The sequence below is a fragment of the Rhipicephalus microplus genome, chromosome 3, assembly GCF_043290135.1.
Source record: "Rhipicephalus microplus isolate Deutch F79 chromosome 3, USDA_Rmic, whole genome shotgun sequence".
Classification (NCBI taxonomy): Eukaryota; Metazoa; Arthropoda; class Arachnida; order Ixodida; family Ixodidae; genus Rhipicephalus; species Rhipicephalus microplus.
This window is the reverse complement of record NC_134702.1, coordinates 115,162,399-115,234,487: the sequence shown is the minus strand read 5'-3', so window position 1 is coordinate 115,234,487 and position 72,089 is coordinate 115,162,399. Positions and strand designations below refer to the sequence as shown.

The window sequence follows — 72,089 nt, the reverse complement described above, 5'->3', positions numbered from 1 at the left end:
TGCCCGATAAAGGGAACGGTCCTAGTAAGTCAACACCTACCCTATAAAATGGTTCGGATGGGATCTGAATGGACTGAAGGCGTCCTGCTGGAAGAGTTGCTGGTTTTTTGCGGTGTTGACAAGATTTGCATGAGGTGACATAACGGCAGATGAATCGGTAAATACCGGGCCAAAAGAAGTGACGTTGAACGCGGTCATAAGTTCAGTTCTTGAAACTTCCAGGTGACCAGCTGTCGGAATATCATGCAACTGTGCAAGGACAGTCTGACGCATATGCTGTGGTATGACCAACAGCAGCTCAGGTCCGTCAGGATGCATGCTGTAGCGACATAAGACGCCATCTTGGAGCAGGAACATACGGTAAGACGGAGGAGTTGTGGGACCACTAAGCCAAAGGATTATATCTCTGAGGTGAGGATCACGGCGTTGCTGATATCCGATGTTGCTAAACGCAGAATGTGCACCCTCCTGCTCCGATCACTCTTGTCCGAGTAGCTGATGGTGCAGCACCAGCGGTCACAGCGGTCTCTTCTGATCCACCTGTGGCTGACGGCGATTATGTCATTTCACCTAATCCTACAGTACTCTGTTCGCTCAATGTTGCGTTCCCCCACACCATCATCACAATGAAGAACAACAAGGCATGTCCCCCTATTGTGAACTTTGGAGCTTGCTCTGAAGTGCTGCCACGAGGAATGTGCCTGGGTCACGCGGTTGAGTCAGGACGACAGTGCGGTTAGTAGCAGCTGGATGCGGTGCTGTTGGTTGCTGCGTAGTTGGACGAAGTACGGTTGGGGTAGTCTCCGAAGAATCCTCGTGTTCGTCTTGATCAGGCATCGCACAGGCAGCCAAGGAACGTCCGCTGCGTAGAATTGTCGTGGTGTTGACTGTAGGAAGACCCGCACTCTCCACCAAAATGTTACGGGGAGAAGGCGTCTGGAAAATGCCTTTACTTTTGGTAAACAGGCAGGCATACAATATGGAGCCCGGTCTGCACGAGCTCGCGCTAAACATCGTTCTCCTTTCTAGAATGTTCATTTGTGGCACCCTGTAGCAATATATTTGCGGTGCGATTTCAAACAGGCTTTGTCGTTGTGAGCTTCCTTTTGTGCACTTTTTGAAGCATTCGGAACAGGACCCTCTACGAAGCCAGCAGGTACAAATTTAGGCAATGAGTGAGGTAAGAACGTATACAGGTTAGCAAACTCATTCGAGAGTTGACGAGTTTGAGATCGAACCTTGGGTGTTAGTCGGTGTGAATGGTGTTCTTGCGAGTTGGAGTCTGAGTCAGTCCAGTTAAAGAAAATTTTCGCGAGTGTGAGCTGAAAGTGCTAAACATATTTCTTGAGTGGTTCTATTGCTTTTTTTACCGACTCCTATCTACTGACTATCAGCATTTCTACCAGCCTTGTCTGGGTTAACATTTAAACTTACCGCTACTCAAATCTACTAAACAGTAGCGTTCACTTAAGCTCGTAATCGAGAGTACAGTATCAAAATGCCTCAAGAAGAGCCCCAATGACATGAGATATTCATGTTAAAGGGCACTGACACCTTGCTGGACTCATAAGAGCCATGAGTCGATGGATTCTCGCAGATTCAGATCGAGTTGTGAGTGTGCGTCTGAATGAATACGGGTGAGTATTATTTTGGGAAGTTTCAGTCTTAGTGAGTCTGGTCGAAGAAAATCTTCGTGAGTGTGAGCCGAGCTCGGGAAAATTTTGTGGAGTCTGAGTCTGAATGAGCGCTAAGCGCAAGGTATATTTCATGAGTGAGTGTGAGCGAGCTTCACAATTTTCGTTAACCTATGGTGAGGTGGATGACATATCAGAAGACGACGCCAACGCCGCGCAATCTGGCTGCAGTTCGATCAGCCGAGTATAACACGCGTGCACAATCAACCAATTGCCAGCTAAAGAAGCCTCATTAACTTATAACATTGTCCTGCGAATATTTTAGTGCGTACAGTTGATTCGGTCCTTCGCAAGCAACTTTTGTCTCACTTATTTATGCTGCCTTACATGTCGTTTTTTACTGGTACAAAAACGCCTTGAAAATGAAGTTGAAATTAAAACTTATGCAATTTCGATGTTGACTCACTATAATCATCATGATCATCATACCACACTAGCATAGAGCATCTTATTTTCGTGTGTTTTCGCTCTGCATTCTCGGTCAAAGGTGTCAAGTTAGGGTGGCCTAGTCAAGCGTGAGGAGTCGTTCAAGTGTGACTGATAAGACAGCCTCTAGTGAAAAAAGCAGAGTATCTTCATGCAACAGCTAAGCATCCTCAGTGATCTGACTTGATGCGGATCTTCCTACACAAAATAACGTCCACCGCAGAGACATCTGAGTGCGTAAGTGCATGACCGGCGATTTGTGGGCGAACAGAATGCTGTTCGCACAGTGATTTCAGCTTTACGTCACTGTTGCAATTCAAGAAACTGCATCTATTGAACGGACGGTGATCCCCCAACTTTCCGTAGCCAACGGACCTGTTACCCTTATTTACAACAGTTTATATTTCGGTCTTCCAACTGAGGCGACTGCACAACCTGAAATGAACACTTCATGCACACTCTACGCTGACGTGCAACAAAGGGTATACCCGCTACACTCTTCGTTGCTTAAAACGGCAAGCTAAATAACGTCTTGGCTCTTCCCCCACTGCCTCAATCCTAGAAGTGAATGAATATAACAATGAGCTGGAGCGCGACAAGATTATCAGACAACAGACCTCCCTACGTAACTATGAATCACCATTTGTGCAAACTAGCGACAATAGTCCACAATTGTTATGTACGGAGCTCTCCAAGTTCACCAAGCAGTGACAGCTCGCGAACGACTTCCAGCTAAAATCAGCCTCAGTCTAATTTATAGTTGACAGTGTGATAAATGCAGCTAAGCCTTGGTTGTGTTGTGACCAACAAGAAAAACACTGCAGTTGACCAAATGTATTACTCGTCCAGACAGCTGCATAAACGTGGTGCTACTCATGCATGTACACCACGCTGGAACAGAAAGGAAAGCTCGCCTAATTGCTGACAAGTTACCATACCTACTCTGTCGACAACAAACATGCTGCTTAAAAAAACTACCTTGCACAAGCAGACTTAGTAGAAAACAATAAAATTGATAAGGAACTACTACAAAGAGAAAGCAACGAAGCTTTCTTTACTGAAGAAAGAAGACTGCACTAAGACTGCAATCATTCACGCCTCGAATTCTATAGGAAAAATGTGTTGTTGTGGGACCAGTAATGACCGAAAATTAGAGTATTGAAGTGCATGGCAGCATGTTAAGGAGAAAGGAGCACACCTGTGACATTTGCCTCAGCCGTTTGTGTCGTGACCAACTAGAAAAACACTGCAGTTGACTAAATGTATGAGTCGTCCAGACAGCTGCATAAACATGGTGCTACTTCTACATCTACTACATAGAAAGCTGCGTGAAGTCATGTGAAGAAAGAATGGCATCTCATTAGTAACTCAGCCTCAATCGTGTGTTTTCTCGCTCGACCTACTCGAGCAAGGTAATCACAATTGGTAGGTGCCTTTGTTCAAGCTGCTATAAGCCTTACAGTCAAAGCGAAGCTAAAGCCAGGCCTTGGACAAATGGCAAAAAGACTGCAGTAGTCTGGTGTTATTTGTGTGCTGTATAGTGTGTTTTTCAGGCTTGTCATCTCCTTGTTGGTATCTCCCAGATTGGTTGTAGGTGATATTGTTTGCAGATCACTTTGCCTTTTCACGATACTGCCATTTGTGGTTTGGTTTACTTACCAACTACACGGTGTTTTCAGCAGGCGTGCTTTCTCTAAGTAGGTCTTTACTGTGTGTGTTGTGATCGATCGTCCTTGTGTGTTAGTGTGGTTTTTGAACGTGGTGCAGTTTGATTTTTATATTTGCTTGCAGACAGTGTGTTCTGCAAGCCTGGAGTTTGCTGTGTGTGCCGTATAGCTTTGGCAGTAACAGATAAACACACTTTTTTACGATTGTTTGATTTTTGGCTGATATTTACCTACACACAGTTTCATAGAAGATATAAAATGCTTTCTTGAAGATGCGAGTGCCCAACAAATCTGTAAGAGCAGAGCACGTGAAATAGTTGCTCTATTGCATTTTCATCAGTCACAGACACTACCAGATACTTGAGTATTGCAAACAGTTGTCAAGGCAGTTTTGAGCCAAAATGGGCAACCTTTTTTTCGGAAAGCTCAGCATGTCGATATATTGTGAGTAGGATGGTCCTCCTGAATTCTCTGCGATTGACTCGCCTCATCGAACGTTCGTATAAATCTAGCGTGTGTGTGTTTTCACTTCCTCCCGCTCTCTTTTTCTCTCTCATTTCACTTTCGTTACTTTTCTGCCTCCCATCCCCCTTTCGTAGTGCAGGTTAGCGTACCGGACACTTGCTTACCGGTGAACTTCCCTGCCTTTCTTTATACATACTGTATCTCTCTCTCTCTCTCTCTCTCGATCATGATTTTACTTTAATACTGTGTCGAGTCACAGATTTTTCTGTTTGTATCTTTTACTCAAATCAATACATTGCCTTTTATATTCCCCATGAGTAAGGGCTCTGTGAAACCGCAGTTTTTCTAGCTCCAAGGTTCGTATTGGTTCTCCTTCTATAGTTCTTGCGGATCGTAGGATTGGTTGTGGTTGTTGCCTTGCTTCATGCAAACATGTAGGTCCCGTTTTAGTAGATCTGTTTTTTGTGTCTTTAATCTGAAAGCACTCTATAAAACATGATTGCGGTGATGCATCATATCGGAGGCACAGTTTGATTTAACTACTGCTTGCTCACTTCATAATGTAATGGTTCCCATGCTACTTTTACAACCACACAGTAATAATTAAAATAGACAGGTAATTTATTCTTCGAGCCTGCATGCAGACATGGTAAGATGAAGCCTGCCTACAGCAGGCTTTTTGTAGCCTGGAAACTTGAGGTCTTAAAAAGATTGATCTTGCACCTAACTTTCTCACATATGAATTCACTGTGTTCAGTGCATCTAGCTACAGATGTAACAAGGCAACGCAATCGTCTCTATCAAGTGATTGTGTTCTTGTGTTTCTTTTTTTGCCCATGCAGTCACTCTGTGTGAAGAACGTATGGTGCGGAGCTATAGAGGCCTAGTCAGGTGACTCATGATGTTGTTTTTTGTCTCCTACACTATGGCAATCGTGTATTGTCAAACAAACAAATAAATAAAAACACAGAGTGTAGCTCTGTAAGTAAGTCAGATTCATGGAAGGATTTGTGTGTGAATAACATAGGCTGAACTGTTGTAGGTATTGTTCGTGCTTCTTCTATTGCTTACTCAACCACACTAACTAGCCACTCTCAGTAATTAATCAAATGAGTACACAAAGTTGAAAAAGCTCCTGTATGTGTTATTGGATGTTTCAGCGATTATGTCCTTCATGTTGTCTCTACGTTTGCTGTTAAACATGGGCTTGATGCCTATATACAACGTTGGTGCAATGTGATTATTTGATTGTTGTTGCCACCATCACGTTGGGGCAAGGTGATAATTTGAATGCTGTTGCCTCGTTAAAAACAACACGTTGGGACAACGTGATTATATGAATGTTGCTAAAACACTATAACACTGTGGCAACGTAACACTATAAACGTCGGTGCGATATTATAATTTACCATCTAACGTTGCCTCCCATTTGTTGCATTCAAACCGCGTTGACTCAACGTTCTGCATTACCCGGGACACGGTTATCGTTTTGTTTCTTTGATGTAGTGAAACACGGTGCAGCATAAATTCATGTGGCTATAACCCGACGAAGCCCCGCCAAGTGATATAAAATTCGTAACATTTACTACTATTCCTAATTTTTGCAACAGGGCTTCTAGAAGTTTTTTCTCTGATAAGAATAGCAACGGCATAACAAAGAAATGCTCAATTGTATCTACTTTGTTGGGAAAAGTGCACAATGGGGATGTATTGAGTTTAGCTTTGTTTAAGTAATGGTTTAGTTGTAAACTGCACAGCACAATATGGTATAAGTAATTCTTAACTGGTGAGATATAAACCACTGTTTATTCCAGCAATGCCTAAAATGCTTGAAATCTTTGAATCCATCTAATGATGATTTACCTATATCGCATTTCTGAACCTTACTGCCGTCACGTAGGCCGTATCAGGTAAAACTGTGATGATTTGCCCCCTCGGGTGTACTGATGCAAAAGAGTTCATCATTTCGTTCAAATATATTTCATGGTGGCCTGGTACCCAATGCAAATATAGTTTTTCAGCGTTTTTTCCTAATTATGAGGAAACATATTCATCAGTCCTACATTTGCTGCCGCAGAAAGTGTAGTACGTATTCATAGTGAATCTGCAATAATTACTGCTGCTGATTGCAGTAACTAAGAGTGGGCGGAGAATCTTGTTCTTGCTCACCTTCTTCCTTGCTTTCACCTACTGTGGGGATTTGACCGAGACTTAATTGGTTTTGTAAAATGTTATGCATTTTTACAATAATGAAGAGTATAGAGCAGAAGTACTATAAAATGTATAATGAACCCTATTAAAAATCCTGAGTTGGTAGATATTGGAATCGCTGGTGGATATGCTGGAAATAACAGTTGATATGGTGAAAACTGTACTGGTCTTAATGGCTGATGATGACGAGAGTGGGAAAAAAATGATAACAGATGGTGGTGGTGGTGGCGAGCCAGTGGTGGAGACTGAAAAATTCTGACTGATGGCGGCGAGAGTAGAACAAATTGGTGGCAGATGGTTGTGGTTGTTGGCGGTGTTTGTGGTGGTGAGCCAATCGTGGTGACAGTGGGAAATGCCGGCTGATAGCGGAGTTGCAAAACGTGTTTCGAGGAAGGCTTGGCGAGCAAGCTGGATTGTGGTGGCATGATGAGAAAGCCCATGACAATATGTTAAATCTCTTACTGGAGGTGTTTCAATCTTGAATGCGCAGAGATATGTGTTTACAGTCAAAAGAAACAAACGCTGTTAATTACGCTTTCTAGCACGTTTTTTTATTCCTGCAATGTCAACAACGCTTCAATTTTTGTGGAGCGTAGAATGCGGCCGTAAATGTGTTTACATTTCGTGCCTGTACTTGCGTAAGTTTAAAATCCGCGATGTGTTTCTTTGTTGTGATGTTCAGAAGACTAGAGGCGTCCCTAGGAACAGTGACAGTAAATGTTTACATCGCTGCATAGTTGTGAAGAAATAAAGTAGCTCCTGTTGACAATTGCCCTTTCAATGCTAGAGCAGAATGCAGTGGTCAGTTGATGTCACACTCTAGAAACAAAAGGCTGGCAATTCTTCCACACTCTATTGCTTGAGCCGCACATTTATGTTAACAAAGTGCGTGCGACACATATATGTATAAAATTTTACTTTCGACATGTGTCGAAAGGAGCCCCAGCGAGTTTGAGTTTCACCCTTTTGTTCTACCACTGTGACTTCCACCAAATGTTGGGCCTGCCGATCGAGCCCGTACAAGTCTGATCGGTGCTTATGGGTTTCAGAATACACAAGTTTGACGAGTAAGAATGACAATACACCACAGCCGTCGCATCATTTACCCTAAAGGAATACTTTTATATTGTGTACAATGTCCGCGCAAGAAGCAAACATCAATGCGACGCGCTTTCTATACGTTAACCAAATGTACGCCTCCCCACACCGACGGCCGTTTCGCTCTCACCGGCACTTCTTTGGATCATATGCGCGAACACGGACTCGTCAATTTGTACGCTTACTGAACCAATACGATTGCATGAAGTTTCAGGCACACTGCTTCTTTTTGAGACAAGCTGTTATGTAGTTGTTCCTAATAATAGAGCAACAGCAGTGCTCTGGCACGACTTCGCTCTGCGTTGCGCAAAAACATCACAATTAATTGTTTAGACGTATCTATCAAATGAGCCTAGAAGCGTCATAAAGCCTGAGCAGATGTTGCTCTCTGAAAGGAGTGAGAAACGGATAATAAAATTCACAGTAACCACCGATAAACCTTACCTGCTCCTCAGTCCGCTGAGTTGTTTTTTTTTCTCGTGGTTGTAAATTGTAGCAATAACATAGCGCTATTGCCATTATCGCAGTGGTATTTGTTACAGGCAGCAGTTGTTTGTGTTTATTGAGCATGCAAATTTTAGTAGTAGGTGCAGATTCCGTCCATCTCGAGTACGGGACAAACAAAACTGAAGTATAACAGTCAGTTTTTAAGTTGAATAGTAAGTTTATAACCAGTATTCAAGTGTCGGCATAGCGCAGTGAGACGCGATCTAGCGTTGTGTGAGTGCGGATGCGGCATGGCGTGTGCCGTAGACAGCATTTCAGCGGCCGCGTCTGGTCTGGCTGCGCTGTTGAATGTTCTGGCCCACCTGCGGGCTACAAGTTTGTTCTGCCAACTTTATCAAAAAATAAAACAATGAAGCCATGTGTTTTTCGGCATCACTACGTCGGAGGAAGACTCTACAGGATTGTGGATTTCCGAGCACCACTGGAGTATCTGGGTGTCATCAAAGCGGTGTGTGGCATTGGGCCGTACAAAATGAGTCACGTTGGGATGATCAAGCTACGCACTTCAGAAGCAAAAAACATGCTTGTGAGCACTGGAGAGATTCGTGTGAAATGCCGGTACTGTGTGGTGATTGACCCCATGGAGCAGTCGCTTACAGTGAAGGTGCACTGGGCAGCTTTCGACGTGCCTAACTAGGCTATCCGAAAAGTTTTGAGCGAGTATGGAGATGTGAAAGAAGTCAAGCTACAGGATAGAGGAGTGGAGCATACCAGGATTTGAACAGGCTGAATCGAGCACCTGCGTTGCTCGTATGACCTTTCGTGAGGGCATCATGGCACACGAGTTCCAAGGTGGAGCAGTTTTGGTAGTGGTGCCCGGCAGAGCACCTACCTATATACTCTGTCGAATAAAAGGGCATACCCGACGTGACTACAGAACCACGTGTGTACCACATGCCGTGCGTTCGGTCATCAACGGCAAGATTGTGTACGCACTTATGGTACAGTGTTAGGCGCCACACCAAACCGACACAATTTTCATGGCTTAATAGATGATGTAGAAGCGGAAGAGGCAGCTTCACCATCGATCGAAGAAATATTTGAAGCAAGCCAGGGTAGTAGTTGAGTAGCAGGAACGTTAGCGGTGCCGCAGGATACCGAAAACCGATGCCCCAAAAAATTGGCAGATCCCAAGTACAGCGGGAATCAATGATATGTGAAGCACGAATGAGAAATGTTGATATATCCCGTAAAAATCAGCACAACAGAACAAGGTGGAGGTAAATGATGCCGTACATGGCCTCCATGTCACAATTACCATGTTTGGTGTATCGCTTACCTTCGTCACATATTCACGCCACGTGATACCAAATTTAGTATATTTGGAGCAAGCGAAACAGCCGCGAGCACGCTATGAGCGTGATATCCTGTCAAGTTCTTACATGACATGCGTGTCAGGATTATCATGTTTGCACCAGTCATATATTCAACCATTGATGTCACATAACACCAAACTTGGTATATATTGAGCTAGTAAAACGGCCGCGAGTGCATCATGAAGGGCCGAATATACTCCAATATAACGCTCAATCGAACGCACGATGGGGACAGCGACGCTACCGTGAATAAAACGCGAGCACACTATATTCTGACGCCAGGCGCGACCAGCGTCCGTCAGCACGGCCAGACGACAACCGGCACGAAATGCAACATGCTGCGTTTCGCGCCGATGTGTTACCCAGACAACACTACGTCTCCCTCTTTTCGTGACGGAGGGACGCCGGACGCGCTGGAACGCGCATGCGGGAAAGCACCGTAGCGCGACGTGCGCCTGTGAGTACATGGCAGGACCGGCGCCTGGCATGGCAACGCCACCATGACGCGAAGAAATGAATGCCGGCAAGCACGCGCACAGCGTCTCGTCGAAACGTGTAGGGGGCTTGACTGTGGCATGTCGTCATGTTCTCGCATGACACGCATCTCATGACTATCATGCTGGCACCAGTCACATACCTTCGTCATCCATTGGCGTCACGTAATACCAAATTTGGCATATGTGGAGCTAGTGAAACGGCCGCAAGCGTATCATCGAGTGGCATGTAGTCATGTTAGATGACACGCATGTTGTGATTATCATGTTTGAATGTTTCTTTTACCTATTTCGTCCATTTGCGTCACATAATACCGAGATTAGTACATGTTAAGCTAGCGAAACGGCCGTGATTGCATCGTAGCTTGTATTCATGTTTTTACATTACACGCATCTCATTATTTATGATGTTTGCAACAGTATTATACCTTCCTCGTTCATTCTTGTTCTGTAATACCAAATTTGGTATAAGTGAAGCTAGCGACATGGCTGCCAGCTCATCATGAGTGTGGCGTGCAGTCATGTTACAAGAACGCATCTCATGATTATCATGTTTGCACCAGTCACATACCTTCGTTATCCATTCACGTACTGTAATACCTAATTCGGTATATGTGACGCTAGTGAAACAGCCGCGAACGCATCATGAGCGTGGCATGTAGTGATATTGTTACATAACACGATTGCCATAATTTTCATGTTGGGGTCTGTCCCTTGTATTGGCCACGCGATCATGTCATACATACCAGTTTTGCAACATGCTATGTGAACGAAACCACCGCAAGAGCTGCAGGACCATGAAATTTATATTATTACATTTATGACATGCAGGTTATGATTTTCATGTTATGACTGGTCCAATAGGCTCTTCATACAGCCACGTTATGCCATACTAAGTTCGGTATTGACACCATTATCGGAACGGCCAGGAGAGCTAAAAGTCGTAGGCGGCTAGATAGATATTTATACGCTCAACAAATGCTTCGCATTCAAAAAAATGGCAGCATACCCACGGAGTCAATGATGGAGAGTGGGGCGAAGCGTACGTCTGCCCATACGCTCAAAGTCGCCGAAGTTCGCTAATAAATGCTTCGCCTTTAAAAAGGAGCGCACTGAACCTGCGGCCGACCTGCCTTCGGGTGGATTCCCGGAGACGCATTCGTCTCTGTGTCAGCGGGCAGCGCATCGAGACGCATCAATCAAGGACAGCGATGACGCAAAGTGAGAGGCACTACTTCAACAGATGCACTGAACAGAGAAAAGACATGGATCAGAGCAAAGAGGGCATCTTTGGAGGAGATCAAGGCGCTTCGGCGAAAATAGGTGTGGACCCAGCACTTGTGAAGAGACGCCGTGAAAATGATGCCGTGGATACGTAACGCGAGCAGCGACCGCTTTACTGCGAATGGAAGAAGACAACTGGCATGAAGGGGAGGTCCGTTCTTCGCCCCCTATGAGCGTCGCTAACTCGTGGAAGCTGCTCGTGGGGGTTCGGCTCGGACTGTCACGGTGGGTGGACGTGTTTTTTTTTTAGCGCTCCTGATCGACTGCGCAGATAAGTGGCTTTGCATGTTTTGAGCTTGTCTTTATAATTATAAGGCAGCAGTTAAAATCCCTGTGGCACTAATTTTATTGTACGGCTTTTTCGGGGGTCAGTCACCAGGTATTTATTAGTTTGTGCGTGTTTGTATGTTTGTTTTTTCGTTTTTTTTCTTTTGCCACCACATCTGGGAGGTGCACGTACATTGAACACGCAAATTTGTGTAGTAGAGCTTAGACTTTCTTTTTTTCGTTGGGCAGGGCTCGAGTTTTATAATTATCAAGTGATACAAGTCATAGGGACAATTGGTGTCGGAAAGACATGGTTAAAAAGACTGTAAAGTGTTCAGGATGTGGGTGGGTTTGAAAGTGGACTCAAGTGTAGAAGCAGATGGAGAAGAGACTGACGCGAAGTGTAGGCAATGTGAGCTCGATGAAAAATGGAGAAAATGATGGCTGCCTAGAGTGACCTGCTGACGAGAATCACCGAGCTCGAGACTGCGTTGGCGGCACAGCAAGAGAAAACGAGGGCTATGGGAGAAAGGCTGAAGTCCGCCGAGAAAGCACTAGCCAAGGTGAACAGAGGAGCGGCCTATGGAGAGAACAGTAGGGAACCGGCAAGCAGAATGGCGGAGAAGAAAGAGCAAGCAAGTTTGGAAAAAACAGGTTCAGCCGGTTCAATTGTCGCAAGGCCCAGCTTCAGCGAAGTAGTGGTGGGGCTAGGAGGGGACAAAGCAGCCGGCGTCACAAGTGCAAGTTTCAGCTGGTGCGGGACGCTCCAGCTGAAAAGTCACAGCATGTGATAATCGCCGGGGACTCGAATTTAAATCAATCGACTGAAGCCATCAAAGGGATGGTAAGAGGTGACAAGAGGGTTGCAGTAGGGGCGTTCTCAGGACACAAACTGGAAGCAGTCATGAGGCAAGCGAGCGCAAAACTCAAAAGTACAGCTGATAGACGAAACCTTGTGATAATTTCAAGCGGTTTAAGCGATGTGTTAAATGAAGATACAGCAGGACTAGCAACCACAATGGCGAAAAGCGTCGATGACATGCGTGCCACTTCTCCTGAGGTAATGGTAGTGATATGCACGATACTGGAGGTACCGGTGCTTTATAACAACCTGCAAAGAGCGGTTGTCATCGCAAACCAAGAGATATGACAGATGAGTCAAGAGAAAGGCTTTGAGGTGGTGGAAATAAACAGAGCGGTACATAGGTGGGGTGGTTTTCAACGAGACAGAATCCACTTCGATGGGCGGCTAGGTCATGAGGTGGGTTGGCGACTTGCAGGACGCGCAGTAGCTTTTTTGGGGGGCAAGCGGGCCCTTCGGGGTGCAGGACAGCTAGTAACGAGAAAAACAACCAGGGAGAGTCTTTGAAAGGTGGTATGGACAGATACGATTCCAAAGTGGCACCAGTATCTAAGATAGGTAGAGTCCGGGGCAGAGATAGACGTAGCCACGAGCACCAAGCCAATTCAGACATAGGGTATATTAACATGCAGGGTGGTAGGAACGGGCTGAAGTGGGAAGAGATAGAAGAACAGCTAAAGGAGGAGAGGCCCATGGTATACGGTTCTGTAAAAACACATCTCAGGGACATGGAACAAGCTTTTAATAATGCAGACTACGCTTGGGAATATTGTAATTGAACATAAGGCAACAGAAAGGATGATAGTATTGGGGCATTCATTCATAAAAGTACAGACTGGCAAAGGGTCAAGCAGAAGTGCAAGGAACATTTATGGCTAAAAGGGAAAGTGGCAGGGCATATGACACTCCTTGTTTTTGTGTACTTGTGGACGGCAGCAAAGGCCGGAGAAGAAAACCAGGCAATGGTGAAGTGTATAATAAATGACGTTCAGGAGTTAGGAGGAAAGTGCGAGATAATTATACTAGGAGACATGAATGCGCACATAGAAGATATAGATGGGTATACCGACCCGACTGGCGAAATGATCATGGATATGTGTGAAAGGCTTTATTTGATCATTTGCAACAGTACCGAGAAGTGTGAAGGGCAAATAACATGAGAGGTAGGAAGGCTTCAGTCGACGATAGATTATGCACTGATGTCACATAGGATGTATGATAAGCTCAGGGGAATGCAAAAAATGAAGGTGGCTCCAGAAGTCTGGGTAGCGATCACAAACGTATCAAGCTATGTTTTGGAAGAGCAGGGAAAGTGGGAAGGAGACAAGATGAGCAACAACAGGAAAATTTTTATTCAGAAAGGCAAATTAAAATAGCTACTAAACAAATTGAGAAAATAATCACTGAGGATAATAAAACAGTGTGGACATACACGAATATAATTGGACTTTTTGAGCTAGAGCTTGCTAAGGCACGTGACATGTCATCCCAGAAAAGAAGACACAAACCCAAAAGTTGGTGAGATGAGGAAGTTAAGAGAGCCATAGCAAAACGTCAAGAAGCCTCTAGGGGATACAGACATGCTAAGCAGCGGGGTGAACCGACTGATGATTTTGAAAGAAAATGGGAAATCTTTCTAAGCTGTAGGAGAGATGCATTCCTTCTGATCAATGAAAAGATTACAAGAAAGGGAGCTCAGCGGCTGGCAGAAGTACATAAAAAGATAGAAAAGCAGCTGCAAAATTTTGGAACCACCTAAACTCCCTAAGAAATGATACGAGCCTAGAGCAGAGGTTTATAACTACAGCTCAAGGTACTAGGCTAGAAAGGGACGAAGCTATTAAATATATAAGAACAAGGGTGACAGAAAAATTTAAATAAAGAAGTGCTTTATGCACCACAATAGACAAGGATGAATCAAGTGCGCAATGGCTCCATTTTCACAACGAGAGTGGGAAACGGCTGAGAAAAGGGTTCCTAGTAGTACATCAAGAGGTCAAGACAGCATTCCAAATATGTTGTTAAAGACACGAGGTCCGAAGTCTAAGCATGCTTTGAGAGAGGCAGTGAGCAAAATAATAATCGATGGAGAAGTTCCCGATGGATGATAACTTAGCAGGATGAGCATGATCTATAAAGGAAAGGGGGACAAAGCTGACATAAACAACTACCGTCCTATACCAGTGACATCAGTGGTCTACAGGCTGGCGATGCAGATTATAAAGGAAAGACTGCAGGCATGAATAGAGGATAAGGGGGTGCTGGGGGAACTGCAGAATGGGTTTCAAAAACACAGGAGGTTGGAAGACAATCTGTTCTCACTGACGCAGTGCATCGAAATAGCAGAAAAGAAACACAGCCCCTTGTGGCTGGCATTTTTGGATATCAAGGGAGCGTACGATAGCGTGGTGCAAGAGGATTTGTGGGGAATACTGGACACACTAGGCGTTAGGCGTGGAAGATGTAGTCACTAATCTTTTAAAAGACATCTATAAAGGTAACGAAGTAGTTATAAAGTGGGAAAACAGGTATTCAAGCCTACGGAAGTAAAACGGGGGCTTAGGCAGGGGTATTGTCACCCTTGTTATTCATGATGTACCTACAAGGATTAGAGGCCGAGTTAGAGGTAAGTGGACTGGGCTTCAACTTCTTTTTCAGCAAACAAGGACAACTCATTAAACAGGCATTACCAGCATTGTTGTACGCAGATGATAAAGTGCTAACGGCCGACAACAAGGAAGATCTGCAAACATTGATGGACATCTGCAGTAATGAGGGAGATAGGTTAGATTTCAGATTCAGTAAGGAAAAATCGGCCGTCGTGATTTTTATTCATAATGAAGGTATTGAGCTTAGGAGACAGGAGAGAACGCTAGAGATAACAGATAAATACAAGTATCTGGGTGTATGGACAAGCAATGAGGCCAAGTACCTAAGGGAATACGATATATGCGTGACGACTAAAGGTAACAGGAATGCAGCGGTAATGAAAAACACTGCACTGTGGAATTACAATAAGTATGATGTTGTGAGAGGAATATGGAAAGGTTTCATGGTTCCTGGTCTGGCGTTTGGCAATGCGGTCTTGTGCATGAGATCAGGAGTTCAAGCAAGATTAGAAATTAAACAACGTGGAATAGGTAGGCTTGCCTTAGGAGCTCACGGGAATACGTTAAATCAGGGAGGACAAGGTGATATGGGATTGACATCATTTGAGGGCAGTGAAGTTAGCAGCAGGATAAACTTTGAGAAGCGATTGCGAGAAATGGAGGTGGAGCGTTGGGCTAGGAAGGTATTCAGCTACTTGTACACAAAGAATGTCGATACAAAATGGAGGACGCGAACCAGAAAATTCACTGGTAAATACTTAGAAAACAGCAGGAAGCAAAACCAAAAAGAATTATTGGTTAAGAAGAAGGTGAAGGAAGCTGGGATCGACATGTGGAGAATTGGCATGATTAAGAAGTCCGCACAAGAGATCTATCGAACTTTTAAGCATGAAATCACCAAAGAAAGGATCTATGATAATACTCGGGGTAGTTCTCTACTCTTTGAGGCCAGGACGGGAGTATTGCGATCCAAGGCATATCGGGCCAAATACGCGGTAAGCAGTGCGTGTGGAGATGAAGTGAAACTGCCGAACACTTGATAATGTTCTGTAAAGGAGTTCACCCTATAGTTATAAGGATGATGAAGCAGAGTTTTTCAAAGCACTGGGGTTTAGGGACTGGGAGGGCAGAATAGACTCTAAGCAGGTGGAGTTAACTAGAAGGAGGTTATCGGATTGGTGGCTAAATTCGAGGCACGAGAGAAAATTAAACCCTTCACTGCAAAGTACCAATCCTCAACCTCACTATTCAGAGAAAAAAAATAAATCTAGTTTTTGATTCATTAGGTATTACGACTTCGTGGTGCTGGCCACCACCCGATCTAAAGGGCACAGCCATATCCATCCATCCACCCATGCTCTGACGAGTGAATAATACTGCCTGTCGGCGTCCTCGGTATGCACTAGGCTCCCGACGTTATTTTAAAACGCAAATGGGGGCGCCTAATAAACCCATTCCTGTGGCCATTCTGAATGTCCGAGGATTAGGCGCTAGACGCAGGGAGTATCAGCTAAAATATCTGGCGCTTGATCTGGGCTTAGATGAGCTCGCGGTTCAGGAAAAAAGATCGAGAATGAGAGGGATACGGACAGAATGCTTGCACCTTTCCGTGTCAACTACTACTTGTGCACAAGTCAGGCTTTTGGCTTCTCTGCAGGATGTTGTCTCCTACTGAGGAGCTCGATCAGCATTACGGTAAAAAGCGTGGTGTCTTGTGGCCACGGTAAATTTGTGATGTGTGATTTCAAGTTTGCTGGGTGTGCCTTTCGTGTGGTGTGTGTTTATGTACCTACGTTGCCAAATGAGCGTTCGGTGTTGTGTCATGGTATATCTTAGACTGTGATAGAGCAGGAATACTGCTTGGAGACTTCAATTGTGTGTTTGAATCCAATGACCGTTCTACTGTAACACGCGTAAGTGATGCCGGAACACTGTACTTAAGGAATGTAATTGGCAATCTTGCTATGGTCGATGTGGCTTATACAGCTGTTGGCGGAAAACGCCGGCACTTCACTCATTTCCAAGGTAGCACTCATGTTAGGCTTTACCGATCTTACGTGACCTCAGACCTAGCATCGAGCTGCAGAAACTATATGGTGAAACAAATACCGTATACTGATCAGAGTTCGGTCATGTTCGAGATAGGGACCAAGACTAAAAAGAAAATTGAATGGAAACTTTAGAAGTTTATTGAAAAGCTGGTAATTGTTAACTGATTCATTGAACTCTTGAAAAATAAGATCAAATATTTGGTTGCTCAAAGAGAGCAGGACAAGTTCGAAGAATGGGAAAGCTTCAAATAGTGCATTAAAATCAAAGCAATGGAAAGAGAATGCCAAATAAAGTTTCAGACACGTAGAGAAAAAAGATGCTTGCTATCCTATTTACACAGCTGTCTATGGCATCTATGGCATCAAAGAATTTATTCTGGGGTGGGCGGGATGTGTCAATATTTGCGAGATCATCGGGATGTAAGGTGTTTTTTGGCAGCTAAAATATGGTACGTTTTCAGGTTATTACAAACATGCATATAGGGAGGAGTTTTCCGGAATTGAAGAAACAAGTAGTCCTGGGATGTTCATAGAAGAAATAAGGAAAACCAAGACATAATCGGAAGCTATAGAACACAAAAAATACAAAGGAGGAATGGTTTGGGCTCGATCTGAGAAAATTTGTGTAGGAGAGCTGCCAAACAAGCGTGCTCTCTCAGACGAGAAGACCTATAGCCGTAGTAATGAAATAGGTGAAATAGAGTAGGTGGGCGCTGTAGCGAGGGAGTCAATGCAATCGAACTAGCGTTCGTTGACTACTATAGAAGGCTTTTCGTTTTGCGCACACCGTGCAGTCCGAACTTTTGGCAGGATTTTTCACCTCAAGTACCACAACTGGAAAGCAAACAATCGGATTTATTAGAAACAGAAATTACTGTGAAAGAACTGGAGAAAGCTGTAGACGACCCTAAACCCGGGAAGTCTCCCAGTCCAGATGGCTTAAGAGTTGTCTTTTATAAGGCATTTAGGCCACACTATGCATTTATTCTGCAACAAGTATTTGTTGAGGCTTTTCAAAGAGGGCGCTTAACATCTTCTTTTTCACGAGCACACACGGTGCTGATTCTGAAGTCTACTGATGAAACGCAGCGTAAAACAGTGAAAGGATATAGGCGTATAACGTTAACAAATGTAGATTACAAAATATTTATGAAAGCCTTGGCAAGTAGGATGCAAAGTGTAATTAGGGATTTACTAGGATCATATCTGACCCGCGGACTCAAAGGTAGAATTATGTTCACAAACATACATATAGCGAGGAGTTTTCCGGAATACTGTGGTGCATATTTAAGAAGAGCAGTGATTATACAAGTAGATTTTTCAAAATCTTTCGATGTGTTGTGTCATTTCATATTTTTTGATATACTAGAACATGCTGGCTTCGATACTATTTGATGTAAAGGGGCTCGAATGGCATAATAAAAGTGCACCACCAGTTTGGTTGTAAAGGGGGAACTCACAGAGCGCGTTGATGTTAAATCATCTGTGTGGCAGGGATGCCCTATGTCACCATTGTTGTTTGCTTTGTTTTTAGAGCCCCTGTGTAGGAAAAATATTAACAGTGATCAGTTTAGAAGTTTCCACCTGCAATCCTGTGATGTACGAGTGCTCACTTATGCTGATGATGTTGCAGTTACATGTACTGACAAGAAAAGTGTGAGAACAGCACCGCTGATCATGCAGAGGTATTGTGTCCAAATTGGCAGTTTATTGAATAGAGACAAAAGCTCTGGGTTATGGCATGGTTTGTGGTCACAGGCTTCTGCTGTCTTTGAGAATCTGCTGTGGAGCACTGTACCCAACAGATACCTAGGAGTACCACTGAACAGATATAGGGAAAGTACGCAGTTTTAAAGAGACAGGGAGGATGAAATGGCATCGAAGATTTTATTCTGGGTTGGGCAGGATGTGTCAATATTCGCGAGATCCTCGGGCTGTGAGGTTTTGTTTGGGGGGCAGCTAAAATATGGTACGTTTCCAGGTTCATTAATGCACAAGAAGTAACATTCAGCGGTTTCATGAGATTTTTGCCACATTTGTCTGAATGCCGACGTATTAGTGCACATCTATGAACAATCTTTTCCGCAAGGTCACAGAAGGTGAGCTGGGGTTAAGTCACCTGTTCTTGAAAGAGGTGATCAGTAGATTCTTGTTCTTAAGAGACCAGTAAGATCCTTTCAATCGTACAATATTTCGGGTTATGTTACCGGGAGCCATACGAGAATTTGTTGTCTTCACTATGAACAACATTCCGTATAAAGTATCCCGCGTCTTGGGCCAGGTATTCTCTTCCTATTAGCTTCTAATGAGTAGATTTTCTCTGCAATACCTAGGCAACGTGCCCAGGAAACGCCTACGGGAGGACATAATAGACAGAGTTTTCCAAGCCCACTCTACAGAACAATTTATGGGGATGGATTGGGAAGCGATGTCCTGCAACGAGTCAAAACTATGTTAGTTTCACCTGTGCTTAATACGTTTTTCTTTAAACTTCACACGGGCTGTGTGCTTTACCTGTGTACTTCGCACCTCTGAAAACATGACTTGAACAACGAGAGATGTTGGTGCTGTGAGAAGGGAACTGTATTTTATGTAACGAAGCAGTAACTGCAGAACAAGTTTTTATTGACTGTTGGAACGCAATATTTTTTGTGATGTACTGCAGAGAACTTTGAAGAAGGAGCTACTAATCGACGCCTACAGTTTTCGTTTTCGGCCTGTTCAAGAAAATTGTGTTGCGTGTGAGCTCTTCATTCTTCCAGGTCTTCATAGCATTTGGTGGTTACATATGGATGTTACGTATGGAGGCTACATATGGACGACAATTTTGTTGAACAGGTAACGAAGCTAAGAGAAGTGCTGGAACACCAAGGGGCAAGCGGTGAAATGCTTAGCCTATTAGACTAGTTGAAAGCTTTAAAGGTGCATAAGTGAATACAGCCAGCCTTACGCACGCTGATGGGTGATGTGTGGCATATGTCTATACGTACAAAATATATTCAAAGTGCAATAAAGAAAAAAAGTTGGCATGCCGCTTTGGTTTTTGTGCTCAGTTGAGAATTCGTAAGTTGCACGTTCGATACCACGCTGTTGCATTTTTAATAGGTGTTTTCTACATCTCTTTTTATACAATTATTTTCATTAGTTTCCTTAGGGGCAGCTCGTCACAGTAGTTTTTAGGCTGCTTTGCACTCCAGCATTGCTAGCATTCCACCATCCACCATATGGCACCCTACACCATGTGCCACCAATAATTCCAGAACCATAATCCACCAAAATGATGGATTATGAAAGTCACCTTTCTTATAGTGGACGTTTCTTTGATAGGGAAATTCTGTGCTCACTCATCTACTACCTGCTTTAAACAGCATGTTAATAATTTTGACGATAATAGCCCTAAAGAAATCACAGCACATCCACGGAGTACACGATGATGAGTGGGCGAAGCTTCAGAGGTACACCTGTAAGTCATGAATCCCACTCACAGTCATTCGAGAGTTTTGAGGAACCTGTCCCAGTGCACTTTCACGTCCGAAAGCGTGAGGAACGTGTGCGGTTTGCCCAACTGGTAAATGGTGGCAAAGAGTTTTTTCGGTGTTCTTGCTTGTATTGCATCGTGTTAAGTACGCCCTGCATGTAGGCCAGGTCTCGGTTGATCACTTGTTCTACGAACTTGTGCCCGACGCTCTCGAGTCACTGCCGCGTGGACGAGCTGGTGGTGAGAGCGAGCGCCGCTGCGCTATCTTGTAAGCACTCCGAGTACTAGCGGAACTCGCGCCCACCACTCTCGAGTTGTCGCGTGAACGAGCTGGCGCGGCAGGGAGTGCCACAGCACCATTTGGTGAGTACTCCAAATACTAAAGGAGGCTACGACAAACAACGGCGGACAAGCCCACAGCCTAAGGAGCTTCGCCTCATAAAAATACATACCACTAACAGATGATTGTGCACCAAGAGTATGGGCTTTTAATCTTATATTCACGATTCCCTTGCTGTGAACGACGAATGCATATTGGTACGCATGATGATCAATCAAAAGTATATTTTTAGGAAAATGCCCTAAAAAAAACACGCGACAAGCAACTGCTAAATTATACCAGCGACAGCGACCCGGCGAGAAAAAAAGCCTAAATAAGTGTATCTCCTAACTCTTACAGCAACTAAGCTGAAGCTGAATAAACAAAGTTCGCTTGAGTGAGTGAATAAATAATGTTTTTTTTTGCGCCACAAGTACAGTATCATTGATGGCGTTTTGTTAAGGTTTCAGAAATTTCATACCCAGGGATTTTTATATGCTCCTATAACGATGTAAATGGGCTTCTAACATTTTCGCTTTCATTAAACACTTAGCGCAGCAGTACAGCAGCGGCATCATAAAGAGATTTGTTGGCAAATACTTATTACTTGGACGGGGCATATAAGGGTATAGGCGTGAAGTGTAAATTGAAGGGCTCGTTTTTCTTTGTGCGACAATATAATAAAGATAACTACCAGACAATGGTGCCAAAGAAAGTATAGCGATTGTTATTATCAGTAACTGTTTACTGTTGGGAAACCCCGTACATTTACAAGAAACAGGAAGTTGAATTGCCTCCAGTGACAATCTTGCAGAAAACCCAACTTTTCGAGACCGGCTAGGTCCCTTCCTCTGGGGCCTACGAGACCGAAGCTGCACAAACGCCGTAGGTGGCGCGCCCCGTGGCGCACTTGAACTGTTCGCAACCCATCTCGCAAGAGAATTCGACGCAGGAGGGCGAGGTCTGGGGGCAAAATGAGCACCAACGTTGACTGCGATTTGTTTTTCGTCAATGCGGCTATATGTCACAGAACGAGCGCTAAACAAGAGCGCGCCGCCAAATCCTTGCGACAACGGGCGGCAGAAACGCCGCGAGGTAAAAAGAAAAAAAAAAAAAAGAAAGCAAACATCCAGGGCTCCCGGGCGCGCGCTCTCCCCGCAGAAGCACGGCTTCGCAGACGATCCTCCTCACCCCACATCTGCGGCCCAGCAAGACCGCGATTTCTCTCGAACGAACGGGGCGGGGTCAGACCGAGCTGAGTCATCCGACGCGGAGGGCAGACAAACCGTCTCGCCTCTCCCCAGCCTTCGCTGCGTATCGCGCCGACGAAATGACGAGAAAGATCTGGAAAGTCGCGCGCAAGGTATTTAACCGAGCAGCCGAGACGAGAAATCAGGAGGTGACGGAAGTTAACGCCAGAGCGCGTAGGAATTCCGCCGTGTAGTCGGCGAAGGTTCTGCCCGTAGTCACAGAACAGGAGGAGACGGAAGTGAGCGCCAGAGTGCGTAGAGAGTCCGCCGTGTAGTCGGCGAAGTTTTTGGTCCGTAGGGACGGCTCGAGCTACAGGCAAGAGCGTGGGTTTACCGCTATCGAGCGAAGACGCGGGCAACAGCTGCGTGTGTGAAGCCGACGGATTTCTGGCGAAGAAGTTTGAAGCTTGGAGAGTGGCCATTTGAGGATGCGAGGTTTCCTGGAAGAGAAACTTCGAGAACTACGGAACGACAACAACGCTGGACTTTGAGTGAGTGATTCTCGGAAGAGTATCATTCAGACTTTTGTTCCAAGGACTTTGGACTGAATAGGTTTTCTATCTCTTTAGTCCTTAAGTGTCTTGGTTGTTCAATGCATGCGACTGCATTGTAGTGCGTATTGTTGTCTGTGTCAGTTGTTTTGAGTGTGGCTGATTGTACTGTGTAGTACGTTGTCTGATTGGTGACGTATTGTATGTAACTATTGTGGAGTGTGCATTTTTGTGTATTATTTTCGATCTGCCATTATTGAGAATATAATTTGTTTGTTTATCAACTCTCGGCTCTGTCTTGTTCTTTGGGCCACAGCCGGCGTCCGCTGGCGCACCAATAAGGACCACTTCTAAATTGTCCACGCTTTCGTGGTGCGGTTCGGGGGGCCGATACTTCGGCTCTTGGAATTAGCCCGGCGATCGCCTCCCTAATAAACGGGACAGGTGTGACAATTAATCTGGCGTCCGCGACAGGACCTTTTGGTGCACAGTGTGTCCAAAGTAGTGAGAAAGAGCCTCGAGTTGTTGATAGTGCTATCGGAACGATTTTGTGTGTTGTTCAGTGTTCTCGTTAACGAGTGCAGGGGAGTGTTCCGATAGACTGATTTAGGCAGATACTTTTTGCACGCGGCAAGGTTGTATTTGCGAGTTGCGAGACACAATGGATCTCGAAAAGTTAGTTGCGCTTGGTGAGAAGATGGGTCTTTCCGGTGCCGAACTACGGAAATGGGTAAGCCAGAAGGAGAAAGAGGCGGTGGAGAGAGAGAGGTTGGCGGCAGAGAGGGCCAAGGAAGAAAAGGCAGCTGAGTTGGAGAGAGAAAGGCTGGCCGCTGAAAGGGCGAGAGAAGAAAGAGAAGCAAAGGAGCGACAGCTGAAGGAAGAAAGAGAGCAGCAATTGAAGTTGGAGCTGGAGAGAGAGAAGTTGGCAGCCGAAAGGGCGAGAGAAGAAAGAGAAGCGAGGGAGCGCCAGCTGAAAGAAGAAAGAGAAGCGGAGATGGCTGAAAGGGAACGGCAGCGGCAGCACGAAATTGAACTCGAGCGGCTCCGTTTGCAACAGCGAAACGAAACTCCCGTCCAAGCTAGAGTTGAAAGCAGCGAACGGGAAGATCACGGCTTCCGCTTGAACCCAAGCAAGCTGCTCGTAGCGTTTGATGAAAGGAAGGACGACCTAGACGCGTACCTCCACAGATTTGAGACGATTGCGAGGAGCCAGAATTGGCCGGAACAGCAATGGGCAACTGCTTTGAGTACCTGCTTGAGTGGTGAAGCGCTCAGTGTGTACGGTAGGCTGACGCCGACCGATGCGGCCAACTATGCAAAGGTGAAAGCTGCTTTGTTGAACCGATTTAGATTCACTGTGGAAGGATTCCGGGACAGATTTCGGACAGGAAAGCCAGCTGATGGTGAAACGGCTACGCAGTATGCCGCCCGACTTTGCCATTATTTCGACAGATGGATTGAACTTTCAGGGACAGCACAGGAGTACGAGGAGCTTAGAGAGCTTCTAATTAGAGAACAATTTCTTACTAGTTGCCACCCAAGCCTGTCGCTGTACTTGAAAGAGAGGAGAGCTAAGTCACTTGAAGACATGCTTGAATTAGCTGATCAATTCTTGGAAGCGCAAGGTGGCACTAATTTGGCCAAAGTCAAGAAGGAGGGTCCCGAGGATTCGAAGAAATCGGCTCCTGAGGAAAAGAAGCATGCACCGGAGAAAATTCCGCGATGTTTTCTGTGTAACCGAGTGGGTCACCGTGCTAGCCACTGCCGAACTAACTTCACGAGCCCCACGGTTGTAAAATGTTTCAAATGCGGTCAGACTGGGCACAAAGCAGACGCTTGTCGGAACGGAGTGAGTCAAACTCACCAGGTATCCTGTGTGCAAGCAGCACCGAAATCTGATAATAATGCCGTCACCGATGGATTCGTAGAGTTGAAGAATGGGGAGAAAATTCCTATTGTGGGTGCTGTAATGTCAAAACAGCCAAACGGTGTTACGAAAGGAATGCCAACGCTGCCTGGAAAAGTTGCGGGCAAAAAGATTACGGTGTTGAGAGATACCGGCAGTTCCACTGTTATCGTGCGGAGAAATTTGGTACGGGAAAGTGAGTTAACAGGCAAAATGAAACCGGTTTGCCTAATTGACCGTACAGCTCGGATGCTTCCCGAAGCAGAGATTGAGGTGGAAACCCCGTACTTCAGCGGGAAGGTTACTGCTTTATGCATGACGACCCCCCTGTATGACCTTGTCATCGGAAACATCGACGGGGCGCGAGGGCCAAGTGATCCAGAATGTTTGGGAGAAGACCCGAAGATAGAGCCCTCGCCAACACAGCGGCCGCGAGATACAGTGGAGGAGCATCCCGTGACGGGTCTCACTAGAGCCCAAGGTGAAGCTGCGGCGCAAGAGACAGCGAAGGAGAAGACGATCGTGTCGAATAAGTTCACAGGCCGAGCAACTGGACGTACGTCGGCACGACCTCAACCGACCGACAGTGTAAAGGAGACGGAGTTGGCCCGCCGGGCAAAACGTAGAGGCATTATCAAGCGGGTAAATAAACAGACAGGACCCGTCGAATGTAATGACGCGTTAACGGTGTCGGAAGAGACAACGATGGCTGAGACGACGCCTCAGATATCGTCGTTGGAAAAGGCTCGCCGAAAAAGAACGTGGAAGCACAAGAAGAGATCGAGCGAGCACCGCAAAAAGGGGCGCAAGCGCTGTTCGAAGTATTCAGGATAAGTGCTGAGGTCAAATCAGAATGTGTTGGGCAGGGCTGAGTGACATATGTTGTGTTAATGTTGTGTTATCCTGTGTCACAAGTGTCGAAGTGTTGTGCTGTGATGGGATGTATAGTGTTGTATATTTGTTGGATAGACAGAACTTTGTACGGTTGTATTGTTTAGAATGTGTGATGAAGTGTTGTAGGCATGTACCTGTGGCTATATTTCATGTGTTGTGGAATTGAACTACAATGTACGATTGTATTGAGTGATATATTGTGAATGTGAAGTGTCATGAGCGACGGATTGTGTTACAGTCTGTGAGAATGTGTGGTGACTGTTCGCACTCGTTTGTGTGGTTTTGAATATTATGAAATAATATTCTTAAAGTGGGGGGCAGTGTCACAGAACGAGCGCTAAACAAGAGCGCGCCGCCAAATCCTTGCGACAACGGGCGGCAGAAACGCCGCGAGGTAAAAAGAAAAAAAAAAGAAAGCAAACATCCAGGGCTCCCGGGCGCGCGCTCTCCCCGCAGAAGCACGGCTTCGCAGACGATCCTCCTCACCCCACATCTGCGGCCCAGCAAGACCGCGATTTCTCTCGAACGAACGGGGCGGGGTCAGACCGAGCTGAGTCATCCGACGCGGAGGGCAGACAAACCGTCTCGCCTCTCCCCAGCCTTCGCTGCGTATCGCGGCGACGAAATGACGAGAAAGATCTGGAAAGTCGCGCGCAAGGTATTTAACCGAGCAGCCGAGACGAGAAATCAGGAGGTGACGGAAGTTAACGCCAGAGCGCGTAGGAATTCCGCCGTGTAGTCGGCGAAGGTTCTGCCCGTAGTGACAGAACAGGAGGAGACGGAAGTGAGCGCCAGAGTGCGTAGAGAGTCCGCCGTGTAGTCGGCGAAGTTTTTGGTCCGTAGGGACGGCTCGAGCTACAGGCAAGAGCGTGGGTTTACCGCTATCGAGCGAAGACGCGGGCAACAGCTGCGTGTGTGAAGCCGACGGATTTCTGGCGAAGAAGTTTGAAGCTTGGAGAGTGGCCATTTGAGGACGCGAGGTTTCCTGGAAGAGAAACTTCGAGAACTACGGAACGACAACAACGCTGGACTTTGAGTGAGTGATTCTCGGAAGAGTATCATTCAGACTTTTGTTCCAAGGACTTTGGACTGAATAGGTTTTCTATCTCTTTAGTCCTTAAGTGTCTTGGTTGTTCAATGCATGCGACTGCATTGTAGTGCGTATTGTTGTCTGTGTCAGTTGTTTTGAGTGTGGCTGATTGTACTGTGTAGTACGTTGTCTGATTGGTGACGTATTGTATGTAACTATTGTGGAGTGTGCATTTTTGTGTATTATTTTCGATCTGCCATTATTGAGAATATAATTTGTTTGTTTATCAACTCTCGGCTCTGTCTTGTTCTTTGGGCCACAGCCGGCGTCCGCTGGCGCACCAATAAGGACCACTTCTAAATTGTCCACGCTTTCGTGGTGCGGTTCGGGGGGCCGATACTTCGGCTCTTGGAATTAGCCCGGCGATCGCCTCCCTAATAAACGGGACAGGTGTGACACTATATTCTAATATTTGAATATGCCCGGGCCACAGCAATTTTGCTGTTCAGCATTCAAACTCCGAACGCATTGCTGCTTTATTCAACGTTGAGCTATGGCATGGGTAATGTCTGTAACTATGGTTTAAATCATGTCCTAAGCCCCGCCACGGTGGTCTATACTCCGTTTCATACATCATGTGCAACGCTGTGAAAGCTAGCGCTCTTGTTTGCGCTGTGTACTGCCGCGACCAAAAAGTAGTGCGTCGCTTGGGGTGTACGAGAATCAATAAATGCTTCTCGGAAAACTTCTAAGCATACATATTTGTCATCAGGTTAAAAAACAAACGCCTGTGTTGTCGGATAAACAATCCAAATATGCAACTTGGTAATTTATGTTTGTCGCTTTCGTATCAGGTTGTCGCTCTCCGCGCGACCCGCGCCGCCGTTTTTTTTTATTTGTTGTGGCAGATTCGAAAAAATGGCGTCCAGCTCTGCGTCCTCGACCACCTCTCCTGCGCGAATTTTTTCGAAGCTTCGCACATCAAAGCTGTCAAAGCGCGTCAAGCAAGTAATTGCGAATTTCGAATTGAACTCGCAAAAATTATAAAAAAATGGCACCACGTGGATTCGAACCCATGCACATCAAAACTACGGTGAACTCTCCGGAGCGACGCGTCAGACCACTCGGCTACGAAACTTTTTTTTTCTTTATTTCTGGTAAACTTCACAAACGGGTTACTAAGATATATTACAATTCACTACATACAATACAAAAAAAAACTAAAACATAACTATAACACATCGCATCCTAGAATTCCTTCATGGTCAGTAGGGCTTCTACCCTTTCTACCCACAAAGGTACACATTCGTCTGTTCTTACTACCTCAAGTAATCTTGAGATGCTTGAGAATCTTAAAATACTCTCTTGCTGGTCTTCTGTCTGGGTCACAATGAAATCCAGCCATTCTAGAGCGCCATATACTGTGCAAGGCAGTCATCATGATAAAATCGAAAGGTAATCCATCCTCGTTCTCTATTGCCAAATACCTGATACCATGAGGGTCTAACGAAAACTCTTTTTTGAATGTCCTTTGTAATACGTCCCAAAAATAAACTCCTTCCCAACAGTGCAGGAAAACATGGTCGATAGTTTCCGGTTTCTTACAGATTAGACAGTGAGATCCCCAAGGCATATAAAACCCACGCTCCTCTAGGAAGGTTCTTACAGGTAGTGTTCCAGTGTGTAATTTGAAAAAGAACGTTTTCGCACTTGGAGCTGGTGGCATTTTTTTTACTCGTTTAAGTACGTTCTGACCCTTGCGTGCTGTATATAGCGCTCTGTACAGTGGGACGGGGAGCATCGTGTCACATAAATCTTTGTACAGTTTTTTCTTTCCAATAGACCACAGGTAGTCAGTTGAAAAGCGAACACACAAAAACCGCACGCTGGCCACTACTTCTTTCATGTATCCTTGCACAGCCCCTGGGGTAACATGAGTGCTCACAACAAACTCGGGCAACAGTCTACTTAGTCTTGTTTGACACACTGTTAGTAGGAAAGGATCTCTTGTCTCACGAAAAAAGAAAAACCTATTTACTAACTGCTTGATAAACAGATGTCCTAGCCCAAGGCCTCCACACTTCACCCGTCTAAACAAATTCGTGCGACTGCACCTTTCCCAGTTAGACCCCCACACAAATATTGCAAACACCCGATGTAATTTCTGCACATTGACCCGGGTACAGTAAAGCACTTGCATCACATACCACAGCTTAGACACAAAAAACCAGTTGCATGCAGTAGCCCTAGCAAACATGGACAGATCAGTTGCATTCCACCTATTCGCTTTTTCTTTAATTTCTTTCGTTTGCTGTGTCCAATATTCGTCAGTACTTTTGTATGACTCGAGCGGTACTCCAAGATATTTAACTGTCGTTCTTGTCCATTTAATGGCTGCGAAAAATTCTGGTGTTGAAGGCCAATATCCATGCCAGAAGCCGAGGCATTTACCCCAGTTTATGTGGCTTCCTGTAACTTCGGCGAAATATTTAGAAACTCTGATTGATTCTTCAATACCGACATAGGTAGTGCTACAAATCGCAACATCATCAGCTTATGCGAGTAGTTTGACCTCTGAAGATTGTACTCTAAACCCATTAATGATGTCGTTCTGCAATATCGACTGACATAAAGTTTCAATATAGATGCAAAACAAAAGTGGACTAACAGGGCAACCTTGACGCACTGAGCGCTCGATTCTTATGGGGGGGCCCAATGTCTTGTTGATAATTAATCTCGTACTACCGTTCCGATATGCCATGGCTACTCCGTCAATAATTATCTTACCAACATTAATGTGCTTCAATACTGCAAACAAAAGAGCGTGGGAAACGCAATCAAACGCTTTCTCCAGATCCAGCTGGAGTATGGCCACACGAGCATGACAGGTGTCAACACATTCGAGCACGGATCGCATTTTATGAACGTTTGTAACTATGGACCGACCTTTTATTCCACACGTTTGGTGTGGACCGACAATATCTTTTATTACTGACTGAAGTCTGGCCGCCAAAATTTTCATTAATATTTTGTAGTCTACGTTTGTCAGTGCAATTGGCCAGTACGCTGTGACGTGCCTGAGCTTTTCAACCTCGTCTGTTTTCGGAATCAGAACGGTACGCGATTCACCAAAGGATGGTGGTAATTTCTTTTCCTCATATGCCTCATTAAAAACGCCCGCAAGTATTGAAGACAATTCGCTTTTAAAACATTTGTACCACTTAGCACAAAGACCATCTGGTCCTGGAGATTTCCCAGGATTTAACTTATCAATCGCCCGTTCAACTTCAGATGCAGATATAGATAATTCCAAAGCGTTTTTCACTTCCTCACTCACTTGCGGCATGAGTCCTAAATATTCGTTTTTAAATCTTTCTAGGTTTGCCTGTCTACACGCAAAAAGGTTTTCAAAATGACTTGAAAATACGGATAAAATGCTGTCCGTATCGGTTACTTCGTGACCATCCTTCTCTCTTTTCTCGATATGATTCCGTCGAGCGTTCGTTTTCTCCACCCCTAACGCTCTTTTGTTTGGCGTCTCTCCAGCCGCTAAAGCCTCGGCCCTAGCACGGACGAGTGCACCGCGGTAGCGTTCCTCGTCATGCAGTGCAAGTGTCTGCTTAATATTGCGTATGTCAATTTTATACTCTCCCGGTTGTCTGCACTCCAAGTCTACTAGTCTTTCCAAAGTCTTTCGGAGTTCTTTTTCTTTCTTTTTCCTTTCATAACTCAATGCGCAAGAACGATCAATAGCTTTTATTTTTATTTGCTGCTTGAACTCTTCCCATTGTTCTGCAAGTTTAGCTCCATCATCCATTTTTATTTCATTGCTGCAGTTCATAACCTGATCTAAGAAATATTCGTCAGTGATGAAAGTGGAATTGATCTTCCACAGCTCCCATGAGAAAGTTCCACCTTGTGGTTTCTCTCCCATATCACATTTAACTAAAAAATGATCGCTAAAGTGTATTGGGTAAACAGCATATGTCTTGCAGTGGGCTATTAATTCAAGCGACACGTAAATGCGATCAAGGCGCGCATGGCTATTCCCCTGAAAATGTGTGAAACGCACCTCCCGCGTTCCCTCCATACAGCTGCCCACGTCTTCTAACTCGAATTGAGTAACTACGTCCGCTAGCGTCCTACTACTTTTATTGTAATTGGCGCGTCCATTTGCTCGATCTCGCCCATTGAGGACGCAGTTAAAATCACCAAGTAATACAGATTTCCTTTCCAAAGTGAAGTGCTGCTTTAGGCTTGAAAAAAAAAGCGATCGCTCCTCACGTGCATAAATACACACTATACGCCACTGACATTCATTGAATACAAAATCACAGGAAACCAATCTACCAGATGGGCAAGCGAAGGTATCTTGCACTACCAGACCCGGTAACTTCTTAATGAACAAAACGCAGCCTGCAGACGTGCCTATTGCTTGACTTACAACTGCGTGGTAACGCGCCGTAAACCTCAGCACCATGCCCCGGGTCTCCTCCTCACCGTCTACTTTTGTTTCTTGTACAGCTAGTACATCCACATCATGATCCACAAGTAGCCTGTAGACTTGGCTCTGTTTCCGCTTGGCGGCGAGACCTCGAACATTTAACGTTGCCACTCTAAGTTGCGGTGCAACAGCCATGTCTACACAGTGAAGAAGTTAGCCCGGGGCATGGTGCTTACCTTCGGCGTCTAGCATAAAGCTAGACATCTTCGGAGCCTCCAGGTGGACCCGTGCCACTGGAGGACAAAGGTGGCCAGTGATTGTCCGATATCGGGTTGGGACGCAGCCTTGTGCTGCTGCGTTTGAACGAAGTCGCCTTCGCAGGTGGCCCCTCTTCTTGCTTTTCGCTGGACGCCTCACGCCGTCCTGCAGACTGCTCGCGGGGTCTTTTGCTTGGCGCCCCACCACTGACACTCTCGCACGACACTGGAAGTTCGGTTAATTCCACCGGCTCAGGCTCCTTCGATGAGGTGCTTGTGAAGCCTTCTTCGGTTTGGCCGGCTGGCTCTTGAGTAACCACCTCCCCAGATGCTATGTCTGCTTTGGCTGTTGGTTCATCACCACCAGTCGGTGTAACTGTACCTGTTGAAGGTTCAGGGTTCACCGCGTCGCCTGCGCCTTTCGCCGCGTCTTCAGCCTCGGTCACGTCCATCACCAACTCTGCTGTGTCGTCACCTTCGGCTGATCCGATAGCCGATGCGTACGTGCGCATGCACGCATCTTCGCTGTGGCCGAACCGCCGATAACGCGAGCATCGGGGTACCTTACACTCTCTTTTAACATGGCCGGTACCTTGGCAGCGCAGACACTGCATTGGCTGACCAGGTGCAACCACAAGTGCCAGTTCACCAGCCACACTGATTTGATGGGGGAGATCTTCAACCTTCACGCCACTCTTGAGCTTAAGAAGCACAGTCCGTGTGGTTGAACCCTTGTCGCTGACACCCTGAACACGCCAATGCTCCCTTGTGACTTGTACGACCTTCCCATAAGCCGCCAACGCCGTTCGCACGTCTTCATCGTTGACGCCGTACAGCAGCCAATGAAGACGCAGCCGCACCTGCTGATCCTGGGGGTCTACGATGATGCAGCGTCGGCCCTTGACTTTCAACTCCTTCACATCCAGCAAGCGTTTCGTAGCGTCCGCGTTGTTCATGGTGACTGCCCAGACACGATTTATCTAGTAGGCCCCCAGTGCCAACACCTCCGGCAGCAGTCCTGTAGGTCCGAGCGCGTCTCGGAAATCTTCGACTCGATACGGTCTGCCGCGCACATCACCGTGTAAAAACACGGTGTTTTGCGCGACGCGTCCCTTGGGCAGTGGTGGCAAAATAATCTCATATCCTGCGTCTTGGTGTTCGGTCATCCTGTTACCGCGGCTAGTATGTGCCGCAAACGCTGCTCCTACGGAGCACATGATTCTTGCGTCCGACGCGCGTGAGTGCTGACGAAAGAATGACTCGGCTACGAAACCGCGCGGAGGAACACCTCGTGTTTTCTTTATGGACTACTTGCCTAGCCTTCACAGCGTTGCACCTGATGTATGAAACGGAGTATAGTGGCTACGGTACTGGGCTGCTGACCCGCAGGTCGCGGGATCAAATCCCGGCTGTGGCGGCTGCATTTCCGATGGAGGCGGAAATGTAGGCCGTGTACTCAGATTTGGGTGCACGTTAAAGAACCCCAGGTGGTCAAAATTTCTGGAGCCCTCCACTACGGCGTCTCTCATAATCAAATAGTGGTTATGGGACGTTAAGCCCCAAAAATCAATCAATCAATCAATCAAATCACGTCCTAAGATGTAAAGGGAACTTCAAATGTTAGGAAAAGTTAACCAGTTATTTTACCGTAAGATTACGGCGATATCTTCACAGTGATAACGTAAACGGAGAGAAATAAAAGTTCGGTGAAAAGATAACTAGCCGCAAATAGGTGCCAAACCTGCGACCTTTGAATAACTCATCCGATGTCCTATCAACTCAGCTACAGGAGTGGTCATTCCCCTATTTATTTTATGGGCTCTATATGGCCATTTAATCATCTCAGCTTTCCCCGCCGCCGTGGCCTAGAGGCTAAGGTACTCGGCTGCTGAGCCGCAGGTTGCGGAATTGAATCCCGGCTATAGTGGTTGCATTTTTGACGGAGGCGAAAAGGCTGTTTACCCGTATGCTCAGATTTAGGTGCAGGGTAAAAAAACGCAGGTGGTCAAAATTTGCGGAGCCCTCCCCTACGGCGTCTTCCATATTCATGTGGCAGTTTCGGGACGTTAAATTTCACATAACAACCAATAAATCAACCCTCAAAACTTGAGTCGGTGCCGCTAGTAGTCGTAACACATTTATGCCGAATGAAGTGCATGTGGTGCTGACTGCCACTGTAGCAGAATTGTTGAACTATCACACACGTTATTCGTAAGTTGACGATTTGGTCCCTGTGAGCGACGAGTTACATTTGCGTCCACTTTTTTTTCACACTTACGCTAGAATTGCTACTGATAACATCCAGTACTTTACTTGCCTTCACTCTCTGTAACTTGCGAATATTATATTGTCTAACAAAGCAAAATGAGTCTTTTAATTTCCACCACTTCCCACGATTCATAGTGAGGATCTCATTCAAGTGGACATCGTGCCTTCAGGTCTTCAGGGGTTCAGGTCTCCAGGTTCTTCAGGGTTTATTGGTGAGCTCCCAGCTTGTAGTCTGACCACCTGCTAGGCGCAACGTTACATGAGTTTTCAAAGAAATGATCCAGACATAATAAATAGGATACTGTAAAACCCTATTTACAACGCTATTTCTGTCTTTGTATGGTTCTGTATATTCCGCTATTGTTCTGTCCTTTACAATCTTGCTGTCTATATGTTGTCTTTTTTTCATGCGATCCTTTACGTTCTCCCCTCCACTTTTCACTCCTGATCACCCTTACTAGCAATTCCCACTCTCTTGCCACTACATACGAGACTTTGCTGGTTTTTGTACCATGAAATATTGCACAGTAAAATAAAACAAAACATGTAATATCGCTGACACTATAGACCTTTATTTCCAGGAAAAAAAATTGTTGTAGTGAAGCAACATACATTGTGGCTAATGCGAGGTTAAAGAGTTATATTATAAACGAATCGTAACAACTGAAATGGAATATGTGTCTAAATATTTTTGGCATTGTGTCACAAAACTAAATACACTTGCCGAGGCGTAGTTTCAATCACATTTCAAGTGTTCCTTCTTGACAAACGATGAACATAGAGGTTTTCAAAGTAAATGACGAGAGAAGGCCACCACGCAGAAGAAATTTGATGTGCGCGTACAGGGCCCGTCAATTTATTGCCAGAAGTCACACTTTTCTGGCGGATTCATATTCTCGCCTGCTGCGCAGCCGAACGCATTCGAGAACTCCGGCATGTTCATCAAGGGCACCATACATCGGAATCGGAACGGTGAATAGTAGGGCTCCGGTGCATTCCGTTCGGCGCACCACTTCACACAATGGGCAATAAAGAAGAGGCGCTCGGATGTTATGTTCGTGCCGACCAACGTTTGCGTCCGCTTGCGTTCAGGCAACGCAGAGAAGGCCTTGTAAGCAGTTCTGACGCCCACGAAGTCGGCCATGTTTTCGGAGTCCATCGCGTGATCCACATATGAACGCGCTTTTTGCCGTTCCTGCGAAGAGCGAGCACGCCAAATTATGAAACCTTGCACAGTCGAACGGCGCACAAATCTCAACTACGTCACCTGAAACAAGACCTCAATTTCGATTCACTATACTCCCTTTAGCGGTTATACATAGCACTAGTGGTGTTCAAGGTGATTCGCTTCTCGGCTGTGATCTACAAGTCACGATACAATATTCATTTGAGGGCATTACCAGGGCTGTGCGACGTTGTAGAGAGGAGAATATACGAAGAGAAAATAAATAAGCACGTGTTCAAAAACTCAATGCGGGCATAAAATACAAAAGAAGCCGCCCGTATCTTCCCACGAGAGAACTCGAGTAAACGCGTCGCAGGGGGGGGGGGGTATTGCGTGAATTTTCGCGTAATTGGGTATGGTTTGGGAATGCTTAATTGTTTTCTTCTTCATTGAATGAGGAAGAAGCGTTGCCTTCAAGTGGTGGGATGCAGATGTTGGGTTGTGCCCCACTACTGGGTGAAAATAGTGTTGCTTCAATCCCGTCTACTCGTGTGCAGCAAACCGTCAAGTGAAGCGAGAGCTAAGTAAAGAAGCTCTTGAATGAATTTCCAACGCGAGATCCAGTGCCTACACATAAGGTGTAGCCAGCGAACGCTTGCACAGCGCGAGCAGCCGGATTTTCAATAGCAGACGCTGTCCACGTCAGCCTTGCGTGGTGAGAGAGGGGGAGGGGAGCGACAGTTGGCACGAGACGCGAGCATGCGGCAGAAGACGCAAGCATGCGCAGTGGGGGTGTGGACGGCACCGCCGCCGACGCCAAAGGGCGACATCATGCGGCTAAGAAATGCTTCGCATGTAAAAAAATCTACAAGCAAAGACACTGAATTATACAATGTTATTTCTTTGTAGTCCAAATGAAAGACTAATCGATCTATATTCGGACAAACGTAAGGCCTACATTGCCCAATAAAACGGTAATTTAGTAGTATACAGTGCTTCTTTAGTTCACAAACCGACAGCTTGAAGCGTAGTGGCAGTGTGTGTTCTCTCACTGGCTCGTGCCTGGAGCCTCGTGGGATGAATTCCATGAGATAAGTTGTGCTGTAGTAACACGTGATTATGAAGAAGACTGATGATAATGCCACATTGATAAAACATCCGTATGAATACTACTCGGGTCGCTGATGCATAATGTCAAGCCGCATAAACTCACAGCAGCTCTGTGGGATCGTCGTAGACACAGCGTCCTCTTCGTGTATTCCCGCATGAACGCGGCTGACCTCCAGAACCACTTTGCTGCTTCTTCGTCGTATTCGATGCCTCTCACATCGTATGCGTGCATCATTTCGTGGCCCACAATCTGTAAGTGTACGATTATCGTACATATCAAACATAGGTGCATATAAATAAACAGAAAAACAACGTTTTTTAGCGCACAACACAATAACTTGCCGAAGTGCGAAACTGAATGTTTATGAAAAAACAAATATGACGGACGCTTGAGTTTCACCTTCAAGAGTAGAAAGCAGTAGCGTTATCTGGTGCTGTGCGTATTTTTTTTTTCAACCGTGCCGCAAGAGAAGGAACATTGACCGTTTCCAACTACCTTAGCATGTGAACTGGACATACATGTATTCACTACCGCAAAGTTCTTCCATTTGCCGATTGCCGTAGTACCCACTACTCGTCCGTAAGGTGCCACGCGCACTTGTGCAGCTGCACAATTTGCAAGGGCTAGGTAGCATAAAACCACCGCTCATTTCACTTGTTTTGATGCTTGGTGTGACCCCAAGATTCTGCCACGGAGTATTTCACGCCCCAAGGAGACTGACTCTACTACACGACATTCATATAGTGTTCCGTTTCAGAGACTTTCATTCTATGATGTGGTTTGATTGCAAAAAAAGAGAAAAATGACGTGATTGCTTAGTATAACACATTCTCGCCGCGCAGAATGAACAGGGTTCCATTCGCTTTTCAAGCCGGATTCGTTTGTTACTCTATTTTCATTGTTCTCGATTTTTACAGTGACACAAAAAGCGATAATTTTTTCCGCGATCAATGACGCTGATACCTACGCCAGAATTCCAGCCAAACGAGCACTTTAAAACAATCAGCTCAAAATTACGACCATGAGAGGTTACATGTGTATGGTGAGCTCTGCCTTGGAGCAGTGATTTAGGTATGAGGTTGATAGGCGCCATTTTCACCAAGATATACTATATTTTTTGCACAAGGAATATTTAAATGTAAATACAGTACGAATTAGTGCTCGCGTGCTCGTATGATTGATTGATATGTGGGGTTTAACGTCCCAAAACTACCATATGATTATGAGAGACGCCGTAGTGAAGGGCTCCGGAAATTTCGACCTCCTGGGGTTCTTTAACGTGCACCCAAATCTGAGCACACGGGCCTAGAACATTTCCGCCTCCATCGGAAATGCAGTCGCCACAGCCGGAATTTGAACCCGCGACCTGCGGGTCAGCAGCCGAGTACTTTAGCCACTAGACCACCGCGGCTGGGCCGCGTGCTCGTATGAGTATGCGCACTATGACAATATTGCATTACTGAAAGCTTTGAAATCAGCGATGAACAATAAGGCTGTGAGGTGACGTAATTGACGCACGTGCGTATCAAGCCAAGATTGCCACTTCGCCCTTTTATAAAATAACGAGAATTAGGCCTCCGCTTAGCCTAATTAGGTAAGCATGGTAGATAATTTGCATATCTAGGCCTAATGTTATCCCGGAATATGTAGCGCTGTAACACTGTGAGGACATGACACACCGCTGCGTGAAGGCAGAATCAGCTTTGGGAGTTAGTGAAATGACGTGTAAAAGCAGAGTTGTATTACAGAAAATTTTATGTTACCAGCTACTTCTTGAACTATGTTGCGAGGTTCCGTCGGCGAGGCTTCTTTCTTCTGGTTCTAGAGCTCACCAATGTTTAGAACTGTGTCATTGAAGGCCCATCTGGCATCTAGTGAAACGCGTGTCTGACATAAATTTGTGCAGGCGAAAATTTTATCGTCTCCACAACCTTTCTTGTCACCTATACCATCTTTCAGAAACAGGCACCCATTTCACGGATACAAGATCATATTACAAGATCTTAAAAAAAAATGCGTCTTTTTCTCATTGACCGGTATGAAACACTCATGTAGTTTCGGTATATGATAATATTGCAAGCGCTGGTGCTTGATTGAATAAATAATTGATTGATTGATTGATTGATTGATATGTGGGGTTTAACGTCCCAAAAGCATCATATGATTGTGAGAGACGCCGTAGTGAAGGGCTCCAGAAGTTTCGACCTCCTGGGGTTCTTTAACGTGCGCCCAAGTCTGAGCCTACAACATTTCCGACTCCATCGGAAATGCAGCCGCCGTAGCCGGGATTCGATCCCATGACCTGCTGGTCAGTAGCCGAATACCTCAGCAACTAAACCACCACGGCGGGGCAAGTGCTGGTGCTTGGGCCCAATGATCATACACGAGGTTTTAGAGAGTGATAACCGGCGTTCGCCACCCAGCAGCTTACGCTAATTTATTTTAACAGCGGATCTATTGAATTAGGTCTTTGGTCTCTCTTGAGCGTCTCCCCTGAAACTATCATCATCATGACATGGTATCTGCTCTTTTAGTTCCGTTCTATATGTGATTCGCTCTTAAAACACGAGTTCTTCACTGTGGGAGGCGAAAGCTCTGCTGAGCGAGGGAAAAAGTACAACCAGAGAGTGAGGTATAAAACCAACAAAGATAGGGAAAATAGTAGAAAATTATAACCTATTGAACACATGTCAGGCAAGTTGGTATGAATTCATTTTGTTAGGAAACACGGAACTTCATATTGAAGGACACGAAAGAAGGGACACAGACGCTTATATAGTTGAAATGAAGCGCTTGTGTGTTCTCTTTCGTGTCCAGGTGTATAATATGTGAGCTTTTTACTGAGAAAGCGAAAGATGGACAAGAAGCAGACAAATCAAAACGTGCAGAAAGCGACTCAAGAAAAGTGAATTCAAGAAAATGAGATATAAAGAGGAAATGAAATTAGAGGTACAAAGAAAGCAATACAAATCAGGAAAGCCGTAGAAAGGAATGCAAAACACAGAGAAAGAGGAAGAAACAAAACGTGTAAAAACTAAAAGCTGTATAGAAGCGCTGAGCAGTGATTCGTCTGCAGCGCCCGTCATTAACGCTCGTCTTCACGTGCAAGCGCAGTGTCTTTCCAAGCGTGCAGCCTGCCGGACGTCTGCAGCGGGAAAGAAAACTGGTATTTGTGATTCAGTGGCGAATTCTCCCCTCTCCATATTAATTCACACATCTCTCACTCTTTCTTCCTCACCCCTCTTTCACACACCTTGTTACGCTTCACTTGGGATGGCTATGCTATAGATGGCTGGGCTATGGCGACCTAACACGGAATCGTCCGCAGTTGATTTCTGACGAAGTAAACTTTTACCATCCACCATCCATGCGTTATACTTCATTTTGCCTGCGAGATGCCATGCACGGTTATGTTGTGCTTCAACCTCTCTCCTACTACTTCTCAACCTCCGCTTTGCCCTCACTTCATTTTCTCATCGCTTTGCTTTCTCATGGGTTGTTAAACATTGTTTTGCCTGCGTCACGCCAAATGGCATGATACGATGACATCAGCACACGGCTTGCTTGAAAAGCTTTTATTGCTGATGAAATAGGAGTAAGTTTGAGGAGCTAGCGTACGTAAGCCTGGGCACGAATAAAGTGATTCGAACGTCAACGAGAATACAAAAACGAAGAAAAAATACGGCAGTTTGCTAACTCTTCATTTAAGGCTTGACACCTCTAATTCTTAGCGGTCCTAATTTTGTTTTGTGTATTTATTTCGTTAGAGCGACTGGTCTTGCTGGCAGCGGGTCTAACGGACATACTATCCTTGCATCGTGTCCACACAAAAATGCTTGTTCATTTATTTCAACAGATTAGCTTATCACTGATTACTCGGGTGTTATGAGAATCTGTTGCGAAAACTACTAAATCAACGAAGTACAAGTACGAGGCAGTAAAAAAAAACATCCTGTCAAGCACCTGCTAAAGTGATTTTCTAAAACAATAGCGTGGAATAGCTATAGCTAAGAACAAGTCATATTGAGATTCTCCTAGACCCTGGACGAATGTGTTTATTGACTAACAGAAGCGCGCATTTCGATAACCACTTTTACATGCTCTCTAAACACTTACCGTTCCAAGGGCACCATAGTTGAGAGCCTCTGGGACACGATGGTTATACAGAGGACGTGAGATGATGGCTGTCGGTACAATGAGGGTATTCAGAGGGGTAACATATTGTGCGTTGACTTCTGTTTCGTCGTAAAGCCATGTTGTCTGGTCTGACCACAAATAATGTGAGGAAATCCCGAGAGCCTTAATCCATGTCGGGAACAGACGATCGCGGGGCACGTCAGGAAATAATCCTGTGTAATCGAAGAGTAGAATATACCTAATCTCACGAAGCAGCTTTAAGTGTGCTTTTAGTGCAACAATGCGCATTCCTTCAACGGAAATGAAAGACAGTAATAAGACAGTTAATAAATAACCAAGTAGCAACTTTTCTGAAGGGCTGCACACTAGCTTTCGGCGCTAAAAATAAGCGATCGTAGAATATAGGTTTCACGGCGGTGATAAAACTACGCAATAATAAACTGTCTCGTAGAACGGAACGTTTTTATAGAGTAGACTATGGTGAAGACAAAAACATACACACCGATGAACGTACGAATGTTTGAACAGGCAGCATTTATAAGCGTTACGTAAATTAGGCGATTTTACGGGCCAAAATCACATGATTTAGGTGATTACGAGGAGCACCATAAAGTAAGACGCCAGTAGTGGATGGCTTTTGATATTTTGAGCACCTATAGGTGCAATAAAGTGCGCCTGCATATAGGTACAAAGTCTCCAGCGTATCGGCTCTTACAATATATAATTCACATCTCATCAGCTATGTCACCTATACTTATCTATATGATTGTAATATAATAAAAACGACTACCAGCAATGAAGTGAATAATGTATTGCAGTCTTGTTACTCCACTGTATCTCATCGTCGTGAAAAGTTGCCAATGAACTTACACAAAGACAAGCGGAAGTAATCAATATTGCGTGTGATTAGAAGTTCGACTATGTGCCCTATTTTCTACGCTAATATTATCTGCATGCCATGAACACTTACAACTAGTGTCAGAAAGTTCATATTGCAGATAATCTATGCTGGTCGCTGCATATTGAATACGACAATTATCGCTAGCGGCATGCTTAGTCACTAATGACGTAACTTTTTTGCTTGCCCATGAGGCTTGAAATTACAGCTTCATAGAACACTGACAAGCCCTTTACGTAAATATAAAGACTGATCTGGCACTCTTCTAACTTCTCTCGTAATTTTTGAGAATAACATGTGTATTATCAAATTAGAAAAAACAAACTGCTGCTATGTGTCCGTCTCTCGGCGAGAATCCTTTCCTCCCCCCCTCTTCACATGCGTCAATTCCCCGCCTTCTCCTCGCGTGATGAGGTGGGATGAAGGAGATGGCAGAGTGCTGCCTCCACGTCGTTTCCCCTCCGCCATTTGTCTCTGTTCCGCAGCTGTTCGTTCAAATACAGAGTGTCGCAGGTAACTTTAGCCAGAGTTTAAATGTATGCCGGCGCTCGAAATTACGACGCCACCAAATGCATGTTGCTCACCGTCACCTGTAGTTGATCAGACTATTTTTTGGTTCTCAAATATTGTTTGATTAGATCTGTTTCAATAACTAACTTTTAAAGAAACGAAGATGGATGAAAAGTTCAATGAGAAAGTCGTGGATCGGTTCGCAAAATGTCCGATTAGACAGTTTTCAACTTTATGTCTGTCAGGTATTTATTAGTGTTTTTCTGCTAATTACCAATTCCCGTGAAATTCCAAAAAATATCACATGACAAACCCACTCGTACGCCAGTGCACACAGTGATTGCTTCCAAACGTTCAGCGTACAAACGACACGCTTTCCTCGCACCGGTTCATGACAGTAATAAGCAGTCCCAGCCGTTATCGTTTTTGTGGCCGATAGCAAAACGTGTTCATCGTAAAGCCACCACCATCGTTGCAACCCTGACGAGACAGCACAACGGTGCAAAAAGGTGTGATCGTTCGTACACGGAACGTTAGAGAGCACTAGAATCACTCTGCGCACTGGCGCAAGAGCGGGTTTGTCACGTGGTATTTTTAGTATTTCACGGGCATTTGTAATTTGTAAAAAAACACTAATAACTAACTAATAACTAATAAAATGTTTAATCGGACATTTTGCAAACCGATCTAAAACTTTTTCATGGAACTTTTTACCCATCTTCGTTTCTTGAGATGTTAGTTTTTTAAACAGATCTAACTAAACAATATTTGAGAACACACAAAAATAGTCTGAATAACTCCAGGCAACGGTGAGCAACATGCATTTGGTCCCGTCGTAATTGCGTGTGCCGGCATATTTTTAAACTCGGGATAAAACTACCTGGGACACCCTATATAATGCTGCGCTCGCTCGCATCGTCGCTCTTTCCTAGCGGCGCTGGGTGTTCACTTTCCGGCACGCACAGTAATACACACAAAAGAGAGGAGGGTGGCTAACATAGGCGGTGCACAGCATAAACCCAACTCCACACAAAAATGAAACATATATTGACACAAAGAACTTGGAATAACAAATTGGAACACAAGTGAACACGAGTGCTGCTTCGCATCCAAACACGATTCACATTACTGGGAAATCGCGTAATTGAACGATAAGTTCTAGATTTCTGCGAATAAAATTATAGAAGGTCATTGCTTTTGAGTATTCTTCAGCCGACGTAAGAGGCACCACGAACAAAAATACGCCGATCAATTGTTGGGACAATGAAATGTGTGGCTGATTAATAATTGGAAAGCGTTTTCAAGGTTGTAACAACGCCTTCAGGTTAAAGCACTACATCCTATTTTTAATGCGCACAAAGCTGTATGTTTCATGCAGCTACCAAGCTAGCTTCCTGTCTAGGCGTATGGATTTTTCGTCATGTGCTACATTTTAAATTGTAACATAATCAATTCCTAAATGTTGTTGTTTAATAAATATTGGTATATAATGTATAGATCCAAAAGATTTTAGCATGTACATACCATAGTAAGCTTCCACAAACTTGGGTTCGAGGCGTCGTCCTGGGCTTCCAACGTAGGTTTTCATGTTTTTTAGCTTTTGGAGGACAATGCTTCGATCATGCCCTCTAACCCAACTTGATTCAAGTATGTCATGGAAGCTGTTATGGATGCTCGACACCATCGCTTTCGCCGCCTGCAGCATTGATGGCACCACTGCGTAGAACGCCAAGAAATTCAGCTGTATTTCGTATCTTCTCAGTTTCGCCGTGGAACTGATGCAGTGAATGCGTAAGCAGCAAATGTTATAAGATGAATTCGTGTAAAGTGCACAGCATATACGCAACTCCACACAAAAATGAAACATATATGGACAAACAGAAATTGGAATAACAAATTGAAACATAAGTGCACACCAGTGCTGCGAACGTAGCGACCGTACCTTGCATGCTACGGTGATAAACTTGTTTTTTTTTGTACCAACTGAAGTATTGCAGTAAAATATTTTGGCTAAAAGAACAATGTAACACCCATGGCACCCTCGGAATGGTCGCACTATTTTGTTTTCCTGTTCATAATGAAACATGTATGTAAGGTATTTATAACTGTTTCAACCTTTGAAACTGAGTTTGCGCTCGGAGCAGCTTGAGCGTGTTTTATAACACGGAAGACTCTCATATTCAATTTTATTTTGATGTTTCCCCCAAAGAAGCTCACACAAAAGTGACCTCTTTCTGTACCCACTCGTGATGTAAAACAAAGAAGCTAAAAGTGAAGAACACCGCGCAATTTTTCCCACAGATGCGACAGCGTCGCAGTATACGCAGATGGGTGATTCCACGTGGTGCAGTTCAAAACGAACACAAGTATATAAGGGCAGTGCGCTCTGCAGCACCAAAAGTTGCAGCGCGTTTCTCAAACTGCGATAGCTGTAAGCTCACTCTCGCCCTGTGTGTATCTTTGCATTCTTTTCGAGCGTCCTTCTCCTTGCTTCAGCGAGCGCTGCAAATATCGAGCTGCTTGTCGTTCTTCGCGTGACATTCTAATTTCTCGCTATCGCAGTCATTGGTACGCCTTTGTGCCGAAAGTCTTGATTATTTTCTTGAAGTGCTACTTGGCGCAAACAAAGCACTGGCGTAAGGAAACGTGGCCGCTAATATGAGCGAAACCAACTTCGTGCTGTGTACGAATTTGACGCAACATTTCTGAAAAGAATATTGCGTACATGTGTGTGGGGTCTCTATGAAACCAAATATAAGTTTCCTGGCGCATGTACGCAGCCTTCAAACCCGTTTCCATCTCCGTGCGGCTTCCGCATGGTGGAGATAAATATCTGGGACAAAATAAGCTCAGAGGTTTATTACCCACTTGCAATTTATACGAAGCATGACGGCGACAACGATGGCAAAAATACAGCTGAGCTTTTTGTGCAATCGAAGTAACATTATGGTTCCAAAAATTTTTTGAACTCTTCTATTCGGTGCTACGGAAGATACAGTTAGTGATGAAGTTTACGTTGTACAGAAGCGAAGACAAAAGCAAAAAAAAAACCTCAAAAGAAACAAACAAAAAGCTGCCAAGAAAAGTTGCACAGAGTCTTAAGAAGAACATATATGTCATTTACCTTGAACGCGTGGTAATAGATTCAAATACGAAGAAGACTACGCTAAACAAAATACGCACATTGGCGTTATATGCGACACCTTTCTCACGACAACATTTCAAAACATTTGTCGCGCTCCACCCAGTGGAGCGTACCAGCTGACGATTATCTTGGTGAGAGCTCAATGTGCTAAGAAATGTTTACTTACCTTTCAGTAAGTAGGGACTCACGAGGGCCAAATGCATCGCCTTGTCAACGTGAGCATAGCAGGCTTCCTCTGCTGTTTTTTTGTCGAGCAGCAAGTCTGGCACTGTGTACTGCACCAGCTGAGTGTAGACACTCCAGGCAATCAGGTATCGAAGCCCTTTCTCACCCAGAGACTCCGAATGTATCACATCTACGAGCACGTTCACTGCGGAATCTTTGCAGAGCAGCGGATCCACTGCCATATAGGTGTTGCTCGTGTACTTCGAAAATGCCTTCACCCATTGATCTGGTAAACAGAGACAAAAAGTGAATACAGGAAGTTGATTTAGCAAGCTCAGTGCTATCAGGGGGCTGGAGTATTTCCAGTCATCCTTTGTTGAATATTGAAGCAATCATTAACATAATATTCACTTAAATTTGAGAGGACCCCTAACGACTTTGCTTTTACGAGGACTCTCTGAGACGAACTTCAGCGGCGTTTCAAGGAATCGTAATTCTGGACCTATAATTTTAACATATTACAAACAGCGTCATCTACTGAATGTTAGAAAAATAGTAAACAACTTTACAATTGATAAATGAAGCATCTGCTCGTCTGAATGCTAACACAAACTCACACATTTCAAGCGTTATGAGACTGCTGAATAGTTTACCATCACAAAAATATCAAGTGTGTTTATTATAGTTTGGTTACCTTTCATTGTATCAAAATTTACTTGCCTAATATTGAAGTTTTGTGGCACCGCTGAAAGCTATAGACAATGAAATTGAACTAGGCGCTTAAAGCTTCTAACAACCTAACCATGGCTGCGGTTCATAACAAGACAGAGTGAGCTGAATAATTAAGATATTTTAGTCGGAATGAGCCCAAATGATCAACACTTCCGTGAATCATTTTTGTGAACCTTTTTGAAAATCGTAAAGGTAGCTTTTCTGCTATGCAGTCGGAACAAACAATAGAAGCTCATTTGCGAATAGCCTGTTAGAGCGCGGTTTGCTTAGGCAATGATGTGGAGAATATTCAGTTGCCTATCTTGACATAAACACTTATAATAGACAAGCCCACCACGCTCAACCAGGATCGCGTCTCTTTTAAAGGGGCTGAGCAAAGCAGATAAGCGAACTTTAAGGCAACTGCAGACACTACTTTGTCATGCAATCATTAAATACTTCAATACGCACACAGAAGGGTGGTGCTCCAGTGTGAGGAGGACCTGTGACATGTTTCACATAGTATGGGCATGTACGTGAAATGCTCACCAGCCTCTTTCTTCTACCCTTTCCCGAGAGGCGTGGGAAACTGCTCTCCTCAAGCGCTACTCGCTAGAGCCTGAATGGACTCCGGTGAGACGGGCGTGAGTCGGGGCCTCGTCATGTGGTGTCCTGGACTAGAGAAGCCGACTATGTAGCGGGGTCATGATCTGGCCCCCAAACTCTCTTTTTTTGATTACTCTAAATATTTAAATCTCTTGCTCTATCTCTCTGCTTGATGCACGGCAAGTGTCCCCATTAATTTTCGAAAATGCCGTGCTGAGAAGGAGCACTTGCGGACAATAAAAAGGTGTCAGAGAAGAATAGGAATCTACAACTTATATTACCCAGGAGTGGGACCTAGCACAGGTGCTAAAATGTAGGAATGAAGGATTGTGGCGGTGACTAATCCCCTAAAGTGAATAAAAAAAGACCGTAAATATTCACTAACGAGTCAAAGCCTAGTGTTGTGAGTATATTAATATTTATATTATCTCTTGAAATAAAAAACAATTCTTTTAACATGAATAAACTAGCGACATAATTTAAGTGATCCGTACCATAGACCGACAGCCTTCTGTGACTGCAATTCACTCTTGTAATACAGCATCTTTGCATGAGTGGAGCCATTGGTTCATAAACTGTGTTCCATGGAACACAAAGGTTCTGTCAGGGGCCTCTGAGATCCAAAATTAACGAAAAGAAGTGCAACCTACTCCCGTATTATCTTAATTACTAACTAATGCATTAATTTAAACAAGCGAATTCTCAATGTAATTTATTACCTTGATCGAAGCACTCGCACACCACATCCACATATTGGTTGTCTGCTGGTAGTAAGAGACCTATGTGGTAGCACCTATTTATATATATACAAGTGCTTATAACAGAAGAAAAGAAGAGAAAAGCGTCTCTTCTTACGAGGACTTCTCAACAGGTCAGCACAGGAATGGGATATGCAGAATAAAAGATATAGGGAGGATAAGATTGAAGAAGAGAAAAAAAAAGATGTGAGGGTCATACGATCTGCTTTCCGCCACGGACTCAAAAGCCCACATGCATCATGCGCAGCTGACTAGGAATACCCCTAAGAAGGCCGGAGATTCTCACTGTAAAAAGGAAGACAAACGGTCCAAATTGGCGCGTGCGCTGTAGAGAGCGCGTGAAGCACTCACCGAGATACGTAACCTCTGAACGGGAAAAATGAGGTTTGTAGCATTCACTAATAGGAGTCCAGTAGACCTCAATAGGGAGGCGCTCAAGTTCCTTCATGTAACAAGCGCTCAACTAGTGCAGAAGTCTTGAAGTAGGTGATGAGGGCATCTAGCGCGCGCATGACCAGGCATGCGTGCGCCCGGGGAAAGAGAATCACATCAACAGGGGTGGAGAGCCCCAGTTTCTCGTAAGCACCAAAGAGTGATCTGCGCACATTCGAATACTCCTCATCCTCGAAGATAATGTGATGGAGTGTTTCGGGCTGCACGCAATGACGGCAGTTTGGGTCTCCCCGTCCCAACTGTCTGTGTACCTGTTCCGCCATGTGGTAGCAGCTGATGCGCAGGCGGATGAGGAGGGCTGTCACTAACCAGCGCTCAAAAAAAGGGCGCACCGCCGAATTCTCGCGACCAAGCGCTAGAGAGACGCCTCAAGGTCAACGATAAAGCAGAAAACAAGCAATCAAAAACTACCCGGGCGCGCCGTCTCTCTTCCCCTCGGATGCGTAGTTCACCGACTAACCTCCTCATATCGGTGGCCGAGCAAGCCCTGGAAGGTTCTCAAGAAAAAAGGGGCGTGGTGATGCGGAGTTGCGTCATGTGTCGCGGACGGCCCTCGAAACGACTCGCGCTTTCCCCAGCCTTCGCTGCGCATCGCGCCGACGGAAACGATGAGAATTTTTTGGAATCTAGCGCGAAGGGTATCTAACTGAGCAGCAGAGATGGGAGATGAGGAGAAAAAGGAATTTCGCGCCAGAGTGCGTAGGGTGTTCCGCCTTGTCGGCGAAGCCTCAGTAACAGAGGAGAAGAAGAAAGTTCGCGCCCGTGTGCGTAGGCAGAAGATGAAAGTTTTGCGCAAGTGTGCGTAGGGTCTTTCCGCCGAGTGAGCGAAGTCTCTTGTCCTCAGTGACAAAGCAGGAGAAGAAGAGGATTTCTACCTGAGGGGTGGAGACTCGTGTTACAGGCAGGAGTGTGTGTCTACCGCCAACGAGCGAAGACGCGTGGCCACAGCTACGCGTGGGAAGCCGACGTGTTACCGGCGAAGAAGTTTGGTGCTTGGAGAGCGGCCAATTAAAGAAGCGAGGTTTCCTGGAAGAGGACCTTCGGGGCAGCGGAACGACAACAGCGCTGGACTTTGAGTGAGTGATTCTCGGAAGAGTATCATTCAGACTTTTGTTTCAAGGACTTTGGACTGAAGAAGTTTTCGAACTCTTTAGTCTTTAAGTGTCTTGGTTGTTCGATGCATGCGACTGCATTGTAGTGCGTATTGTTGTTTGTGTCCGTTGTTTCGAGTGCGGCTGATTGTACTGTGTAGTACGCTGTCTGATTGGTGACATATCGTATTCAACTATTGTCGGGTGTGCATATTTTTTCATCAATTTGATCTGCCATAATTGAGGATATAATTTTGTTTTGTTTATCAACTCTCGGCTCTGAGTTGTGCTTTCGGCCCAGCCAGCCTCTGCTGGCGCGCCAAATAGGACCTTTTCTAAGTTATCCACGCTTTCGTGGTGCAGTTCGGGGGGCCGATATTTTGGTCCTTGGAATTAGCCCGGCGATCGCCTCCCCAAATATTGGAACCTGTGACAATTATTCTGGCGACCACGACAGGTCCTTTTTGGTGCAGAGTGTGTCTAAAGTAGTGAGAAAGAGCCTCGAGTTGTTGATAGTGCTATCGGAACGATTGTGTTGCTAAGTGTTCTTGTTAACGAGTGCAGGAGAGTGTTCCGATAGACTGATTTAGGCAGATAATTTTTGCACGCGACAAGGTTTTATTGGCGAGACACCATGAATCTCGAAAAGGTAGTAGCTCTTGGTGAGAAGATGGGTCTTTCTGGCGCCGAACTATGGAAATGGGTCACCCAGACGGAAAAAAAAAGAAAAAGAGAGAGCCAAAGAAGAAAAGGCAGCTGAGCTGGAAAAAGAAATGTTGGCGGTCGAAAGAGCCAAAGCGGAAAAAGCAGCGGAGCTGGAGAGAGAAAACCTGGCAGCTGAAAGGGCAAAAAAAGAAACAGAGGCAAAGGAACGACAGCTGAAAGAAGAAAGAGAGGGAAGGGAACGGCAGTGGCAGCACGAAATGGAACTCGAGGGGCTCCGTTTGCAACAACGAAGTGAAACTCCCGTCCAAGCTAGAGTTGAAAGCAGTGAACGGGAAGACCATGGCTTCCGCTTGAACCCAAGCAAGCTACTCGTAGCGTTCGATGAAAGGAAGCATGACCTTGACGCGTACCTTCACAGATTTGAGACAATTGCAAGGAGCCAGAATTGGCGGGAACATCAATGGGCAACTGCTTTGAGTACCTGCTTGAGTGGTGAAGCGCTCAGTGTGTACGGTAGGCTGACGCCGACCGATGCAGTCAACTATGCAAAGGTGAAAGCTGCATTACTGAAGCGATTTAGATTAACTGTGGAATGTTTCCGGGACAGATTTCGGACGGGAAAACCAGCTGATGGTGAGACGGCTACGCAGTACGATGCCCGACTTAGCCATTACTTTGACAGATGGATCGAACTTTCAAACACAGCATAGCAGTATAATGAGCTTAGAGAGCTTCTAATTAGAGAGCAATTTCTTACCAATTGCCACCCAAGTCTGTCGCTGTACTTGAAAGAGAGGAAGGCTGAGACACTTGAAGGCATGCTTGAATTGGCCGACCAATTCGCGGAAGCGCAAGGTGGCACCAATTCGGCCAAAGTCAATAAAGAGTGTCCCGAAGATTCGAAAAATTTGGCACGCGAACAAAAGAAGCGTGCACCGGAGAGTGTTGCGCGATGTTTTCTGTGTAACCGAGTGGGTCATCACGCGAACAGCTGTCGAACTAACTTTACGAGCCCTACTGTTGTAAAATGTTTCAAGTGTGGTCAGACAGGGCACAAAGCTGACACATGTCGTAACAGAGTGAGACAAACTCCCCAGGTATCCTGCGAGATAGCAGCACCGAAATCCGATGGTGATGCCGTCACCGACGGATTCGTAGAGTTGAAAAATGGGGAGAAACTTCCTATTGTGAGTGCCTTATTGACAAAACAGTCAACCGGTGATACGAAGACAATGCCAACGCTGCCTGAAAAAGTTTCGGGCAAGAAGATTATGGTGTTAAGAGACACCGGCAGCTCCACGGTTATCGTGCGGAGAAATTCGGTACGGGAAAGTGAGTTAACAGGCAAAACGAAACCAGTATGCCTAATTGATAGTTCAGTTCGGGTGCTTCCCAAAGTAGAGATTGAGGTTGGAACCCTTTACTTCAGCGGGAAGGTTACTGCCCTATGTATGACGACCCCCTGTACGACCTCATCATCGGAAACATCGACGGGGCGCGAGGGCCGAATGATCCAGAACGTTTGGGGGAAGGCCCGAAGATGGAGCCCTCGCTGACACAGGGACCGCGAGATACAGTGGAGGAGCATCCCGCGACGGATCTCACTCGAGCCCAATGTGAAGCCTGGGTGCAAGAGACAGTGAATCAGGAGATGATCGTGTTAAACGAGAGAACGTGCTGGGCAGCTGGACGTACGTCAGCACGACCTCCACCGAACGACAGTGTAAAGGTGACGGAGTCGGCCAGCCAGGCCGTATGTCGTGGCATGAACAAGCTGGTGAATAATAACACAAGGTCGATTGAACATTATGACCCCTTAATGGTGTCAAAAGGGACAACGACGGCTGAGACGCCACCTCAAATATAGTCGTTGGAAAGGGCTGGTCGGAACGTAATTAAACAAAAACAATAAGAGGAGGTCGAGAGAGCACCGCCAGAAAGGGCGCAAGCGCAGCTCGAAGTACTCAGGATAGGTGGTGATGTCAAATCGGAATGTGTTTAGCAGTGTTGAGCCTCAATGTGTTGTGTTGTTATCCTGTGTTACAATTGTATGTCGAGCGAGTCAAAATGTTTGTTTCGGTGATGTGATGTATAGGATTGTACAATTGTTGTAAAGGCAGACCTTTGTACATTTGCACTGTTTGAAATATCTGATGAAATGTTTTACTCATGTACCTGTGGTTATACTCTATGTGTTGCAATGTGCAATTGTATTTAGTGTGACGCGCCATGAGCGACGGACTATGTTACAGTCTTTAAGTGTGTGGTGACTGTTCGCATTCGTTTGTGTGGTTTTGAATATTATGTGATAATATTCCTAAAGTGTGGGGCAGTGTCACAAACGAGCACACAAAAAAGGGCGCGCCGCTGAACTTTCGCGACCAAGCGCATGAGAGACGCCTCAAGGTCAACAATAAAGAAGAAAACAAGCATTCAAATACTCCCTGAGCGCACCGTCTCTCTTCCCCTCGGAAGCGTAGTTCGCCGACTAACCTCCTCACATCGGCGGCCGAGCAAGCCCTGGAAGGTTCTCGAGGGAAAGGCGCGTGGTGATGCGGAGTTGCGTCATGTGTCGCAGACGGCCCTCGAAACGACTCACGCTTTCCCCAGGCTTGGCTGCGCATCGCGAACGCGGAAACGATGAGAATTTTCTGGAATCTAGCGCGAAGGGTATTTAACCGAAGTGCAGAGATGGGAGATCAGGAGAAGGAATTTTGCGCCAGAGTGCGTAGGGTGTTCCGCCTTGCCGGCGAAGCCTTTTGTCCTCAGTGACAGAGGAGAAGAAGAAAGATCGTGCCTGTGTACGTAAGTAGAAGATGAAAGTTTTGCGCAAGTGTGCGTAGGGTGTTTCCGCCGTGTGGGCGAAGCCTTTGTCATCAGTGACACAGGAGGAGAAGAAGAGGATTTCCACCTGAAGGGGTGAAGATTCATGCTACAGGCAGGAGTGTGTGTGTACCGCCAGCGAGTGAGGACGCGTGGCAACAGCTGCGCGTGGGAAGCCGACGTGTTACCTGCGAAGAAGTTTGGTGCTTGGAGAGCGGCCAATTGAAGACGCGAGGTTTCCTGGAAGAGAAACTTTGGGGCAGGGGAACGACAACAGCGCTGGACTTTGAGTGAGTGATTCTTGGAAGAGTATCATTCAGACTTTTGTTCCAAGGACTTTGGACTGAATAAGTTTTCGAACTCTTTAGTCTTTAAGTGTCTTGGTTGTTCTATGCATGCGACTGCATTGTAGTGCGTATTGTTGTTTGTGTCCGTTGTTTCGAGTGTGGTGGATAGTACTGTGTAGTACGTTGTTTGATTGGTGGCATATCGTATTCAACAATTGTCGAGTGTGCATATTTTTGTATCGATTTGATCTGCCATAATTGAGAATATAATTTTGTTTTGTTATCAACTCTCGGCTCTGACTTGTACTTTGGGCCCAGCCGGTGTCCGCTGGCGCGCCAAATAGGACCACTTCTAAATTTTCCACGCTTTCGTGGTGCAGTTCGGGGGGCCTATATTTCGGTCCTTGGAATTAGCCCGGCGATTGCCTCCCTAATTAGCGGGACCTGTGACAAGGGCACGCTCCTCTTTAAAAAATATGGTTTTCGGGAGCGGGCGTGGCGGCTGCCCTGCCAGAACTCGTGAGTTCGAGGGGCGAGTGAAGATGGAGTGCCGAGTGAGCAGCCATGCTACGTCAAATGAGCTCACTGCTATAGTCGCAGGGGTTGCGGGAGAGCGCGCATTCTTGGCGAGCTCGTCGGCCGCTTCATTGCCGAATATTCCAACGTGCGCTGGTATTCATTGCAGCACAAGATAACACCCGAGGTCTGGCACCGCTTCGAGTTTTCGCGCGATGCGCGTGGCAACCGGAGGTCTGCGGGAGTTCTGCGCGAGCAGTTAAAGAGCAGCACGTGAGTCCGAGAGAACGGCAGCTGGCGAATCTCCCAGTTGAAGGAGGGCATCGGCGGCGAGTTCCAGCGTGGCGAGTCGGGCTATGGTCGACCATGCCTCGCAGGCGAGGCGGCACTGATTGTGAAACTCCAGCGAAGGCGCCACACTCGCAGCCGCCACACAACCACCGTTCAACACTGAACCGTCAGTAAAGACGAGTAGTCTCCCTGTGAGAAGTCCGTCGAAAGTGGCGACAGTTTCGTTTCAAAGCGCACACTCTGGCGTTGTCCATTTGCTTGCCACTCCCAGTAACCATGTCCGAATCTTGAGAGGGCGATGCCGGCTGGGCGGAGCTATATAGTCATTCACATCCAATGAGCACTGGACGAGGGCATTGAATGCCACTGCGCGTTGCCCCATCCGTGAGTGCGTCAGTGAGAAGAGCGAGAATACCAGCTGCTGTCCGTGACGCGAGCGTTTCATACGAGCGCTCGAAGGTCGGCCCGGAGTGACAGCAGCATGCCTCCCGCCTCAGTGAGAGTTGGGCCGATATGAGGGGATCGGGGGAAACTTAAAAACTGGCGAATTGCAATACAATGCGCTGCGTCTAGTGTCTCCCAGTTGGAACACTTAAGCACTGCGATAGGGAGGCCGCACATAATACGCGCTGCACCCATTCCGTTGTAGATGCGCAGGGTTACAGTCAGTGTGCATGTGTTGCAGATGCGGTGTGCTGGAGTCGGTGTGAGCAAGGAGTGCTCGAGCAGCGGAGATGACCCTTCGCACGTTTCGAATATGGTCGCTGACCGCTGGTGACCAATGAAGGCGTTGGTCCAGCTTCATTCTGAGGTAGGTCACTGGTCTCTTCCAAGGACTGGGAATTGTTTGGAGAGTGAACCTCGGTGTGCAGCGCTGGGCGCCATGGCTGGGGGGCAGCAGCATCGCTTCAGTCTTCGCCGGTGAAAACCTCATCCCGCTGCCCGTGATAAATGCGTCAGTATAATGCAAGACGGTTTGGACACTGGTGCGAACGCATCGGCCACTGGGCACAGGTCCCGTCACGAACACCGCAATGTCGTCCGCGTAGACCACGATGTGCACATAACAAGGAAGGGCACGGGGAATGTAATCGTCGATGTCAGCCAGGGCGAGATTGAACAAGACAAGGCTGAGTACACTGGCCTGCGGAACACCGACACACGTGGGATGCGGCTCATTGAGAACCGATGCTCACACGCATGGTTCTGCCGCCGAGGAAGGCAGTGATGTGCGCGAAAGGGAAACCGGTCACTCCGAGATTGCGCACCGCGTTCAGGATGGCGGGGTGTAGCAGGTAGTCAAATGCCGCCCTAATGTCAAGCAGAATGAGGTAGCCAACCTCTCCGTTGTGCTGTGCCTCATCTAGCGTTGCAATGGCATTGGCAAGGGTGTGGTAGTGGCACGCAAACGGCGGAAAGCGCACTGCGAAGGCGAGAAAACATCGAGTGTCTCAGCAATCTATTCAAGTCTCCTCAATGCCGTGGCCTCGAAGTGCTTGCCCACTATGCAGGTAAGTAAAACGATGTGATAAGACGCTGGCTTCGAGGTGGGTTTGCCCTTCTTTAGAACGGGAACGTCGATAGTTTCACGCCACTTTTGCGGCCCTTACCCCGTGCGCCACACGTCGTTTTAGGCGGCCAAGAGCACTGGGAGCTGGGACTGATCGATGTTGTGAAGAATCTGCTATGTCGCGCCGTCAGCGCCGATTGCTGAGCGCCGTTTGAGCGATGCCAAAGCCAGGCGCAACTCCTCGAGAGTGAAAACCTCAGTGCATAAAGCGCGTACTTGGTCGCGCATGCCGGGGCTGAAGAAAAAGCGACGAGGCTTGTACCACTTTCAGCGATGGTGTAGTGGTATTTGGGGAACCTCGGGCGAGCTTTCGGGAGCACTGAGGCAGAGGGTGTCAGCCAGTAGCTCGGCCAATCGCTGGTGAGACAATGTGCAACTGCAGTGGCGAGGGCTGCTAAACGTAACTCAACGGGGCACATGACGGCACTGAATATACTCTACGCACGCGCGGATCGTCGCGGGTTGTCCAGCGTGACGCATAAACTACCCCAGGAGCGGTCCCGTCTTTGCAGTGCATGTCAGCGACACACTGCGTCAAGGCGATTATAAAGTATGCAGAGCTCCCTGCGGTCGCTTTTGGTCGCGCGGCGCGGGAGCCTCTGGTGAGGCGCGCGTAGATTGAGAAGTTTTATGAACGGAACTGGTGTTCTCACTGGCATTATGCACTTACGCGAGGCCGCTTCGACACAGTGGGCGACATGCGAGAAGTAGGTGACCCCGGAAGGTGGAGAGGCAGCCTAGAGTTGCCGAAAACGCAGCCAGTCAGTAACAGTTGTGGGAATTGAGGCTGGCCCGCTGCCTTTGCGCAGGCTTTGCCGCCTTCTCTGCCGCTCTCATGTCCTGACATGTCGGGCCTCCTTTGCTGTCTGCCGCGCTGGGAAGGGTGGAGTGACGTTTAACTCCCTCACCTGGTAGCGGATGTTGACTGTGGCGCCGTGCGTGGAGCCTCCCGAGAGGTTTTCGCGCGCTGCGTCAGGGGCAGGCAGTACTCTCCCGGACAGCGAACGGTGAGCCACGCAATCTTTTCCGTCCGTCGAGTCCCGTCGCTCGGGGCTTCTCGGACTTCGCCGACGGCGCCTCGCGCCCGAGGCGAACGCTCACCTTTTGTTGCCCCGCTGCGTACGCACGGCCGAGGGGTGGCACGGTGTCCTAGTGCGTGGCCTAGCTACGCCGACCCGTCTCCCTCCGAAGCCAAAGCAAGCGCCTTTGCCCTCGCTCGAGCAACCGGGCCTTGGTCCCGGTGCCTCCGTGGATCACCTTTACCGCGGAGACGTGCTCGTGGCACCCTGTGTTGTACTTTGTGCCCGTGGCGTGGATAAGCCTATTTGCTTTCCCGCCGCGCCTTTTGCAACGGGCTGTACTGCGTTTGGTGTTGCCACAATAAAGTGTTGCGACTTTGAGCAGTATCGTGTTCTCGCCACGGCGACGGTTAACGAGTGCCCTGCGGCTCGCTAAGACCGGACCCACGCTGGTGGCCGTACTCCTTCGGGATACTTGTACACCACACAGTGTATGTGCGCGTGCCCGCGTGGCGGCGATTAAGTGGCTCCAGGTGGAGGAGGTAACGATCTGTCTATGCTACAGAATCTGCCAAACAAACAAACAAAAAATCACAGCGTATTCACGAAGTGAATGATGATGAGTGGGGCGAAGCAGCCATCCATTTGTGCGTGTGTTCATCCGTCTGTGCGTACACACGGTTGGACGAACGGTTGGACAGAGGCACAGACGGTTGGACGGAAGCAAAAATGGACGGACGAATGGAAGCATGGACGCACAGATGGAGGGATGCACGGATTGAAGCATGGACGAACAGACACATGGATAGACGTAAGCACAGACAGGCTTAAAGAAAAACAGAAAAATGCACAGGCGGACACAAGCATGTACGGACGGACAGACGAAAGCATAAACTGATGGAAGCGTGGACGGACAGACAGACGGACAGGCGTACAGACGGAGGGAAACAGAGACGACCGTACGCACTGACGGACAGACGAACGGAAGGAAGCTTGCACGGACAGACCGACGCACGGACGCAAGCACGTGCGGAAGGGCGATGCTTAGTCACACTCATCATTATTCACTCCGTGGATAGGCTCCAAAAACCACTAACGCTATCTTGTTATATTATTTGCAAGGCCACATACACACAACGCCATATATTGATTCACATAAAAAACAGCGCCAATAACGAGGGACAAAAGAAAGAAGGAGGCAGACAGCGGCACTGACTTAAAACAAGATTTATTTGCTAGAACCACACAATATATACTTGGGCAGTATCTGACGAAAAAGAGAAAAATACAAAATAAAGAAAACAGAATCTACCTAACAACTACATAATCATCGCCACAAGGCACCATGAAGAACACGTTTGCTAACGTTCCGAAGAAAATCTATTTCTTTTTGTGATTGCGCAATCGTTATTGGCGCTGTTTTTTATGTGAATCATGTCGTACCAACTCGCCCAAGCAACCACGTTAGCCATATATTGAGCAAGTCTTATTTTATAGGTGGCTAGAAACTATATATAGAGGAGGCACCAATCCATGGCCTAAGGCTCTTCTCCCTTAAAACAACTGTATCAAAATGCTAGATATCGCTTCGAGGGGATCAAGCCAGAATTTGAAAGAAGAGCACACTGTAAAGAACGCTTTGCGGAGGCTTTGTCAGAAGTAAAAATAAACATCAGTAGCAGATTGGCAGGGCACTCTGAGTGTCAATTACAAAGTAACAGTTGAGGTGGCAGATCGATTCAATTGCGCACCGTAGTTTTTATAGTTACCTCATTCATTTACTGATGAAGCAAATTTGACAAGTTTTGTGATTACGTAACTGCCACTGATTGCACAAATCATAAGATACATGTGACACGCTGGTGGGGACGAACATACAAGAGGTTAAACTCCCGTCAGTGTTAGTGTGCATGGGCTGCCGCATAATTCGGAAAAATCGGACTTTCCGGGGGAAACACATGCTCTTAAGATACCTGGTCGCAGCTACCGCCAAAAAGCACACAAATAATAACATTAATAATAATAATAATAATAATAATCACCCTGATACGTCCATTTTAGGACAAAGGCCTCTCCTACGTACCGCCAGTCAACTCGGTCATGTGCTTGCTGCTGCCAATTAATACCCAGAAACTTCTTATTGTCATCTGCTCATCTAACCTACTGTCTCCCCCTAACCCGCTTGCCTTCTCTAGGAATCCAGTTAGTTACCCTTAATGACCAGCGGTTATCCTGTCTACGTGCTACATGCCCAGCCCATGTTCATTTCCTCTTCTTGTTTTCAACTATGATATTCGTAACCCCGGCTTGTTCTATAATCCACTCAGCTCTTTTCTTGTCTTTTAAAGGCCAACTCCTGCGATTTTTCGCGGCCAATGAATCTCAATAAAATTCTTTTTGTACGTTGCTTTGCACATTTTCGTCATTTATGCTAAATTGCAGTTTTGAGAGATGCACTGATTGTTTGCAAATGAATTTTGATGATTGCCTTGAAAAGCTCGCCTCGCTTGCCAGAATCGTTAGCAACACTGTCTGTGTGACGTCATGTTTGGCCTGTCGAAGGAAGTGACGCAGCCGATGTCATCGCTACTGTGGCCACTACAGCGTTTGTTGTGCGGCCACAAGGTGACGGCGGTGGTGTTTGGCACGTGTATAGCGCAGGAAATCTTTCTTCCTTCTTCTGTGCTCTTCGGCCGGCGCATCGTTAGTCTGGTTTTTACAGTTTTCATACTCCGTGCCGGCAGGAGTCTGGTTCTTACCAACTAGTACGCCATAAGCAGACAGGGCGCCCGGATTGGTTTCGGTTTTGGTATTTCACTTTTTTTGTTTCTAGAAATTATTCTCAAATTTCCTGCCGATTTCAGCTATTGGGCTCTTGACAAGGATGTCTCAGGAACATCGAAACACCATTAACTTGGCATGGTCGAAAAATGACCGCAGTTGGCTTTTAAGGTTACACCTACCAATTTTCTTTCCATTGCTCGCTGCGTCGTCCTCAATTTAAGCTGAACCCCCTCTGTAAGTCTCCAGGTTTCTGCTCCGTAGCTAAGTCCCGGTAAGGTGCAGCTGTTATATACCTTCCTCTAGAGGGATAGTGGCAATCTACCTGCATGATCTGAGAGTGCTTGCTAAGCATGCTCCACCCCATTCTTATTCTTCTAGTTACTTCTGTCTCGTGGTTCGACTCCACGGTTATTACCTGTCCGAAGTAGACATAGGCTTTTACAACTTCAAGTGCACTATTGCCTATCTAGGAGCGCTGTTGTCTTCGGAAGTTGTACATTACTTTCGTTTTCTGCAGATTAATTGTAAAACCTACTTTTCCGCTTTCCTTGTCTAACTCTGTAATCATGAGTTGCAAATCGTCCGCTTAGTTACTCGGCAATGCAATGTCTTCGGCGAAGCACAGGTTACTAGTGTACTCTCCATTAACCCTTATACCTGACTGTTCACATTCTAGGCCTCTGAAAATATTCTGTAAGTACGCGGTAAATAGCATTGGGGAGATTGTATACCACTGCCTTACACCCTTCTTGATTGGTATTCTGTTGCTTTCATTATGAAACACTACAGTAGCAGTTGATCACCTGTGGGTTTCTTCAAGGATATATACATAGCCATGATAGATTACGAGAACGCGTTTGATTCAGTAGAAATATCAGCAGTCATGCAGACACTGCGGAATCAGGGCGTCAACGAAGCCTATAGAAACAGATTATTATACTCGGGATTTATTCTCACGGCGCATATGGCTGAAGGGGAACAGCCTACGCGACTTGTTACTTTGCAACCTTGTCATTGAAGTGTACTAGTCGACTGCCGGATGCTACTTGCATGACGAGAATGCGTGGGTGCGAGGTATTGGCTAGTTACCTGAAACAGTGGAGCTTTACTCAACAAAGCTATATTTCTTTCGCCGGGCTTATGATTAAGTGGCCATAGAAAAGGTGTACAACCACAGCTTTCATCAAAAATCGAATACTTTTCAACTGAACAAACTTTTCGGTTCTCTAGGCTCAATGCCTTACCTCAAATGTTCTAGTGAGCTGGAAATACATCAATATTTTACTTTTGCATTCAAAACGAAAGGTAAATAATTGATAAAATCTGGAACAACGTCGTTCATTTTTCAAAGATGCATGAGACAGTTCACAAAGTCGGCCCTTAGAAGGCCCTGGCAGAGCCCGGCCAACCTTGTTTAAGGTCAGTCCGACTGTAGGTTCATTAGGAGCATGAGATACTAGCCATTAAAAAAGTATTCGTAGAATAAGTATGAACTGGAGCGTGTTAGGTACACACTCGCGAATCATGACAAACAATTTACATTTATAGGCAATGGCAGCAGCATTCCTTCGCCACATATTTGCTGCGTGGACATACGGGCAGGAAATTCAAAAAACAAAAAAGCTAGACCCTAATTACGAACCACCCAGCGTGTGAAGCAAACTGCGGCGGCGCACAATATGCCTCCACTGGCGGTGCGTGATCCCTAAGAGTGACAAATGAATGAGAAACGCCATACTGGGTGGCAGGAAGTTGGGTATATTAAAATTGGGAATTTCCAGTTGTGGAAATAGAAGAAGCTCGCATGGGATAAAATGAATTGGAGATTATTAAAAGGCCAGTCTACAGACCCCCACTTCTTTTTTACACCTCCCAAAGAATTCGGCAATTCGTATAGACTACGGCGATCACGTTTCCGAATATTAGAGCACTGCGCACCACCCAAAGCCTTCATTAGAAAAATTGATTGCAGTGCTGATTTCCTACGCCTGACCAATCCTGCTTTCGCGCGCAGTGATGCTAAGTTTCGGATTGGTGACTTGACGTAGCAGGAAGCTGGTCGAGTGGTCTAAACCAGTCACGGCGGCAGGCTATACCTTTCTATACGTGGGAGAAGGTTGGCGAGGCCATAGAGTTTCCTAATATACACTTGAGGGACCTCTGGCGCTAGTGTTCATGGGAGCTGCAACGCACGGCGCTTCAGTGAGCATGGGAATGATGGGTAGTGCACACATTTGTCTAGTCTTCGTACTTCTGGCCTGCTGTTGGCTCCGTGTGTGTTCGTGTGGCTTGGAGCTGTTTTCTTACGAAACAAAAATCAGCAAATGTTGAGCGGTTGCGTTTCACGACCTTATTCTGAATGACTTACCTTTCAAAATTGGGTCACGAAGTTCAGAAGCGTTGAATCTTTGTTTCAAAACAAAACCGAAACACAGCAATAAATGAAGCCGCAAGTATAATTTGCCACCACAAGTACGAAGACTAGGCATTGTGTATACTACCCATCATTCCAATGGCCACTGAACGATCGCAGTGACAGAGTCCCCTCTAGTGTATTTTAGGCAACTATATGGGCGAAGCCACGCTAAATCTTGAAACCCGGTGTTCTTACCTCTGTAACTTTTTTATTATTGCACGTCATCACAAAATTGTTTGGGCAGCATGTTCAGAAAGCAAAGCACACACATTTCTCACTACCATTTTGAACCTCGGGGTTCTTTACTGGCCCTTCAAAATAGGTTTTTTTCTCGCGAAAATCCTGGATGCACTTAATATGTAAACTAAATATCATTAGAAAAAAATTACCGAGCTATTTTTATTCAGCAACTTCTAGGTGTTATAAAAAGAATCCATTGACAATATTAGTGGACTATACTAAAGGTTTGTGCATATTGTACCTAACAAAATTTACTCTAAATCAGCTTTTGCTTCATGTGTTCAGTGAGATTTATAGCTACACAAAACAGTCAAAATATCTTGTGAAACAAGAGCGGAACTGCACGCTGTTTTCGTAGTTTCAGTGGCGCTCAGTACTATGGACGGGTTCATTTTCTCAATGATTCTAGTATGCAAATTTATATACAAATAATCTTATATTCAAATATGTATGAGCTCTACCAGTTTGTTATAACTGAGATTACCATACCTTCAGCGTTGTACGGTTTTCTGAACTTCACAGGGATGGAGTTGATGGCCACGAATCTGGGGTCCTTCTCGGGATTCCTATTGATAATGTTTCTGACTGCCGAAAAAAAAAAACATGTATTAGAACCTTAAGTCTATAAATACTGAAGCATATATAACTTCGTAATACATTTTCAAGTACGCGCAAAGAGTTCTGGCTCAATTGTGATAAGAAAAATAGGACAAAATGGTTTCTCGAAAATTATACGCTTATCCTACACACTAAAGAAAACGTTTCAGTTTAACGATATATTCCTGCATGAAAGCTTTTCTTGTGTGAAACAGTGTTTGCATCTCTGAAAAAAAACGCAACCACCTACAAACCATGAAACTCCGAGGGACAAAGAGCTCACTAAAATAGTTTTTTTTTTCATATTCCTACAACAAAAATTGATAATCCAACCGCTCCACATACATCGACCAATCCGTTGATGATTGGCGCACAGGCATTTGAGAGGTTCCTCAAGAAGCCATCACGTTAAGTTGGAGGCTTCAGAATAAATTTACAAAATTTAACATGCATGCAGTCTGTTCGATATTAACGTTCTGACGTTTGTTTGTGTGTGTTATGCTGACACAGGCAATATGTAGATATTAAAAGAATTCTGTCTCAGAAATTCTCTCAATGAGATGAAGGGTAAGCAACCGCGCGAGTGTGCAGTTTTTGCTTGCACAATCAATTTATAAGCTTTGTTTTTAGGCTGCAAACTGTGTGCGCTTTCGCCGTTTACAAGGTTACAGAAGCCGAGGCCTACACAGCATGGCGCAAACTCTCAGAATATATCTCTTGATGACAAGCTAGAAGAGTGAGGCTGCGCTCTTATAAAATAATTGAAACTAAACATGCGCGCAATGGAGGTAGACAATCATAAGAGGAGAGCAGTGCGTGAAGAATAGCTTTTGAGGATGTCACGAAAAAAATCATTAGGGTAATTCAGTGGTGCATAATAAAAGCAGGAAAATTTTTTTTGACACATCTATAGTACGCACTATATTCGATCTAGAAATCTGAAAATATAGTGGTAAGCAAGATTGCATGCTCACGCCCTTAACTTCAGACACTTTTTGTCAATTTTTTGTTATGCTGGAAGCATTTTTTAGTAATAATTGCTGTACTAAACGCATTGTTTGTGCCTACACTAGATCTAAAGAATAATACATGCCTAACATACAAAATACTCACGGGGTGTCTGGAGCTCCTATAAAAAAGGGTGTAAGTACGTCCTTATAGCGCCAGAGCCTTAACAATAATGACTTCATTCTTTGAGTTCCACACCGCTGGAAGTCCCTCCAGACATATTCTCCATCCACCATGCCCACCCATCGATGACGGCGATCCATATTCTTTCACTATCAAGTTTTTGCGCGTTGTGACAATGCGTGCCATTGCACTGTGAAGTGTGATGGATTTTTTTGTGCCTATCTGACGACATGGCTTTTTTATCGTTTACAAATATTCGCTGCATGCTCTGCCACTTAGATGGCCCCTAAACCTTTCAGAGTTCAAAAGCGAGGCAGTGGTTTCTTTACTTAGTATTTTCGAGTACACGTTGTAAGCACCGTATGCGAAATCGCGCGTGTAGAAATTGAATTCGAATTAGTTTTTCAGGCCCAAAAGTAATGCAAGACAAGACAGAAAGTGTGTATAGCTCTGGTTGGAAAAGCAGGGTACCGGACATTTCATAACGGATATCTCTCGCATATCGACCATGAAAGAGCTCACTTTATCCTGACGTCATATGAACTAGCTGCTGGCGTCATGACTTGTGACAAAAACGCACTCTTTCTTCGTAATATTAGAGCTTTTTTATAGAATCGTTAACATCACCGCAGTGCCTGAGAATATTATCTTAGTTTAATGCAATTACGAATACGTGAGTGACGCTAAGTATTTTCAGTGATTTCGGTTATCGGTCAATCAATCTTGATAGCACGCTAGTGTCTCAATAAGGGTAGTTTGTAATAAAGAAAACACCAGTGTATCCAGTTATCCTCCTCTGGCAGGCGTTTGGAGCATTGCGCCTCTTGCTACAGCCAGCCAAACACGCCTTGCTTGACGCTAAGGTTCGCGCTACGTCTTCCTTACTATGTAATGCGCAGTGATTTTTGTGCGCTGCTTTTCGGCAGACTTGAACTCAGTATGACCGCTCAAGTCTTCCACGACGGGTGCAGTGCCGTTTGCCGCATGTAGGAGGAGGGCCCTCATTCACCATGCTGACTGAGGCAGGTAAAAGAAAGTTGTGCTCGAATGTTTGCAGTCGCACAGAGACAGTTCGCTCAACAGCCATGCAACGTGGCGGTGTTCACAAAACTAATTGGCTAAGAACATGAACACCCCACACCAGTCTGATTTTGTCAAACCTCAGTCTATACGCGCAGAAGTGCCTTTCATAGAAATCTAGAGCCGCGAGTACTTACGTTCCTTCTCGTAACCCGAAAGATTCGCTGCCAGCTCAGTGTAACGCCTGGGCTGGACGCCGTACAGGGCGAGTAACCTGGCGTAATCATTCGCGTTTACGTGCTCAGAACGCTGGAGTCGGTCGTTGAGCCATTTCTTTTCTTTTTCGCTCAAATCAAGCTGTCAGAAATCAGAGTGAAATACATGGTGTATGTAAGGAGTATCTGCTTGTGGCCAGCAAAATCGTGTTGAAACAACGTTCATCTCAAACTAGTTCTACCACAATGTATCAGTAATCTTATCTGCCACAGTACAAATATTTCAAGAACAAATTAAACGTATAAGCATTTTTTTTTCTCGAAAGTAAAGCCAGCAGGAAATCAGCATTCTTCTCCAGCTGAAGTAAACATCAACTGCTGTTCGTTTTGCTGAGTGACGCATTTCATCTGTATAGCAGCCCATATTCTTCCTAAAAAATTCCAAGCGTCAGCCAAATGTAGTTGAAGAAACGTGCCATCGATGCAGACTTCATATCATTGGTCGCTCCGTGCGTCAAGGTTTTAAATTGAGAGTGTATAACGTGGAACAACTTGTGCCAGAGGAAGATTGTGTAGCTACTCATGAGGAAGCATATGTTTTCGAAGAAAATGCACAGGGTTATGCAATTTTCGGCATCTGGATACCGACTCCGATCGCACCTGTCAAACAGGCATTTAAAGCCATTAAATTGCACTCTGGATCAGCACACATACAATGGGTATCGACCGCGTAGTGTGACAATCCAATATTACCTCAAACTACTTTAAACAACTTATGCAAAAATACATTACTTTGTTACAGTTTGCATTTCCAGTTTATTTCACCACAAGTTTTCCTATATTTATATGTTAAGGATGCCTAATGAATAGCGACGCAAGAGTGTGACATCAGAAAATAAAGCTGTGATTTATTGCAGTTTGCCTACTCTCAGGTACCGAAAAAACCTTAACTGAAATGCCCAGCACTTAAGATTTTGCAGCTCCCACGCACCTTGGGAATCAATTTTATGCGAAGCATGTGTAGAAAAGGTGGCTCTGTTGTAATATTTTAAAGGAGAAAGACGTGAGGAAATGATGCTAAAGATATGTACAAAGGTTGAACGCACAGACGTTAAACATTCGCATGTTTGCTCTAGCGTAATGATGGCAACAGCAACATTGGTATTGCGAGCACCAGAAGTGGTAAGCTTATAAGAAGCACTTGTGTCAGCAGGGATGGTGGTCGTAGACACTGCTAGACACATGAGCTTCGGTTGATGGTGATTTACTACAATTGTCGTTGACCAGACGTGAGGGATATATGATAGAAGTACGTATGTACCGTTTATAGGATTGCGTAACATACACCCCAACCACATGGACGTTTTACGATCCTTACGTTCTACTGGAAAGCAGTTCCGAGAGCTCTTTGTGGCTCTGTAGCAGAATACTCGATTAGCACGCAGAATGCTTGGGTTTGATTCCTGCTAATATCCTGACATTTGTTCTTCACATTCGGCGGGTCAGTTGAAGTGAGCTCTTTATTAACGCTCACACGTTAAAATTACCTATGTGTCTTCGCGCCTTTTCTTGACAGATTCAAAGTGTCAGTTGCCTATGGCACATACCCGCATATCAGTTGGTCGTACAAGCCCGAAGGTATGTTCCTCTGTCTGGCGAAAGTGTTTGAAAACGCACGTGACGAGATAATGACATTATTCAGGTCATGACCAGCGTACAATATTTGTCAAATGGTCTTACCCTCCTCTACTAATATCGGTTTACGCCAAGCTAAAGGGATGATCACAAGAACACCGAGACATAGGTGGCTGGATAGATATAGATATGTATATAGATATTCAAGAATGCTTGCAGTACGCAGACAAGTTTCGCATTTAAAATATGAGTGCCTCATTTTTAATACATGATATAACATAGCAAGATACGAAATGAACACTGGTGGCTCAAGTAAAAAAAAAACACTATTAATAACTGCGGTGCAAGATACAGCGCGATACATTTCGTTTTTTTTTTCACTATTATGCCAGTTTATGCTAATACGCAACAGTAGGCTTAATAGTGCTGGCAAGAAATTACGCTGTCGATCTCGTTCTATCGGTAATACGGCAATAATAGTTTGCATAGCGCGTTCTTTTTATTTTCGCTTTTGTTTGATTCAGTTTTCGCCCACAAAGCCTAAGTTAGGAATGTTAAGCGTAAACTGCGCAAAATTGTTCAAGAAGGTGCACCAATATAGTAGACTGTTCTATTAAGGTGGCCGCATGAGGCGAACACTCCAGATTATTCCAGTGCTTTGGCGAAAACCACCGATAAGGCTGGAATATTCGACGACACAAGTATAGGTGCCGCAGCGCTTGGCCGCTTGTAAGTTGATCGCTGGCCGACGCTCTGTTTGGCACTATCAGGGCCAGTGTCTTGCTCTATTATAATTTTCTTTTACGTTCCCACAAGTTCCGTACAATGAACAGTGTAGCCGAGCACCCAGTCTGCTCCCTTCATCCAGGTGAATATCCCATGACAAATTCATGGTCTTCAAATCAGATCAAATCACTTTCTGCCGTCTACCATTATCAGATGATTCACTTACGTTTCATCACACTTATGCAGTGAAAGAAAGCACAATAAAACGGCGAAATTTATTCAAATAAAACTTAAGATACCAACGCTAATTAAAGCTAAGACTTATAATTCTCAGGTAAAAATGTAGTGATAAACTCTAGAATGCAGATATTTTGTGCAATCGGCCATATTTAACATTTTTGAACTCCTAATTGTTTCAAGAAGATAGAAAAGTATATGTCTGATAATATTCCCTGCTGTGAACAGCACAGCAATTGTTTCTTGAATGCCCTTGAAATTCGGAAATCGGCACATGTACAGAAAAACAGTTTTTCACCGTCAAAAGCTGTACATATACTTTTCGCAGTAGAACAAAATAAAAAAAAAGATTGAAACCATTGTTCTGGTGCTAGCGTCTGGTTCCACAGTGAGCCTCATCAATATCACGAATGGTTATTAGGACATTCTGTTAGATATAATCTGAACACACCTAACAGACGTTACGCAAGAAACGACTCAGTTAACATCCTTTACTTAGTTGAAGTGAATGCCACATGATGTGAAAATAATGTTTCAATTTGGCGAGATCGTGCCCTATTTGAGAAAATATTTGCACTTTACGTGGACTAGTATACTCTATTGTATTCATTGAAAAAAAGCGCAATATAGCACATAAAGAAAAACTGACAATCATGGCTATATATCGTACTGGAAAGCATTGAGAAAATAGAAATATTTACAAGGAATGCTGTTACAGTAACAGCGAAACGCGTGCCGTCACGTTAGCCGACCTAAGTAGCACGGGAACCGCACCTTTCTTGGTTGTCGTGATTCCATGCACTTCAAATCATTACAAAAGTCTTCATTGGTACAGAACAGGTAATGGGTCCACCAGTTGCAATATTTCAACCTTATGTGTTGGCAATCAATAAAAAAGTATAAATTGTATCGCTTTATGCCAGCTCCTTAGGCCACTTGAAGCACAACTGCCTGCAGTTAACCACCAAAAATTCTACTTTACAAAATTCACAATCATCGGTGAATGTTAGAAAACAGCATTTTAGACCTGCGCAATAATACCAATAAATACTGGTATGTTTTTCTGCATAAAATGTCTATAGTAACACAATCTTCTCACTTTTATAACTCTTTTTCCTTGGTAGAACGCCTCCTCCTGAAGCTCCAAGGAAACTACAGCCGGCACTCCCAAGTCGAGAGAGCAGCGCACAATCATATCTAGTGGTTCAACGTTCGAAAGTCTTTCTTCGTCGTTGAAGTCCAGGTCCATGTTTTTCATCCATGCCGCGAGATCTGCAGTCTGTCAGGCACGTATGTAAGCAAAAGTATATCACGAGAAACCAGGCAATTAAACACAAAAAATGACGACCATTTACGAGAACTGTAAGACAGACCGCACGTGATTTTTCCTATTAAGTGAGCGAAAAAAAGCATTGCTGCATGCAAATGATTGCGTATTTTTTTACAAGAGATTGTTTCATTTGCTTAGGTGATTCTAGTATTGGTGGACCCCTTCACGACATGCAGAAGTTTGCAGTTGTTCCATTGGGGTCTTTCACTGTTTCATTGCGTATAGACGGTTTCGCCAGAGCCCGTCAAACTCTAGCAACATTGAGCATTCACCGGAAAACTACCCCTTAAGCTTCCGGCTTCGCTTGTGTTTGCGTGGTTTTAGCGTTTGTTGCAGGCCGCGGCTGCTTGTGTTCTGGAGCTTTATACAAATAGAATAATTTCATGAAGCGCTGACAACTCGAGCCCAGCTGTGTCAAGCGAAAATGCCGTCTACATGCCAAAATTATTTTATATGCTAGTCAAAACATTCTGCTTTCTGACCATTGACGATAGAAAGAGCGCCTGCATTGTAACAATCCCGCGAGAAAACTGGATCCCCAACCAGAGCGCGTAGGTTTGTTCTGCACTTCACCAAAGGCAACGTAAAGCTCATTGCAGTCTGATGGCACAGAGGCGATATTCGGACGTTAGACTAGTTGAAGGCACCCGGTTACTAGGGGCACATCATGCAGTCACTGCTGTCTTATACACCCGTGGCGCATAACTGTACTGACGCCTGTAGTTGGCAGCAAAACGTGCAAGCTAACACTTAAAACACATCGGAATTGTTTTTTATAGGTTGAGCGATATCAATTATATGCATTGTTCGAAACAACACGAGACACAAAGTACCCACGCTTAACATTATTCGTGGCACAGTATACGTCGCGGTATCCACGTTTCGTTATCGTTGCATTAGATTTTTTTAAAGCGACGCCGATGAGTTGTCTTTCATCTGTGCGAGCAAATGACTCGTCGCCTATTTTTGCCGCTAATGAACATGTCTGTATTCTAGCTAATGTATCTTTTTGGTGTGAACATGGACGGTAAATTTAGGTAGGTTCAACTGGAAAGTTTGATTCATGAAGAGCTCACTTGTGAGTAAACTATAATAGTTCGCGTGACCCTGCAGCCACAGTTGACGTCATCACATCAGTACATTTCATGCTTTCTCAGTCACATGAACACTTCAGATCGCGAGTGATTCCGATCACTGCCGATCTCTTTAAAGAGTGCCCGGTCTGACACAGGCGCAGAAATAAGCATTTTATCCTGAGGTTGTATGCTGAGACGAAAACACAAATATGTTCAGTGTTCAACAGGTGAAAGGTTTCCAGTTGTAGTCTAAAAGCTCAAGTGAACAACTTCACAATAAATCGACCGACTCTTCTTCATGTCGACGATGCGGGTGCACTTTGAAGACGCGGACAGGGAAGAGGGAGGTGTGCGCTGTCAGTTCCCGGTCCGCATATTCAAAGTGCATCCATATCGTTGCTATGCAGAGCCAACTGGCGCAATTAGGTTTGCTTACTGTAAAGTATGCATTTTCTGTAGGCGTGACCACTATCAGAGGTAACACGGAGCAAGGAGCCGCGCTCACCGGAACGCAACGATGTATATTTTGCTCGGTGCCCATCGGCCACGTGAGCAGTGTTACCTACAATGTCGTAACCTGCACCTGCCGTGAATATGTCGAGCCCCTTCATGTAGCCGCAAGAGGTTGCTGCAAACACATTCCAAGGAATGCGCCAGAAATGGCAGAGCCGCGAACTGAAACACACCACAAAAACACCTCCGGAACCATTGAAAAAACATTGCCGGAAGTGCCGCACCGTAAGTCTGCTGGGGCAGGCCGTTCGTGGCGAGCCAGTTTCTTTGTAAACACCGAAACCGTCTATATGAGCACATTGGCGCATGAGTCTGCCAATAATTGGGGTGTGCCCACCATTTTATGTCTAAATGTGGCAAAACACCTTTACCGAGTTCATAAGTGTGTGTGGCTACCTATGCATTAGAACAATCGTGTTCACACTTGCAGTACAGCAAAGACCTAGGCCACACGATGAGCAACCGACGAAGTTGACGCTACAAAACATTCCTTGTAAGCGTTGATATTTGAATAATGACCCATATAACAAGCCGTAATGCACCTAATGCTTAAAAAACAGTTTGCAGGTAACACATTTGTTAGCGGTTATAAGAACGTTGTGACGAAAGGCAGCAGCTGCAACAACAGAGTGCGGGTAGCGTGTAGTATAACGAGGTGATAAAAAGGCTAACTACAAATAGGAGAAGGCTTAAGAAAGCATCATCAGAATCATCAACATCATCATCTTCGTCATCATCATAACCGCCATCATCATCATCGTTAACCTGACTACGCTCACTGCAGGGCAAAGTACTTTGCCATGTCCCGCCGGTCAACTCGGTCCTGTGCTTGCTGCTGCCACTTTATACTGTTACGACCGAAGTTTGCAGGCATCGACGGTCCGAGATGATATCATCGACGCAGGAGGAAGAGAAACTTGCAGAAGGTTTATTTACATGCTATCGTACATCAGATACTTTAGCCTTAATTATCAACTTCAAAGGCTTTGCAGTTATTTTTGTCGGTTCCGTTTGATGCTTTAGTGATGTTACGTTTCTTAATGAGCCTCTTTATCTCCTGGGACAGCTTTCTAGTTTCCTTTCAAACTACCGCACCTCCACTTTCCACTACACACTTTGTAACAATACCGGTCAGATTATCACTCATTGCGTCAACGCTAAGACTGGTTTCCCAAGACAAGAGCCGAGTATCTCTTCTGAGGCGAGACTCTGAATTCCTCTACTTGCCTTATCAGTGCTAGCTCATCGATTCGCTTCTTACATATCAGTTTCTGTCGTTACTTCTTCAAGTGTAGGTGAAATTGAGACCGTAGCGTTTATGGTCACTGCATTGTACATTCCCTAGAACTTTCACATCTTGCAGGATGCCTGGGTGTGCACTCAGTATGAAGTGTATTTCATTCCTACTTTCGTGGTGAGGACTTTTCCGTGTCCACCTACGGTTCACTCGTTTTCGGTAGACGGCCTTCAAAATTCATAGAATATTGCGTTCTGCGAATTTTCCTAACAACTCCACTCTGGAATTTTTAGTACCGACCTTAATGTCCCCTACCGAATGTTCTCCAGCATGCTTCTTCTCCAGAGTTCTTTAATCGTATGAGTTGCGAAACTCCCCATAGGTTCTATGTATCGAAATCCGGACACGTAATTGGCTCCCCTGTCGGGAATGAGCAGGTTGTCGCGATAATTGATGATCTCCACGCCCACTAACAAAATAATTATTTGTGTTTTAGGTTGCCACTCCCATGTGGTGAAAATGTCCACTAACTTGCAAGAAATGGGGCCAACTGCGTGAACCAATTTCTAAATACAGTTTTGCAACTCGTATAATTAAATAACTCTGCTTCTTCCCTACCTTGGCATTTAGGTCACCCGTCAATATAATATATTGCGTTTTTGCCTTACTCTTTCCGATTAAATGTCGTCATAGAAGCTTTCAACCACTACGTCATTATGGCTGAATGTAGGCGCGTCGACCTCTATCACCTTCATCGTGTATCTTTTATTGAGTTTCATTACGATACCCAACACCCTTCTATTCTCACTAGAGTATTTTTCGATATAACCTGCTATATTTCTGTGGATAAGGAGCTCCACCCTCCGTTCTGTCGGCCAAGCCACTATAGCAGAGGACGTGCCCATTCTGTAGCGCTGTGTAGACGTCTTCTGTCTTCCAAACATCACCAAGCCCTATTACATCCCTCTACTTCCTCAAATGGAACAGCTACATTTGCCTCACTAAATAAATGTCTCGCGTTAAATGTTGCCAAGTTCGGATTTCAATGGTGGCCTCTCCAGACCAAGAGATTATTAGCAACCTCTGCGGCGGCGCAGATCTAAGCACCACTGTGATTAGTTGCTTAGCAACCACTGGGAATTCAGGGCCGAGGGTTACTTGGTGTATTCTAGTTGGAGGTAGTGGCCAGATACTGGCTAGTGCGGCCGATTCTTCTCTGGTGAAAGAGTGCGTTGCCAGTGGTGGTCACTGGTGAGGCCGTACCCCAGGCCTTTTAATGCAGTTCCATCATCACGCGAATAATTTTTTTAATCCAGTTGGGCGCTGCGTGCCACCCAGAATAAAACCAAGGACCTCTTGCACACGAGGCTGATACTCTAACCACTACGTCATTACTGCAAGACGGCACAGTGTCAAAATAGAAAAAAGATCCCACATTTTGTCGATGTCTTCAAGTTAGCACCACCATATTGTACCGACTTGCACGGTTAACCTTCCTGCAATGTCTGTTTTCTTCCTTTGTTCTCTAAACTGTCTCGTGAAGATACAGTTAGGGTTTCATTTAAGCAATGCATGCGTAATTCGTAAACTCAATTTAACGCTGGACCATCGAAGTCATTTCTAGTGCAGCCGAGTTTCACGCATAAACCAGAAATCTTGGCCAAATACACTGTGTGTATTTTTCTGCCGTAGCGCTGGCGCCTTTTTTGCTGCAGAGGTTTA

The 72,089-nt window shown here is 45.5% G+C and overlaps 1 protein-coding gene across 1 annotated transcript; it reads right to left on the bottom strand.

The window, feature by feature from the left end:
* Positions 1-33,840: 33,840 nt before the first annotated feature.
* Positions 33,841-70,004, bottom strand: LOC142802907 (endothelin-converting enzyme 2-like). Its single transcript, XM_075887991.1, has 10 exons — positions 69,910-70,004; positions 69,184-69,292; positions 67,311-67,490; positions 63,596-63,755; positions 61,140-61,235; positions 44,421-44,705; positions 42,634-42,825; positions 39,681-39,913; positions 35,667-35,813; positions 33,841-34,483 (listed from the first exon to the last, which is right to left on the bottom strand). The coding sequence occupies exons 1-10, from the start codon at positions 70,002-70,004 to the stop codon at positions 34,145-34,147; spliced, it is 1,836 nt and encodes a 611-aa protein (XP_075744106.1). The 3' UTR covers positions 33,841-34,144.
* Positions 70,005-72,089: the final 2,085 nt, after the last annotated feature.

Excerpts from the sequence above, each read along its gene's own strand:
- LOC142802907 (XM_075887991.1), bottom strand. The coding sequence starts at position 70,004 with ATGCCTGCAAACTTCGGTCGTAACAGTATAAAGTGGCAGCAGCAAGCA. Across the intron at positions 69,293-69,909 it reads GCAAAGTACTTTGCCCTGCA|TTCGCGGCTCTGCCATTTCT; the intron begins GTGAGCGTAGTC and ends GGTGTGTTTCAG. Across the intron at positions 67,491-69,183 it reads CAGGTGCAGGTTACGACATT|ACTGCAGATCTCGCGGCATG; the intron begins GTAGGTAACACT and ends CGTGCCTGACAG.